Here is a 72,089-nt window from a genome sequence, read left to right on the forward strand (position 1 = left end):
TTGACGGGCTCACTTCGCATACAACGTTCGCAAGAAGATCATTCCTGTTTCTCTTCTTGTATTTAATTTTCAGTTCGTTGGTTCCAATTTGTAGACTTCCGTTTTCGGTTTTCAGTGACTCATTAAGATCATCTTCGGTTACACCCTTTATGAGGCCCTTGAAAATGACCAGAGGTTTTCTTTTCTTTCCCTCTACTACCAAAAGATGGTCGGTTTTATTTTTGATTTCATGAATCATTTTGTCGCGGTCTCTTGGCGTGGCACAATTTATAATCACTTGCTGGTTACTGATTTTACGCACTCCAGAAATTCCTATTCCGGTAGCGCAGACATTTATATTTCTTTTCACCATGCCTTCGATTTCTTCGCTTTTCTTTGTAGAATCACCAGATTTTACAATGAGGGCATAGCTCGGCTTTGAATGCACCGGCTCCAGGGAAGGTACTCGTCCAATTCCACCAAGAAACCTTTCAAAGTCTTGTAGGGTCGGAAGTGGAAATCATGGCTGTATGCTCCTTGACTGACCTCTCTAGGCTATCCAAATTGAGAGAAGGGGGACCGCAATCGGTAGAAGCGAGATGCCTTACTATGTTGTCAAGGCCCTTAAGGGATAGCAACACTTGTCCCTTTATTTCTCTCTTGAGATTTCCTGCGCTATTTAAAGCGTCAACAGCTGCGTCAACAAGAATGTGAGATTCCTCAAGAAACGATGATTTCTTTGATATAGATGCCGAAGATATAGGGCCCACAAAACCAGGATTCGGAGATGATTCGCGTGTATTAGGAGTTGAGCGTGACAGTCGGTCAGACGGGATTTTAATGCTCAAACTGGGTCAAGTTGGCTTAGAAGACATTTTGCGTTTTCACTTTTCACTTTACGTTTTCCGCAGACGGAGAGTTTTCATAGAAAATGTTAAAAAACGATAGGAGAACAGAACAGGAACAAACAGAACAAGACGTCTACACGAACAGTCACTTGAGCCTTTTTGTCATAGAGCACACTGTATTCTTTTCTACGCAAGAAAAACGTAAGAAAGAAAAACGGAATAGTCAAGATAACTCGGCATGTGTTAGAGATAAAAATATAGTGTCACGGACTTATTTGATTGTTTTTAAAAGCCGCGTCTTTTAATGTTGGTTTGAAAAATACATATTTATCCACAAGGTGAGCGTTCGTGGAGAAGGGCCGTTTTCAGTTATTCCATGAAAATTGTCACTTTACTTTAAAATTTTAAAAATCTGAAAACGTACTAGTGTTTGCCTCTTTTATTCACGTAGTTAAATATAAATGAACACTATATAACAAAAGAGATGGAGATTTTCAGGAACACGTGTATAACGGAAAAAACTGATTGTTTCGAAGACGGTAGGGGTTACACTATATGACCAACGGACTTTTTTGTAGAAATTCACAGAACACACAAGACGTAGAAAACAGAATGTAGAAAAACTCAACCCAAAGGGCAGCGTTTCGCTAAACGGCACTTTTATGTAAAAAAAAATATTTTTTTAAAAATATTTATAAAACTGATGAATTTGGAGAAAAATGAAAACAAGCATCAGAAGCGCACTAAAAATCCAAAGAAAATGATATGTAACAGTAACACAAAAACCACGAAAAAACTAGTTTTATCGCGATTTCAATATTTGAGCGTACGGAGCACACAGAGCGCGACTTCCCTAGACGACGGTTTGATTGCAACTGGGTTAGGTTAGATTAGGTTAGGTTAGGCTGTAGTCGGGTAAAACGAACGCAAAATTAGGAAATCATACGATTTTGCCATTTTAAAACAAATTTTTGTTAAAAATCACGCAATAAAAAAAATTAAAATTTTATATTATCTAATATCTAATTCTTATTTAAAAACAATACTGTTTATAGGTATTTCTTTCAAAAAATGTACTTCAAAGTTTCATATAACTAAAATATAATTACTTTTAGACCGGCAGATTACGCCATTTCAAATTTAGACTAAGCTTGTTAATCTGGGATCACAATAAAGACTAAGTATTGAACTTAAATTAATTATAATGATTTGAAGATAATAAATTTAAAAAGGAGATGGCCGCGGCAGAATCTTGTTTTTTTGTTTTTGAAAAGAAATATAAGCATTTTAAATCACATAAATTTTTCCTTTATTTTTACGTAAAATTATGCAATTAGTAATACCATAAAAAATTTAAAAATATTGATTTAAAAATATGAACTATTTAGTTTTGTTAAAACCTTTTTTTATAGAACTGTTTTTTTTTTCAATACGATAATCTAGTTGTAATATTCAATTTTAAACAATGTCTTATTTGGGTTTTTATTACATTCAGATCGGCCCTCAAAGCGGCCGCAGACGGACGTGTTTTTTGTGCTCAAAATTTTAATGCCTTTTTCAAAACAAAATTTAGTTCGAAACATATATTTTTTGTGTTCCTTCTTACACAATTTAAACCAGGATCAAAACCAAGTTATTTTTTGAATGAATAGTTTTTTCGAATTTGAAAAATAATTCAAAAATGTAATTTCACGTCATATACAAACAACCATTAACGACGTCATTTTACTCGTACACAAAAACGGTCAAATTGCACATTTATCTAGGACATACCAGCACTCGGTAGGTACTATGTACAAAAGTGTACTTTAAACAGCCATATAATTATTACAATGTCGCAAACGCAGCTAACTTCATTGTACTTGTTTGACGTTTTGCTTATACCGGCGACTCAGACTAATAATATTTTCTATTAATCAGAATTACTTTATTTTAGAAATCAAATACGAGTGATACTTTAATCCATAAATTTGGAATATTTAGTGACCGATTTTATCATTACAATGCCGAAAAACCCATATGCTTTAGTCCCAAAACGAAAACTAAATCAATCCCAATTTTCAAAGGAGAAATGCAATGTAAGTTGGATTTGATTAATTTATTAGTATTAAAATTTAGAATACAAAGGACAGACATTTGATTTACATAAATAATTGTATCACCATTACAAATAAATGTAACAGTTTATTATTTGCTTATTTTGGGATTCATAAAAGCTTAAATTAACTAAGGCCTGTGGAGAATACACTGTAAGTTATTGTCTTATTTACTTAGAAAAATAAAATTCCTACCACATTTTACAAAACAATACTAAATGTACAAATAAGTTTGAATTTGGTAATGTATCCCAAAATAAAACACGTTTATTGGATTTTTATTTTACTTTATTTGTTTAAAAAGACCAGAGCTTATATTGTGACGCATTCCGTCGTTTGAAAATGTCCTAACAAGACGAAACGCGTCACAGTATACGCTCTTATATATTAAAAAAAATAAAGTACAATAATTAATTAAAAGTACAAAGAATTCTACCAATTGTCTGCATTCACAATAAAAAAAGTACAAATAATCATCATTATAACCCTTATTTTCTAAATATTGACTCTATCAATGAATAGGGTTATATTTGCCTTTTGGGTAATATGCAAATAGAAATGTTTTAGGGTGTTCCAGCAAAATGTCTTTCAACTGATATTCTAGAAGATGACGGTTGTCAGGTTAGTATTCATATCAAAGTAGGAATATTTTAAGTATTTACATTAAAATAGCTAATAAGATCTAAATTGGATTATGATTATTAATTAATCTGTATTATTTCAGGCGCAGCAGCTAGTTCCAGAACTGCTAGCACAGCCATTACACCCCTTTAAGTTGGAAGGCAGGAGAGTTGTGGACATCCAGGAATTTTTCACTAAAATCCAGGAAATATTTTCTCATTCTTCCATGTTTGATTGCAAAGGAACGAATATGGTGATTGTGGATAAAAAGTTGCATGGCTTTAATTCTATATAAAATTTAAAATGTAATATGTGTGGATTATATTTTTCTGTAAATTGTTGCGAGGACAGATCGAATGAAATGAATTTAAGTGAATCGAGTATCGGTTCTGGATATAGTGGTTTGCAAGAGTTGACTGCTGCTGTTGGAATTCTTTGCATGAGTAAATGGAAGTATTTGAAGATCAATAAGAAAGTGTGTGAATGGTGGGATACTGCGAAACTAAAAGTTATGGAGGAGGCAGCGAAAGAAGAGGGACAACTGGCTACTGCGAATGGTGAAATTGATGAAAATGGTATACCAATGATAACTGTTGTGGCTGACGGGTGTTGGTCTAAGAGATCATACAAAACCAACTACTCGTCTATCTCGGGCGCAGCTTCTATAGTAGGGTTTCGTACGGGGAAAGTTCTATATATAGGTGTTAAAAATAAATACTGTGTGATTTGTGCCAGAGCAACTAATAAGAATATTGAGGCACCAAAACATGAATGTTTCAAAAATTACTCAGGATCTTCAAGTGGTATGGAATCGGCGATCATTTTCTCTAAAAACCCCTCTGGGTTTAAAAATTCCATATCGACGCATGGTTAAAATTAGAATCTTTTTATTTAAACTGTTTGCTTCCAGAGCTTGTTGACCCCCGAGTTACACGATCCATGCCTATCGGAGATCCACCAAATGTTCTCGAGGCTATCGAAAACAAAAAAGTTGCTCCCTATTGGGGGACTTTATTAAGTCATAAATTGTAAAAAAAAAAGCTGTTTAACGAAAACATCCCATCAACCAGTAAAAGTTAAATTATACTCACCAGTTTCAGAAAAATATTTACCTAAATCAGCTTAGAAATTCTGCCCTCTTTCAACTATGATGGTTTTTTTTTTTTTAATTTATGTAGATGTTGCTTTTATTATTTTTTTAATTTCTGTTTCCAGATACACAACTTTGATTGAACCTGTCCCTCCTAAATCAAGACCATTGTAACGTGAAATATATTCTTAGTTCTTTTTCACAATGTATTTTTCATAAAATAACAAGAAACTAAATTTACAATAAATGATTACAGTCATAATGACAAGCGATATCTATTGTTATCAAAAATATTGTGTTTCTTTACTGGTTCTTTCCAATAATATATGTTTTTGAACCATTTGCACTTTAGTATTTTTTCAATAATAAATGAAATTTTCCTCCACAATTTGTTTATTTTTACTTACAAGCGGTCCCACGATCAATTCCCGGCGGGGTTAAGTGAAATATTTTTTTAATGTGTTTTTACGCTGCAATATTTAATTCTCCTTGGACTGGCACGGGACTGCAGGATTGATCATCTTACCTTCATGTTATATATTATTAAATACGCTGTATTTTGTTTTCAAATGCAATGTCTTATGCACCAATAGGTGATAGGGATGATGATCTATCCAAAATTCTATTTACTTCGAAAAGGTTTATAACACTTGTTTATATTTTAAAAATATTTTACAACGTCACTCTCACATAGGTGTAAAAATAGAAATAAAACTATTATGTAAGTAATTTAGCATATTTATATTTTCTCAATGCATATTAAAATAATCGCTTACAGTATTTTGTCAATACAAGGTTTCCACAAAACTCTTAAAATGCTTGAATTACTGTTTTAGTTTTTTTCATCTAAGATTATGTAGACATCCTTTTGACAGTGCATAATTGCTAGTTATCAATGTTTTGTGCTTAATTTTGAGAATAGTATCACAGTATTTTCTGAGTGGAATACATGCTTTACAATATAAAACTTGATACACATTTCTTAGATAGGTGATTAAATGCGCTTTTATAGGTTTTTAGTGTAAAAGTTGGTAGGCACCCTTTTGACTTTATTCTTTTGCATTATTCTTTTGTCTGTTGCACCTGGAATGAAATGTATTTATCAATTTTACGTAGATTAAATGCAATGCTTACCTTAATTGATAGTTATCATGGTTTTAAACTTAAATAGTAACTAAGAAAATAAAATCAAGTAAAATAATATACACAATTATTCTTAACCTATAAAAATATTTTTAGGTATTTGGCCGAGTCTTTTATCATTATACTCGTATGTTGTTAAATTTTCAGAATTTATCTACCATATTTTTCCAATTTTATTACGAAATACATGATCAAGTGCAAATTCAAAAAAACTTATCAGTTTAAAGGAAAAATATTATAAAATGTCATATTGTCAAAAAATGTTTTTACTTACTAATTTGATGAGATCAAATAATTTTTCTCTTGAAAACAATATAATGAAGTGCATTATTTTTTTGGCATTCACTTTAGTGACATGGTGCATTTTCATTAAAACACAACAACAGTGTTATCTGTCAACTTCGAAAATACAAATATATATAATTACCCAAAAGCCAGAAGTCACAGATTATCCGATAGTTGTACAATTCTACATTATCTCTGCAGTACGCCAGTCAGGAGTGCTATTATAGATTTTACCTATTAAACAATCACGCAAAAACTCTATCTATCTCTGTCTTTTTCATTTTGTCAAACAAAGTATGAAGAGTACGTAAGAAATTGACGAACATACAATGTAACAGGATATTTTTTTTAAATTGCTTTGTCTTGAAGCGGTATATTTTACGCACTCGGCGGCAAACCGTACGATCCAACTTACCGACTACAGCCTTAATAAGCAACTGGGTTATTTATTTTTTTTGCATAGAAGTTACATCGTGTTGGGTGAATAAATATATTTAACCTTATTATAAATTCTAGGAGCTATAAAGCTAAAAGATCTTTGTCCGAAAGAAATTCTCGTCCGCGATACAATGTGTTTCTGTGACGTCACACTACGAGTTGATATATTGTGTGCTGTTAAGACGTGGTCAATTTTATTATTGTAATGATTAATTATTATTGTTTTAGCATACAATTGTCTAACGTCCAAAACATTCAATTCCTTGAAGAGTTGCTCTGAAGGATAGCGATACGGTTTTTTATTTATTACTCTAAGAACAGACTTTTGACACTTGATGAGAGGGTCGAGACAAGACAATGATGCACCTCCTTATCCTAAGATCCCGTACGACAGTACACTTTGTACAAGCGCAAAGTACACAAATTTTATCAATAAGATGGATACAAATTTCCAAGGTTAAACCAAGGTATTTAATAGTTTTAACGGTCTCCAAAATAGTACAGTCGCATGGTGATGAATCAGGAGTGACATCACCGTCAATGACACTGGTGGATCTTTATTGTCCCTCATTAGGCCATTGCTGCTGGTTTATATATTAAATTTATGATTTTGGTTTTTTCTCGTTAAGATTCAACAGGTTATAATCTAACCAGTTTTTTACCAGTCTTAATCCGTTTTCACATCTACTATTTACATTGTTCCACATTTTGTCAGAAAATACAATGGCCGTATCGTCTGCAAATGACACTGCCTCACCACCATCGATGTCTATATTGAGGTCATTCAGGTATATCAAAAAAAGAATCGGACCCAGTATGCTCCCTTGTGGAACTCCAAAATTGATGCATTTCTCCGAGCTTAGTATATCATTTAATTTGTTAATCTGAGTTCTACCTGTCAGATAATTTTGAAACCATTTTAGGGCAACTCCACGTATACTAACTGAATACATTTTTCGAATTAACAGTAAATGAGAGACAGTGTCAAACGCTTTAGCAAGATCCAGGAAAACAGCGGTACATTTGTCTCCTCTATCTAGAGATTCGGTAACTGTTTGTATTACAAATGCAATTGCATCTTGTGTGCTTCTCCCTTTTCTAAACCCGTACTGCCTCTGTGACAAGATTCTATTTTTTCTTTTTATGATACTAATCTATTTTTTACAACAGTTTTTTGACTTTCGAAAGCGTAGCGACTTTAGTAGGCTAATAGGGCGGTAGCAACTTACATCGTCCTCTTTTCCACCTTTGAATGTAGGACAAATCATAGCCTTTTTAAGACACGTTGGGAAAATACCCTCAGCTAAACTTAAATTTGTGATATGCATTATTGGTTTAACTAAGTGTTCGGAATAACTGCAATAAGTACCAGTAGTATTTGTGTCTTTTAGGGAATTTATCACTTTGGTTCTTTAAAATTTGTTAAATGTGTATCTATTTAACATATTTTTAATAAATTGATCAATGTAATCTAACTGCTACTTAACAACTTGTGTATATATTTTTTTGGATACTATTTACGTGTATATCATTGTTACTCTTATTTTCTATTATTTGAAAAAAGGAAAGGAGGGAAGGCTGGTCAGGGGCTATCCTCGTGTGAATCCGCTGATGAAAAAAAAATTTATGACGGGTTTAACAAAAAACTTTTTCTTTTCGTATGTTCTTTTTCGTCATTTTAATAATTTCAGAGTAGAATGATACGAACTGGCTTTTTTTCGGGTACGCTTTTTTTCTTTTTTTGCATTGTATTTAGTTACATAAAGAAAACTATTTATGGGTGTGTAATTTTAGTTTATTTGTATATATTATATTTTTTTGTATAATGGCTGATGTTTTCTTTTTCTTTTAATAAATAATTGAGCCGGAGAAATGGACGCGAAATCCCCGGAAGAGTTTCCTCTCCAAAGCGGCGCGGCGCCAGGTGATTCATTCATGCTACGGTCCCGCGGGCGGCGGGCGGAGGGGCGCGGCGGAGAGGCGATAGTACGCGCGGCGCGGCGCGGCGCGGCGGGAGGCAGTCGGCCAGTGTCAGCCGCGCCGCGGCGGAGAGTTCGCGTGTATCCGCGTGTCGAGTCCGCGTGTGCCGCGCCATGCTGCTGACCGTGTGCGGCGCGCTGCTGCTGGGGGCGCCGGCGCGCGCGCAGTACTGGGACCGCCAGGGCCTGGCGCTGCCGCCCCCGCGCGCGCCGCCAGCCAGGGGGCCGCTGGCGGCGCGCCTGCTGGAGGCGCTGCTGGCCGTGCCCTATGGTGACAGCGCCGGCGACGATGACGGCGGCCCCCGCGCCAGGAGAAGAGCCCCCGAGCCGGGAGTCCCCCCGGCCCGTGATAAGGTATCCGACATTGCGTACCTACCTCTGCACTTGTCACTCGATGTAAACAAACGACACTCCTTCTTGTCGGTTGTAAACTCCGTTGGAATGGAACCGGGTATTTGAAGGTTAGATGAAAAATGTTCCGGCTGTATTTAGTTATAATAATATTTTTTGGTACGCCTCCACTAGTTTACGAGTGATTTCGATTAATAACATTAAGTAGGTATGAGTTTTTTTTATAATAATTAGTAAGTATGCATCTACCATATTCAAATTACCCGCTTTTTATCTTCAATAGTTTTGTAATAATTTTTTCGTCACGATATATTAATTTGTATTTTATTAGAAAAATTAAACTGCTCAATTATCTTTATTAAATATTCTACTGCTTACTATCTAACCCATCACCTGGGCCCGTATTCTAACGGAATGTTCAATTTTAACTACAAAGTAAATGATGTTTTCCATATGATTTTCTAATCATGCTCAATTACAGATTACCAACGAAGATACTTTGAATTTTCATACAAATTCTCGTGTATAAATATCGATTTTATTTATGTCTTACGAGACGTACGTGTACTGATGAAGATAACGCTTATAATCGTGGCCGTGCACCTGTATATATATCCCATTGTTTTATCTACTTTACAGTCAAAACGCACTACGAAATCGGAGTAATATATCATTTAACTACCTCTTGTAGGATATATTTATGTGTTCAGTATATACTCGTGTATATATATATTTTTAAAAAATTTTCATTTATTTATATATACGCCCAATGGGCATTTTTATGGACATATGTATACATAGAAAATTATTATAAAAAAAGTAGAAAGACTCGATGGTTTATAGTAGACTTTGTGGGAGTGGAAGCGGGAGAGAGGTGTTTATAATTGAATTTGATTCAGTGATCGTTTGAAAGAAGACAACTTGTTATCAAAGAAATCAAGACTGGTGTGTTTGTTGGCAGATCTAAGATTTCTGGGCATAGGGGAATGAAAACCAAAGTTAGTTCTATGGCTATCGGTATGAAAGAGTAAGTTTTGTCTGAGGTTTCTAGTTGGGATATTTAATTTTATTGAGCTCAGTAGTTCAAGCGCATCAAAGAGTGAGTTAAGAATTTTAAATAGGACTAGAAGGTCGGATTTAATTCGACGGTCTTAAAGAGAAGATATATTTAAGGTAGTTTCTAACTTATTATACGTATATTGGTCTCTTCTCTGGATAAGCCCAACCTCCAGCCTATCTTTCTCAAAAATCGATGTTGAGCTGATTCAATATTTTTGATGTGAACATCATAATATGGAGACCAGATAACACAGGAATACTCTTGGTGCGGGTGAACTAGGGAACAAAAGAGAGTTTTAAGGGTATTGATATTTTTGAAGCCAGCTGTGCTTCTGTTAATAAATCCAAGAAGTTTTAAGGATTTATTGATAACATGTTCAATTTGTAGATTGTAGATTATTGGACGGGCACCAGGTGCTAAAAGACAATAAGTCAGATAAAATAAAATAGTATATAGATAAAATCTTTGTTTATTTATTTAAAGAAAACAACAGCCATTATAACAAAAAAATACAGTATTTACATAGAAACCGAAATAGAGGTTTTCTATATAAAACTAAGTACAATTCCATAAAATAAAAAAAGCGCATCTGTGTAAAGTCACTCAGCATCATCCATTTGTAAAAAAAATATTACAGCATTACATATTCAACAAAAAAACATAAATATATATATATATAGGGAAAAAAGCAATAAGGAGTTTCAGCCCTACAGAAAATTGGACACAAAAAGGTTTTCTTACGCGCGGTAAAAAATAGAGCATTGACTTTACGGCAAAGTTTCTTGAAAATGGACAAAAAAATAATGAAAACATTTTAATAAAAACTAACTATTTTGAACGACGTCACTAGTTCATACGAATTAACTTATGATAAGAAAGAGATTTCCGGTTTACGATAATTCAACCGACAATGCGGAAAAGAACTTAAGACTTAAGACGTCCCGCGTGCAGTCATTTCATAAATACAAAACTTTGAAAAATCATAGCGCTGATAACGCGGATACACAATTATTTTTTTTTAAATTTTGGCTTAGTTTAATAGTCTATCAAGAAAGATTTTTTTTTTAAACCGCTTAACTTCCTTATTCAGGTTGAACTTCCAAAAAATCAGGCTTTTGTGTTTGGCCAGTGAACAAAATGGTGTATTTTTTTTTTTTTAATATTTTTTTATTAAAGAAGGTAAAAACATGAACAGAAAATATAAAAGGAAAAATAATGAAACCCACTAAACCGCGAAACCAGCTTGTCAGCAGGTTTCTTATTTTTCCTTTACAAAGAGAAACGTTAGAGAAATTATATAAATTTAAAAAGTAATATAAACATTATTAAGAACTAAAAGCATACCTAATTTTCACACAAAATTTATTTATAAAAATTCAAATAGATGACATTAAATGATAATCAATATAAAGCTTTGTTACACATTAACCATTCAATTATTTTTTTCTTAAAAACTTCGTCAACATTTTCTTTTAAAATCATCTTGGGAATCTTATTACATTTTTTAGTAATTGTATAATGAAGTGTTCTTTAGCCATACTTGTTTACAAACCTCGGTCAGTACAATAAAACAAAATGAAACAATAAATGAGAAAATATAAATTTATTTTTTTAAAAAGAAAAACAAAATAATAAAACTAATGTATCCCAATGATAATGCACATCTGTATAGGTACAATGTAAAAAATGCTGCCCTAGAAATAGGTGAGAAAAAACTTTATTATTATTATGATATGAACTAATATTAATTACGTAAATTAATGTACACAATTTCGTAACATTTTCTTTATTTGTTCTTCGTGTTTAACAATTCACGAGTAACTAATTTGTGTATAAAAGGTTTGCATTAATTTTGTTAGTAAATGCCTTAAAATAAAAGGTGGCGCAATAGACCCAATCGGAAGATGTCATAATTTTTGCGAATGGCGGCAAATGTCAGTTCTGATTTGACATTTGTGAAGTAAACAGTTACAAAATACACGTCAACGAGACATGAATCGCTGTACTCCTCAAAAACGTGGAATTTTTTTTTCGATTTTTATGCGGAATAATTTGTCGGTGGTGTTGGCGCAGATTTTCCGGTCGTCCGGCACAAGCTACTACGGCGTTTAGCTGGTCGCCTAGAAGAGTGCGGGGCAACACGAGATGCAGCCATGTCTGGCCGGTCCCGGAACAGCCGTTATGCTGAGAATATCGCGGCTGCAGCTGAAGATGTCGCAGAGAACCCCGGAAAATCGACCAGACGACGTGCCACGAAATCGGGCCTCAATCTGGGGTCTTTACAGAAAAGTTTGATGAAATACTTGAAGATGTTTTCCTTACAAAGTGCAAAAAGTGCGTCAGCTCATGGCCGTTGACCGCCGAGCGCGTATAACCCACGCTCGAGCCATCCTGAATTTCGACCACGGGGAAGATAACTTTTTACCGGAAATCATCATAAGTGAGGAGGCCAATTTCCATCTCTGTGAATAAACAGAAGTATCGCTTCTGGGTACTAAAAACTCGCGTAGAGCCCACGAAAAATCATAACACCCGCTCGAAATTACTGCATGGTGTGGTGTTTACGCTGGAGGCGTCATCGTGTCTTATTTTTTTGAAAACTCCACGGGCCAAACGACTACTGTGGACGGCGAGCGGTACAGAGCCATGCTCAACGACTTTCTCCTTCCTCAATTAGATGAATTGGGATTGGAAAACATGCGGTTCCGACAGGATGGAGCAACGGCGCATAATGCACGAGCCTCAACCAATATTATGAGAGCTGCATTTACGGGTCCCCTAATCTCTCGTTTTGGTGATTTGCACTGGCCGGCAAGATCGTCCGATTTAACCGTTCCAGACATCTTTTTGTGGGGTTTCTTGAAATCACGAGTCTATGTCAACAAGCCCCAGACTCTTAAAGCCCTCAAAGAGAATATCTGTCAAGAATGCGAGAACCTATCGCCGAAAGTTCTGGAAAGTGATGAAAATGTGTTCTGAAAATGCCATAAATCTGGCCTGTATGGTCATCAATTCTGGCGGCGGTCATTTGGCTGGTATCATTTTCTCGACTTTCGTACCGTGAATCATTTTAGCCTTTCTTTCGCTGTCTATTTACTCCACATGTCCAAACTTATGCAGCACTCCTTTTTTGATTTTGTCGATAATGCTAGTCTCACATAATGCACGAATCTCGACATTTGTGCACATACATCAGTTTACCACACGTTCACCTGAGATATCGTATTTTGACAACATTCAGCCTACTTTTATCATTATTTTTCCAAGTTCATACTTTGCTCCCATCTATAAGGGTCGGCACCAGAACTCCATGGCGACCTGTTAGTTTTCCTCCTGCGACAAACATTTGTTTACCAGGGTAAATTAAGGTGCATTGTTCACGTTGTTACTGACACTCACCCTTATTTCAATATATTTCTCAGTCTTTCCATCCCTAGTAAACATACTTTTATTTATTTTAGTATATCTCCGTTCACACTGATCTCACATTTGATTATACTTTCATCCCTTTCAAAAACAATTCATTTCGATTTATCAATATTCATTAGCAAATCACTTTTCTTGCATATATTGTGGACTTTTTTTCCCAATAAATATTGCAGTTCTTGTATTTTGCTAGCAAGAAGCGCGGCAGTTATATCACCCATTTTTGCTTCCACTCTTCAATCTTTCAGTTCTTTCATACAGTTATCAATGTATACGCTAAACAATATTGGTGACATTACACATCCCATACATTGAAAAAGTCCTACGAAAAAAAGCATTTTTAACATACGATGTTTTACTTGTTGGTACATGAAACAGGTGGTACCGTCTACAAATCCTGGCTGGCACATGTATTGTTATTAAACCAAGCAGCTCTGTACAGTCAACCATTCCTGTCACAATTTTGTAAAGCAGTAGTTGGTCCGCACACACTCTGCGGTATTGTAGAGAAATGATTCCATGGAAGGTGGAGACAGTGAGAGTAGATACATAAGAAATACCGGTTTTGTATTTAAGGTACTTTATAAATTTGTTTTGAATATTTTCTATTCTACTTATATATATGGCATACTGGGGATTCCATATCTGAGAGGCGTATTCCAAATGGCTTCTGACAAATGTATAATATAATGAAATAAGGGCCTTTGGATTATTAAAGTGTTTACTCATTCGAATTATGAAACCTAACATGCTCAATGCTTTGGAGGTAATTTTATTGATATGCGATTCAAAAAGTAGTTTTGAGTCTAAAACAATCCCAAGATCTTTAATTTCGTGCTTTCTCATTAGTACATTATTGTTTAGTTTGTAATCAAAATTAAGAATTTTTCTTTTCCTTGTGAATGTAATACAGACACATTTATTTATATTCAAAAACAGTTTATTTTCAATACAATAGTCAGTTAGACGATTAAGATCGTCTTGAATCATTAGGCAATCTTCTTGAGATTTAACTTTAGCGTATATTTTCATATCATCGGCATAAAGAAGAAATTTTGAATAACGAAAGCAAACATCAATGTCATTTATATATATAAGAAATAATAGGGGACCGAGTAGACTTCCCTGGGGAACACCAGAGGAGATTTCTGCCCAGTCAGATTTATACCCACCAATTACTACCGATTGACATCGATTACTAATATATGATATCAGCCAGCGCAGAAGATCACCATGTATACCTATAGCCAAAAGTTTGCGTGTTAAGACTAAATGGTCAACTTTGTCAAAGGCTTTGCTGTAGTCAGTATATATAGCATCAGTTTGGAAACCACTTTCCATTGTGTTTAAAATATCATTTGTAAATAAAGTAAGGTTTGTAACGGTCGAGCGTCCGGAGAAAAAGCCATGTTGTTGAGGACAGATATAGGATTTTACTGCATGGAATAATTTTTCATAAATAATTTTTTCAAATAATTTAGCGAATGTCGATAGTATTGAAATTGGCCTATAGTTGTTTGCGTCATTTTTTGATCCAGATTTAAATATGGGTGTGATGTTTGCTTTCTTCCATTGAGATGGAAAAACACATTCCTGGAGAGACTTTTTAAATAATGTGTGTGATTATTAATTTTATGTGATTTTATTTACCTAGAATTTGTACCGCGTCGCAATTCACGATTTTCTGTAATTTATCCATTACTGGGTATTCGGATAAAATGGGGTGGCCATAAGATCTCGGGGATGCCGAAGAGTCACAAGTCACCAAACTCGATTAGGTAATAAAAGAATCGATCGATATTTATAAACATCCCAAAAGTTTAATAAACATAAATGATGTGATGCCATTCGCACTTTCTTTCCGCTTCGTAGAATGTGTTTTGCGCAGAGCGCGGAAGGGAGAAAATATTATCTATTTCTGTTGTTTCAATTATTCACAAAAATCATTTGCTTTTTTTGTCGGCGTCTAAAGGAAAATCCTAACACGCGACTTTCTCAAAGGATTCTCGATGCACAACTCTTTAAATAGTTTAATATCAGCTAAATACGTAATATAATAATGTTAAACTATTAAAGTGCACAACGTACTTTTATTGTCCATGAGGACGATTAGTAAATACTGCTACTGTGAAATCGCCATTAAGAAATGAATCATGGAGTGGATCGGGCCGAAAATGTAGAAATGTGTTTTTATTTGTGATTTTTATGTGTTTTTATTATGTTTAATATGTATTTGATATTACGATATAATTATGTCTAATGAGGCATGTTTCAAAATAATGTAAAATGTCTCCCTCGGCACGGGACGCCCCAGTGCAGTGAGAGAACATTATCTTTTATGTAAAAAAAGTCGTACATAAATTGTAAAAGACAAATAAAATAAAATAGTATTTGCATTTAAACGTATGGATAGCGTAATATTCACTCCCCTACCTACTTACCTTCAAGAATGTTTTTATATTTATAAAATCTACCTTTAATAATTCAACAAAGATACATACTAGAAACCATGCAATTTGAAATTATTCGTCGATACAATTTTACATGCATATGCATATGTACATGTGTATCTTCAATTATAAAAATACACAAAATAGATAGAACTACGTTTGTTATTTTTTTATATATACACATATAATTTTAACTTCTGTTACAGTATACAATGCAGTCAATTTGATTATTTCGGCAATGTAATTATGAAATAATGTATGAGTGGTAATTTATTTTAATATTTACCCTCCCAAATAATAAAACTTTTTGCGATACTATAAATTAATCATTCTATTCATTGCTCTTTTAATCCCTATTACGAATACAAATAAAAATCTTCCTACGTATAGATTTTATAATATATCTAGTTCGTACCTTTTTGGATCATCAAATATTTTTTGATTCATTTGTATATTTTATAGTCAAATATATATTGTTTAAAGGCAATTCTGCTGCTACCTGCTACCTGTTACACAACCCGCGTAATATCGGGAACCGAGGGAGAGTGATGGCGCACGAGGCTACGTGATATTGATTATTTCGTGAAATAGCTCCCCTCCCCCTCCCCTTCGGGCACCGCCCGCCCCGCGCCAGCAGCACACAAGACACACGACACACGACACAACACGATCACGAACACGGACACGGACACGGTCGCCGAGAGACCCGCCCCGGCATCGGCACTGCACCCGCACTACGCCAGACGGCTAGACTCGATATGCAGAGGAATTATCGGAGATTATGCAAGTGTAGGAATTTAAAGGGACTCCTGACCTGTCTTTAGCCGGCTTAATGTTTTTTGGCACACACCGCATGAAATTCACCTAATTTACATAATGTTTGAACATTCCACATCCCTTCAAGAGTAAACGTCGATTGTTGTATCCAGTAAATAATACGTTGTCATATAATACATATAATATCATCTCACATTATTGACAACATGTGCGGGGGGGGGGGTTTATATATAGGAGTTGCTTCATTATTTACCTTGCTTATAATATACAAGGTTTACATTTCAAAAAGTAGATTTTTCTGCAATTAAATATCTTAAAAATTATCTTAACTATTTGGATCAGGAAGGATATATTAATGTGGGCTAGTCATTGAAAGCATCCACCACATACCCGAATCCGTTTTAAAGACTAAATGTCTTTCTTCGGATTCGCTTATACAAGCGAGCATTTTTTTTTTCACTACGAATTGATTATATTTCACCCTTTACTAACCAAATTCAGTAAGGAAAAGCGCGAACAAATATTTACATTTACAACTTTTAATGTCCTTTTTACTGTCGCTCTAAAACCACCCCTCATCGTCTACAAGGTAGAGACAAATGGAAGTATAAATAAAATAAATAAATAAATCCTTCACCCATTTCAAACCCCGTTATGTGAACAGTGATAGGAAACGTTATTTACTACTCTCTAGAGCACCAGAACGCCCCCAGGTCCGTCCAGCTGCACGCTAAGGTATCTTACCTCCCTAAAGAACCGAACCCCCTGGCCACCTATCCTGGTGTTTGGATTCCTTGCTCTGTCAAGATTACCCTTTTCCATTAGCCCCATCGTCGTTTATTTCTATACCCCCATTCCAACACCATTGACAGTGCCGCTGTGCCTTAGATCTCAAGTCCCCTTCTACTGTCAGCTGATAGAAGGAGAAGAAAAGCGTCATCCGCATATGCGATGCAGTCACATCCATCAGGGAAGGGCAGTCACATCAAGTCATCAAAGACCACGTCCCAGAGAGACGGCTAATCAAGAACTTCTCAGCATTTGCTTACGTGGGGAGGAAAGCACTTAAAACTCTTCAAGAGAAGCCGACCTGTTGGCAGTAGTCAACAGACATTCCGTTCCACTAGAGGAGTGTTCGGCATTTTGTTTCCTAACCCACCGTGACCCATAAGCATCTGGGTGAGCTCGTAGCCAGCATTCTGCATTTTTCTGAAATCATAGGCATGGAAAATTGTAGGGAAAAACATTTTAGTTATACTTCGGTTGTTTCACTCAAATAACGATCATTCCAGAGTTGAAGGGTCCTGCTTCTTATTTTCCTTTTGGCAAAACTGAGCGGCAAATCGGCGAAATCGGGGGCTGTTTTCTTAAGCGTAGCCTCCTGAGCCTTTTTTTGTATATATTTTTATTAAAGAAGGTAAAACATGAACAGCCTTTTCGTTGCCAAGGATTCCGCAGTGTCCTCTTATCCAGCCGATGTACACGTCCTGGTGTCCAAAATCTATATGGACATATATATACATACATATCCATGTATTTTTTTTAATATGTGAAAACTATTGTGAAATACGAGTGCACATGTACCTATTTAGTAAAAAAAATGACCCCCCCATTTTTAACCCCCTCAACCGCCACGGCGTTATAATAATAATTATTATTATTATGGATAACTTATATAGCGCAATTTTCGTAATATAATACCTCAAGGGCGCATGATAATAACTAACCTGAATAATAATAACACTTCGTTTGAAATCCTTTTTCTACACACTTATTAATTTATTTTTGTCCTAAAAACAGATTATATAAGGGAGCCGGTAATCTTTTATAACTTTCTGACCACAGAATGCAAGTTACAAGAATCATTCGAGAGTAATAATTGCAAAACTTTCCCAAAAAGCTTAACTAATCAATGTATCTCACGCTTGTAAAATGATTTGCAATCGAACGATTTACAAAAACAACTCTTTACTATTATAATTGACCGCTTAAACCCACCTTTGAACTTTGATATACCGCTACTGAGCTACCGGCCTACCGACCTACCGACCTACCGACCTACCGACCTACCGAATACTAATATTTACTAACATTAAGCAAAATATTTGACCACAAAGTTCACGCGAGTGTTCCAATTTCTAGACTATCTCCTGATCTCCCGCAAGTCGTTAAGAACGCACCTAAAGATATCGAGTTCCCTGTTTCCACAGGAGCGGGGCGGCGGCGGCGGCGGGGGGCGCATGGCCGTGGTGGGCAAGTGCTGCCCCGTGGGACAAAACCTGTCGGAGGAGACGCACGGGTGCGCGCCGTCAACCCTCGCGCTGCAGCCGATCTTCTTCGACAGCAATGGGAGCGGCTACTGGGACTACGACGTGAACGAGTGGGAGACCATCGTGGGCGACCCGTGTCCGTACGGCAAGTGAGTATCGGGCACCGACCGCCGACCACCGACCGCCGACCGCCGACTAACGCAGCGCTCGCCCGCAGGTACGTGCTGCAGCCGGGCAGGGACAGCAAGGACGAGTTCTACCTGCTGAGGAACGGCTCCCTGTTCGCGCCCTACCACGTGCCGCCCGTGTTGCCCCCGCGGGGCTTCTGCGTGGAGGCCTTTTGGGTGGGCGGCGAGCCGCTCACGCTGCCCCTCGTGTGCTTCCAGTCTGAGGACTCCGGTCCCTCCGCTCGCGACCGAACCTGGCTCGCCTGCATATCGATTCGTACGTAACTTTCTCTAGTACCTACCGTGCGAATGTGATCTTATTTCTTTTTTTTTACTGGGATTGTACCAGATGTACAGGTTACGATAAATCGAAAAAATATATACTTTTAAGGCCTGCCATCAAATTAGATGTATTCATCGAATGAAACCATCATATGACCGAATGATACCATTGGAAATAAGAGAGCAAAAAAATATTATTTCATTTAAATGTCAGTTAAAAAAACATGTGTTTAGCAGATAAGTTAGTTTTTAAAAAGTAATCTTATTCGTTTTAGCTTTATAGAAGTTTTCTTTTTAAGTGTACGTATATTGTTTAGAAATGTTAATAATTAGTGTATGTTTTTTTATAATAATTAGATATAAGTTAACATTAGGACATTCATTTATTATTTTTGTACTATTTTAAGACTAAATAAAAAATAAATAAAAAAACCGTAATAAAAGAATGATTTAAACGATGTAAAAATAAAATAATAAGCAATTAAAAAAATATTCTCGATAATTAATGAAAGGAAAAAAACTACGAAACAAGGAGGTGGTGGAAAGGGAGAAAAAAATTGTGACTAGGAATTGTCGAGGATAAATGAAGGACAATGGGAATGTAAATGTAAATGTTTAAAACCAAAATACTGATTTAAAACCCCATGCTTTTAGTTGGCAACCTTTACGTGCACTGATTATAAAAATGTTTGATGTTGCGGGAGAAGTAGTTGAAAAGGGAGGGGCGTGAGTTTAATAGGTATATGTTAGGTGAATATTACAATGGAACATACTTGGTTTTATATTTTGAAGGTGTATAGTGTGTTTTGAAAATAATAAATATGTGTCATATGATAGCCGCAATCGATCATTTTTAGAATAATAAGATTTAGGAGTCGACAGCAATTAAACATTGATGGTAGTATTAAATGTTCATCTGTTTTCTTGTGTTCGTAAATAGATAAAAGTGGCGGCAATGCAGAACCGAACTCGAGTCGTGTATTTTCCATTTTCGTAAAAAGGGAGAGGGTTTATCTACTAATACAATAACGAGTAGGACTGGAATGCGTCGGCGTCGCTCATTCACTGCTAGGTGTGTTGTTAAAGACGTTCTTCCGTATGTAGGGTTGGGTTTCCATACCATGTGGTCAATAGGTTGGTTGATATGACTGACAAAGTGCACTGATTAAATTCATGCGCTTTGTCTTTTTGGGCCTGATAGGTTTGAATCTTTTTTTGTCGGTAGATGTCTGAACTAGGGTGTCTTTGAAACAGGCAAAAAATATTAAACATTTGAAAAAGTTGCTCTGTTATAACTGTTTAAAATGGCCGGTAGCGGGGTGGTGATGGCTCTGGTTCTCCCGGTTGGACTTGTTTCTCCCGGTTCACTAAACAAGCCAATGAACTAACAGACCCTGTCACCGTCAGAATCGAAAAAAAAAAAATTAAGACAGAGATCGACTGACAAATTGACTACATTCATATACTAAAATGCGCTGAAGGTGATAGGGGCATTATAAGCAATCATTATTTAAACATAACAAAAAGTTATTAACCGTTCATTAAACATTATTTTCGCAATGAGCGGTACCTCCCGAACGAGAGGTTATTTCTTATTTCATAAACTCACTTTATTTTATTTATTGTGAGAAAGCACCCCCAAAAGCAGCAGGGCAACAATCCTAATGATTGTAATCATTTAATAAGTCGAGTGGGACTTTCGGATTCAGCAGATTGGTTTAGTTTTCCCAATTTGATTTTGTGCTCAAGATAGAATTACTTGTCAACAGTACTAGTATTTTTATTTGCTACTATGTTCATTTCAGATCGATCTTTCTAGAGACTTCGTATAGTTATTTTACCATAGTTTCAAGTTAATTGACTTGTTCACTTATTATTACCATATTGTCTGCAAATACGAGCTGATTTAAATACATATTATCTATTTTTGTGCCTTTATTAATCCAATTCAGCGTCTCGAAAACGTTTATTAAGGCCAATGTAAAAACTGTTCACTTATAAACACAATATATTATTTTATTTTGTTTCCGAAAATGTTGTATTTTCATGTGATTATTATATGGTTGGCAGGTTATTTTCATTACAAAGTTTATTAAACATGAAGTGGGTTAAGTGCGCACTCGCTCGCTTCACTCTAGCATATAATAAATTAACATCCACAATATTATTCCGAAGAGAAGAAGGGAGGAGTGTTAACGGAAGAAATGGGAAACGTTTTTTCAGGCGTGATTGATGAATTACAATTTATCATACTAATTAAATTTTAAAAAGTCCAATCTTGTAGTTTCTGTAAATAAAGATGTAATAATGTCACTTGCAAACTTAATGATAACAAAGCCGGGTGTCGGGTGTCGGGTGTCGGGTGTCAAGTACTCGGACCCACCGCCAGCGCCACCGCTCAGTTGAGTAGCTAGAAGTGAATTTTTAGCGTCCAATAAAGTTTCCGACCGCGCGGTATCTTCGGTTTTTAAATTAACCCTCGTTAGATTATTTAACCTCCGTCTTCAGAATTAGAACAGATTCCCGATTACCATAATACCTATGGGCAGTTATCGGCAGGCATAAACAACTAGGTACGTGTGCAGTACTGTGCAGGTAATTACAGTAACGTATCCAGACCTAAAATTTGAAATATGATTAGCCATAAAAAAAACGCATTTCCATATTATATATATTAAATTTAACTCTATGAGCCTTTCTTAAAATAGTTTTTAAACTAAGCCGTTATTCGTGTAGTTCGAATCCCTTAGTTTGTTTTCAATTCGAAAATTATTACTATTATTTTTTTTTAATTTCCTTATAAACCCTAATGGATTATTACGTTCATTGATAACAATATACATATTTATGCTTTATTAAGTTAGTTTATAACATCTTAAGAACTAATATAAACTTTTAATAACATTACAATTTTTTTATCAAAATTTCTCAATAACATATTTTTTCAAATTAATTTTAAATATTTCGATCTTTTATATCTCCTTTATTTCTTCAGGTAGCTCATTGTACAGCTTCAATCCCTTGTACAATGAGTTATGAGATTCTGTTTTTCTCCTCATTGATAATCTTTTTTTTACCCCTTTACATCCATATGTATTGTTAATGATATTGTTAATGATTTATTTTTTCCACTCTCACTTTCCTTCAATCATCCTTTACTACTCCTTATCAATTTCCTTTTTTTCCTTTCCACTATCTCCTTGTTTTGTCCATATTTATCTTATTTTAATATATAGTATATTTATTATTTATATAGTTTAAACTTCAAGCCGTCGTCGCTTTATTACAGTATTATTTAGTGAATACATATAATTGGATGGCAGGCCCTACTATGTATACATTTTATGTAATTATTTTTTTTTAAATATTCATTTAACCTGTACATCTGTTTGTATTCGAAATAAATAAAGTAAAATAATATTTTTGACATATTTTGCAAGAGTTGTCCGAGACTTTTGTTTTGTTTTATCTGGCAGTTTATTATATAACTCCAGTCCCTGATTCTCTCATTTTGTTTTTGAAGACAGTATGTTATATTGTTCCGATATTCTCGTATTGTGTCCGGAGTTTTAGTTATTTGTCTACAATTACATCAATATCAAATTTATGAATAAATTTTAATGGTTTTAGTTTAAAGAGTACTAACTTTAACATTATTATTGTTATCGTTGTCGTCTGTTTATGTTATTTTGGTTTCCTGTTCCCCATATTTTGTTGGTTGGTGCATATAATAAATTTTAGATTTTACGAAGGCTTCAGACAACATATTTTTTCGGGTTTTGGAAGAAAATTTTTTATTAAAAAAAAGACTAGATAGTATTTATATTTTCCTAATTACATTATTGATATGAATTGTCCATGTGAATTGTCTGTCTATTGTTGGTCCAAAGTGGTTTAGATGTTCAATTAAAATTATTTATTCATTGTTATATAAGTATCTATTTTGTGGTATTTTATTCTAAATTAAAAATGCATACTTAATATTTCATTAAGTGAAAGTAAAAAATCATAATCTTTTAATGATCTGACTAGTTTTAAAAGGCGTAATACTACAAATCACAATTCATAACATTCAACATATTATTTAAAAAACGATTTTAGTAAAACCCTACAAAGGAATAATTTTGCCCCCCTGTGTGTATAAAATGATCATTATGGATCAATTTACCACTACTGAGAAAATAAAAGTCTAAAAAATAAAAAAAGTGTATAAAATACAATCTCGTACATATTTATTTAAATAATTTCCAAAATACAGTAGCAAGTTTAAAACAAAAATAACGCATAAAGGTGTGATTATAAGTTTATGTATTACTTTCAGCAAGAAAAGATGACCAAACAATAGGCGAGGGTGAAGCTGTTGATGTACAGGATCCCACTGAATAAATGACATTGAGCAAGATAATTTTTAGATTCTTAATGTTGTTCCATTGTCTCAGCCTACATCTGTGAAAGCATCGGAATTCAAGGGAACTATTCCATATTTTTTCATTTGACTTAGGGCATTTAATGATAAAATTTACTCAATAAAATTTTGGGTTTAAGACGTATTTAAATTCATGTTTTTTCTTCAGCAAAATAATCTCGTGTAATATAGTAGGAATAGTTTTGGCCGATAGAGGCGCAACTGGCTCGCTGTATGGAATAAAGGAATATGGTGTAAATTTACCAACCCAAGAAATGCAATGTATTTTTTGTGATGTGTTTTTCCCTAACAATAATGTAACATAAATCATTACTTTCGATGTCAAAAAAATGTGGTAAGCTGCAAATAATCGATTATAAGGAGAATTCGCCCCTGTGCGATACCCCACCATTCGCATGCAACTTGCATCTATGTATCTCGGTACGAGTTTACCTACATACGAGCAAATAGATGGAATAAACAAAAATATTCAAAAATAGTAAAGTTTACTGTACCATAAGGATGCATGAATAAACATTTTCTATAAACAATTTATATTTTTTTTATGCCAAAAAAAGATTATTATTTATTATTCCCATAAATATAAAATTGGTATTTTTACATTAAGAATACATGTTTTATTACTGAATATTAATGACTATGTTTTCTCAATGAAATCAAATCTAATCAGACGGCAAATCTCATTGTGTATTCTGTAGAACTGTGCAAGTGTACAACTGTCCGTCTGTTTGTAGCACAATAATAATGTACGGCGGATTGTAGTGATGCTGGTGTCCGTGCCGTTCCTGGTGGTGACGTGCTGCGCTCACTGGCTGCGCGAGGTGCGCGCGCTGGTGGGCGAGGGGCACGCGCGCGTGCTCGCCGCCTACTCGGGCTGCCTGGCCGCGGCCTACCTCGCGCTGGCCTCCACCCAGCTGGCCTCCCCCGGCCTCCCGCCCGCGCTGTGCGTCCCGGCAGGTACCTACCGTCCGCCCTGTGCCGTACGAGCTACCCCCCCCCCACACTTCACACCATGCCTAATCTCCCTCTGTCTGCGCAGCGCACGCCATCCAGTTCACCTTCCTGGCGAGCTTCTTCTGGCTGAACCTCCTGTGCTGGGAGACCTACTGCAACATCGAGTGAGTATACCCGCTCCGGATACTGGTTATACGTTGCTACGGCTGCTACGGCTGCTCTCCTCTAATCCCCGATTCACGAGACCGGAAAATGTTCACGCACGATGTGAAAATATTATGATTTGATCCTTTTTAATGAAGTTTACCCTCGGCAGGGTGGGGCGGCTTCCCCGACCGACGCGGCGCTCCCTCCCTTTCATTATGTTTTAATTTCCCCGAGCCCTATCTACTAATTGAATAATGAAAATTAAAATCCACATTTTTTCCTTTCAGATGGTATAAACCGCTTAACGTAATAACTACTGTACTTACGATACGTTTCGAAACATTAACACTGAATCAATTGAATTTTATTATCTAACCGTTATTTAAAACATATACATGCCTTTACGTTTGTTGTTATCCGTGTAAATCCGTTATCGATAAGATTTTTTAAAGACAGTAGTAAACGACAAATTTAGTTTTTGTTGAATATTTCAATTGAATTATTTTTATTTTTTGCGAGTGCCGTAAACAAGAATACTTTTTGACATTTTGCATGTTTAAGATTATGTTAAAAATTATATTTGGCCTTATAAGTTTTTTATTTATTTGTAAATATTGTTTTTTTGTAATGGGTCGTGTTTTCTTAAATACATGAGTTTTAAGTTTTTTTTGTCTTAAAATAGTACAAACATTAAAATATATAAATGTCCTTACTTAATATAAATATATTAACTTAGTATAAATATGATAATATTAATATAATAACTTAAATTTGATTACAATTAAACCATGTATTAATTATCAATATTTCTAAACGTTGTATGTACTCGTAAACTTGAAACATACATTTCATAACCAGCTGATCTTTTGCACATGTGTTCTAGATGTAATACTTAATTATTACTCAAAACTCTCCACCCCTCCGCCTCCCCCGCCTCCCCCGCCTCCCCCGCTTGCGTCTTGCGATATTTCATTATGCAGTGTCCACCGGTTTATTATATATTTCAAACCGTTATAACTTTTAAACGCAAGCAGCTAGAATATTGACTTCTGTGAAGTAAAAGAGCTGAAACCTTTATCGTTTTGTTGGAATTTATCCGGCTGAACCGATTCACCTACTAGGCAACGCCTGAAAACAATTTTCCAATTTTTTATACTTCTTCTTTTCCCAGGTGGTAGAGTTGAGGAAATATGAATGTTCAAACATAGGCAGAATGGTGAATGTTACACAGTGTGTAAAGTGGTCACTTAAACCAGCCAATGACAATTCGTAAGCCCTGTAAATGCCTAGACTCCCATATTCCCTACTCAAAAATGTTTTCCCTCTCTGTTGCAACAAATTCAGAAGTAAAAGTTACTTACGCCACAAGACAGCCCCTTTCTGAAAATTTCTCTTAGCGAATGAACCGTTTCGTTCACATGCTGTCACCGAAGGAAAAGCTTAGATTAGCCGATTAGTAGACGAGTATTTGGCATAGAAACAAAATCCAAAGATTGGTCGCCTTATTATATTGTCTGTGGCGGTCATAATCTGATCGTCGCAACATATCTAGAATACTAAAATTCTTGTTAAATATTTTATATATACGAGGATGGTAGAATGTTCTCGATGATTAGTTTTCATGTGAGGAATGTAGAAAAGTTCAGACAGTCTAGTCGGTCTGGGGAGTCAACCTTATTGTTAACAATTTTAAAAAGCTGGCTCTGGTCGTAGATACCTCTTTTGTTTATCAACGGACCAAGGCTATAATTTTTTATAGAACCTGTGTTCGTTATTCCTTGGAACTGTAAACAAGTAAATTTAAGAGAAAAATAAATAAAATTATAAGACTGGTCTTACAGCACATGAATTTAATCACAGAAAACATTTTAAATTTTTACATAAATTAAATTTACTCTCTGATTCAAGAATCCATTTAAAATACTACTTTTCTAGATAAAAATATTAATTTAATTATTAGTGTCAAACCTTACATAAATGAAAAATAGAGATGCTTTAAACTCGAAAAGTTTTGGAATACATCATATTGGCCGGTTGCTTCAATAATCTGGAATATTCCATCTAAAGTCATGGGTCATCTGGTTCGACATATCATCAGATCAAGTTGATCGATGGTTACATTAAAAGCATAACTTCATAGTACGTACGGAAAGGTCTTCGAAAGAACACAGCATTATGTGGAGACAATGATAGTTTCTTCATTACTTCTTTTCCGAATTACACAAAATCCATTTTTGTTTTTAAATATAGATGAATGATAAATTTATGGACTGCATCTTTTTTTTTTCGTGCTACATTTGAATCAGAATTGTCGCCTAAAAATAAATTTATAATGAGTAAATGGTAAATAGGGGATTCTGTGGATTCCAATCAAGGATTAATGTGATGTCTAGAGACATTGGATTTCCATGAATTAAAATAATCTAAATAACTTGCATAAATTTGTGGCCTCTTTTCTTTCCAATTCATTTTGTTGAAGTTAATTTTGGCGGCAAGTTCGCCCAGAACGAAACGCTTAGAAATTGGACGTTATTCTACTAGAAATATCTAACGTCATAGAAAAAGCTAATAGAATGGTGGCGTATATTTTTACTAAACTGAGCAGCGTTATGTCTAGTAAACGTCACTCGTTACAATGTATAGATAATTTATTTATTTAATAAAAAACAACAGCCATTATAACAACAACAAAAATACAATATTAACGTATAGACCAAATTTACCAAAATTATAGGCCAATTATAGTGTAGCCAATCAGATTATTATATACATTAGTAAGTACGTATATGGGTAGTTTTACTTTTAATTAATATAATCTAAAGGTGATTTCAGGCGTTTTCTAATGAGTGAAGTGATTCGGTTAATTCTCACCCCAATTGTAAAGGATTCGATACTTTTAATTCATAAATATCAACGGATAGAAAAGTTAAATTAACTTGAAATATTCATAGGTATAATCGAGAAAACCAATGAGTAACAGCCAATGAGTGTTAGAGCAACGTAGGACAAAAGCGGGAAACGCTCTCTGTCATTTCCTTAACTAATCTCATCTTGCGGGCGTCCGTTCCCAGGAAGCGCCTGAGCCCCACGTCAGGTGTGCACAGCGACGAGCGGGGCTGTGCCCGCGCGGGGCTGCCCCCCGTCTGGCTCCTGTGGGGCTGGGGCGCCCCCGCCATCATCACCCTGCTCACGCTGCTGCTGGACAGCGCCCCCGGCCTGCCCCTGACGCTGCTGCGGCCCAACTTCGGCGCCGCCGGCTGCTGGTTCCAGAGTGAGTAGAGTTCCCGCCCCGAACGGCCGCAGCGCCCGTCCCGACCCTCGCCGCTCACCCTCCCGCTCGCGTGTTGCAGACGACGTGTCCACGCTGGCGTACTTCTACGGGCCGGTGAGCGTGCTGCTGGGGGCCAACATCGTGCTGTTCGCGCTGTCGGCGTACTCGCTGGCGCGGCAGCGCGCCGCTCTGCCGCTGGCCGAGCTGGGGGACGCGCTGGCGGCGCTGGGAGCGGGCCCCGAGGCGGCGCAGCCCCTGGGCCCTACGCGGCCACGCGCGCCGCCGACGCGGAGCCTCTCTAGTATCGAGACTTCGGCGAGAATGTGAGTACCGCCCCGCACCGTATATAGTTTTTATATATATTTTTATTTTTTAATAAAACTCTTTATTAGCATAAAAAAACAATACATACAGTAAAAAAATGGAACACTTGTGGTTGAATTTGCCAAAAAAGAGTCCAGCTCTTGTGTTTACAAAATATTATAAAAAGGAAACAAAAAATGCAAAACAAAATAATACAACAAATAAAAAATTAAACAATTGTTAATTTATCTCCAGATTTATGTATTGGAATTACATTTATGATCTTCCACAAGTTAGTAAATATACATTAATTGAGAAATTTCTTGAAAATAATATGCATTGGGATACATAATTCATTACTAGAATTCCCTTAAATACACTTGGTACTTGAAGAAACTTGGTTGCTTGGAAGAAATTGCCATTTGGCAATAAGCCCGCCAACGTACAGTATGAATTATTGACAAAATGTTTAAAAAATATTTTTTTTTAATTTTATCTGGTTGTGGCACAATGAGGCTAACAGCTTCTTTTCATCCTTAAATTCAATAACTTTGAAACCAATAAGAATATTGTCAAAAAATTTGAAGAAAATATAACTTAATAAATATAAATTCTAAATACGAGTACATTTAAACATTTCCATAATTTTATTCGTAATACACTTTTTAGAATATTAAAAAAAAAAATAATGTAAGATAAACATATGGATTAATGTTTTTAAAATACGTTATATTGTAAAAAGAATAATCAGTATTTAAATGTCACTTTCATGAGTGTTTTTTTTTTTAAATATCTATCTATTTTTAAAACTTCTACACAGATCTTGATTTTTAAAATTCTGTATTTAAAAGTGCTTTTGCCTCGTCTTCTAATTACAATACTTTGCGTGATGTAGACATACTTTTGCTAGAAATATAATATGGATCTTAAATTTACAAGAGAGTGTAAAAAACATCTTCATTTGTTGATGACCGTAAACGTTTTCTTGCGTAGTGCAGGCAATAATACTTTTTAAAAAATATAAACTAAAACTAATATTAAAATGATCCAGGGTCTACAGTATTCTATAGTTAAGCGAATTGTACCTGCAGAAATTTACGAACAAAGAAGTAATAATGATCTCCTGTACAAAACAATCAAAACTCTGCCCGTTCGAGGACTACTGTGGCTTTGCATCATTTTGGAACAATTTAATAGTAATACATTCAAGTTTCCTCTCAAACATAACCATAATACGCTTCACGTCTAATGATGGCTTGGTAGTACCAAAACTATGTAATAAGTATGGAAATAGAACTCTCAAATATTTAGTACCTAGAATTTTTTATTTATCACCAAAAGAACTTAAATTTAACTCACATTGTAACAAGAGCAAAATAAAAAAGTGGCTACTCGATCAAGAGTTTATATTTGAATAGTAGCTTAGGATGTAAATATTTTAATTTTTCGTATATTTCCTTGTATTTAAAGAATAAATTTACATATTATTATTTGTATAAACATGTTTATTCTGATCTTTCCGGCTGTTAATTTTTATCTGTTATTCATTGTTTTTATAAATGTAAATAATATTATTAAGTTAGTATAAATATAATCTTCACCAACAAGCTACAAAAAGTGGCTTGGTGGGATTTTAGTAAAAATATAACAAGTGAATTTTTTTTTTTTTTAATTGTAAAAATGTATAATATTATTATACTATTAAATAAAAATAAAAAATCCTTGTTTCTTGCTCTTTGAGCATCTTCTGAAAGCTTTCCCAATGGTAGTAAAGAGTCGTCTAGAAATGTTTAAATCAATAGTTGCACACATCATATGATTTTAAAATTTTAACAAGAGCAGGTTGAATCGATTTACAGGCTTTGTTTTAATTTTATCCTTGAAATTCGTAAGAAATACAGTAGCGGATACGCTTTTTGGTAGTATATGAAATAATGCAAGCTCGTATGTGCATATTCATTAGAGGTGGTATAAAAATGTAACTGCTGTTTTAAAACAAGTATCCTTCGGGAACTTCTAAAACAGTTTCACAAATATAAATTAAATCGTTTTAAGAAAACAAACACTAAATCACCCAGCGCAGAAGTAAATAAAAAATAATATTTCGCTTCGCGCTAAAAATTCAACGCCCCGCCGCACTCTCTACCGCACTTCGCCCTAACTTCAAATATTTATCCATAATCCCTACCTACTTGTATTATAATCTCCCAACGAAGAAGTATATGCACATATACGCTGTCGCGTGCACAGAGTTTTCAACTAGGGTAGGCAGTAGAAAAAAAGTACGTTTTATTTAGTATAAGTACCTAATCAATCTTCTAGTCACATTAGTTTGAATCACTATGCTGTATTCATTTATTTATTTATTGTGGATAACTTATATAGCGCCATTTTCGTAAGAAAATACCTCAAGGGCGCTTTACATGGTGATTCTATTGTTAAGTTAATTTAATTGAAGCTTTTAAATTTGTAATTTAATTAAAATAATTTATTTTGTTGTCACGTGCTACGGATTTATTCAAATGATTTAGAGAACAAGTGGGTTTTAAGTTTTTTCCGAAACATAACTTCACTTTCACAGCCTCGCACCTCTGCTGGGAGAGCATTCCATGCCATAGGGCCTGCGACCGCAAATGCGCGCTCACCAAATTTAGTGCGCTGTTTGCGTAGAGGTATAATAACTTTTCCTCTCGCCGTAGACGTAGCTGATCTAAGCGTGAGACGCCTGTCAGCTAGTTCATCTGGAATGCATAGTTCCCTTAGATATTCCGGAGCCGAGTTGTGCAGTGACTTATACATAAGCCAACAGAGTTTGTATTCGACCCTCTGTGGAAAACGTAGCCAGTGTAGTTCCCGAAGTAGTGGAGTGATATGACTGAACTTAGAGATTCCGAAAATAAGTCTCGCTGCGGCATTCAATACAGATTGTAGGCGAGTCATTTTGTTCATTGGTAGACCTGCATAGATACCATTACAATAATCGACTCTAGACACTACAAACGCATTTATTAATTGACGGGCGGCATCAACCGGCAAATTTTTGCGTATGCATTTAATTTGTCTCAGCTGGTAGAAGCATGAACTTATCGTTCTACTAATTTGAGCGTCAAGAGATAGGTCAGAATTGAGTAAAACTCCCAGTAGTTTAACGGTGGGTAAAACGGCACTCCCTACATTGGGTAGAGCCGTATCCTGGATCAAATTCTGTCGTCTGGCTGAAGCCACCCACAGTTGTTCAGTTTTTGATGGGTTTAATGTTAGTCTGTTTTCAGCCATTCAGTTTCCTATTTTCTTGATGCATCCATCAATTAAATTGACAAGCACACTTCTCTCGCCTGGTTTGCAATAAAAATAAATCTGCGTATCATCTGCATAGCAGTGCGACCACAATCCACATTCTTTGATAATGTTCTCTATATCTTTAGTGTAAAGGAGATAGAGAAGTGGTCCGAGTACTGACCCTTGAGGCACTCCTGTAGACACCCGAAAGTTGGTTGAGCTTTTACCCTGGAACACGACTGCATATTCTCTTTTATTAAGATATGAACTGAACCACATATGTGCCTGATCACGGATACCATAAGTTTTCTCCAGACGTTCAAGCAAAATATTATGGTCTACAGTATCAAATGCAGCACTCATGTCCAGAAGAGCCATCATCACCAGATTACCAGAGTCCACCGACGTTATAATGTCAGACAGTACTCTTATCACTCCCGTCTCCGTGGAATGAAAACGTCGGTATGCCGATTGCCTTACCGAAAATAAAGAATTCCGCTCGATATAGTTAACGAGCCTGTGAGAAACTATTTTTTCTAGTATTTTTGATACGATGGGAAGATTTGAAATAGGGCGAAAACTGGAAAGATCTTCCACATCTAGTTGTGATTTTTTTAAAAGTGGAGTTACATTTGCTTTTTTTATGGCTCTCGGAACAATGCTGTGCTCCATGGATGTATTAAATAAATCTGTTAAAAATGGAGCTAATATGTTAATGCATTTTTATTGAAATTACCTAAGCTACATCAAATATCCAAATAAATGCTAAAATTATATGGTATATTTTTTATTTCAAATAATATTATTTCGAATAATTGATACCATACTTTAAAAAGGGTTTTATATTATTACACATTGACGAAGTAATTTATAAGGAATACCAAGTTTACTAAGTGGCTCCATTTTAGTGTAAGCTCCCACAAATAATGTAAGTAAAGAAGCCTACTTAGGTAGGTGTTAAACTAACACGTGCATCCACTTCATGCGGTAATATTAGCGCTGACAATTTCTCGTATAAACAATCTTGATAATTTGGCGTAGGTAATTTATTATAAATGTTAAATTAATATTAATTTACGTATGCATATAATCGAAAGAAGTCATAATAACAACTTAATAATCGGGTTGTGGTCCCATAGGACTCACGGATCAGAGGTCCGAAGTTCGAACCCCACTCTACCCCAACTTGATTTCCATTTTCTATTAGTGAATTATGTACGAATCAAAATTGAAATATTAAGGTAAATTATAAGATCGCCAATATTTATATTCTTTAAAAAATTTAAATTATAGGCATAAATGAAATGACATTTTGTGAATTTAAAGGTCTCTATTTGATTATCTAATCTATGCGGACGACTTAGGAATTTTATATGAAAACAAAAATGACATTGAAACGACTAAAACCATCAACAATGACGTGCAAAAACTATTAGAATGGACAAACAAAAACTTCTTAACACTAAATGCCAAGAAATGCAATATAATACATTTCGAAACACAAAAGAAGAACCATAACATGAACATAAAAATAAACAACGAAACTCTTAAAGAACTAGAACATGTGACTTACCTAGGACTCACAATGGACAGACAATTAAAATGGACAAAACACATAGACGGACTCACTAAAGTAATGGCATCACTACATAGTCTCTTCTACAAAATTAAAGATTTTATACCGAGAAAGGAAAAAATTATGATGTACGAAGCCTATGTCAAAAGTAAATTGAGTTACATGATCGCTTTCTGGGGAACTGGTAACAAGACAGACATAACATGAATACAAAGACAACAAAATAAAATTCTTAAACTAACATAAAACCTACCCTACCTGACCTCTACGACTGAACTGTACAAAAAAACACACCAGTTTAACATAAACTACTTGACTAAAATAGAGACCTTAAAAATTGTGCACAAAATAACACTGGGAAACATACAAGACGATGACATAATATTAGTCAAAAATGCTGACATACACAAGTATAACACCAGACAACAACAACACTATCATATTGAAAAAGCAAAGACAAACACAGGACAGTCAAAAATACTACATAATGGACTTAAACACTACAACGACCTACCTTACTACTTGAAAACTTTTACTGGAGACAAATTTAAAATCCATCTGAAAAAGCACATGATGACTGAACTAACTAGACTAGACGAGACATAAAATGACTAGACAATATTAAATTTCTAATGTAACCCTAACGGGTTTTTTAAAATTGTAAATAAATAAAAAAAAAAATTAAAAAAATGCAAAAAAGTTTTAAGCCAAAAAATATTAATGTAATTCCACAAAAGAAGGTTCCTGTAAAATACATTAAAAAATATTTTATTTATTTATTTATTATTTATTTATTTACACGCCCTACGGGCTTTTACATATATTAGAAATTACATTCAAGTGCAGCAGTGAAACATAAGTATGTAAATTAAATTAAAATTAAAGATAACATAAGAAAAGCTAAAAGTTACAATTATAAGTAAAAATCAGGAAATCAGGAAGGGTACATAGAAAAATATTTAATAAATTTACATATGAAAACATACACACATACATATACAAACATATAAGTTTATACATTATTATAGAGATACATGAGAAAACAAAATAGTAAATAAAGAACAATATTAAGAAATTTTATACAAATTAATTTATAACCTTTTGAATACTTAACCTATATTTATATAAAGACATACGAAATATATCAACTTCAGCATACTCGTTATTTTGCCGGTGTAGTCTAGGTATTGGTGAATTGTAATAATAATTGTGACTGCCAGGAGATTCAAAAAATAACGTTAGCTGCCGAGTATTTCGAACAGGTAATTTTAAGCTGATAACACTAGTTAATTCCGGGACGTTCAATACGCCATTTGCTATTTTATATAAATTTAATAAATCATTTACAATTCTTTTTTTACAAAGAGTTGACATATTAAGTGTACATAATAAATTATCGTAATCAATATTTTTAAGTTTGTAATTGATGAATCTAAGGAATTTACGTTGTACTCTTTCTAACTTTAAAATATGAACATTGTAATAAGGTGACTAAATTGTTGAATTCTAGTAATTTAGAATTCAATTCAACAATTTAAAATAATATTCAAAATTACCGTCCCATATCAAATCTTTCGGTTTTTTCGAAATTATTTGAGCTCATGGTTAATGATAACATCTATCCAAAAATTATTAAAAATATATAGAATTTTCAGCATGGTTTTCTGAAGAGGCGCTCTGTATATACCTACCAATATGGTAAATTTCACCGAATACGTCACATCCAATAAGGATGACAGAACGCAAGTTAACGTCATATACACAGATTAGAAGGGTTTAATAGGGTGGATCACCGAATCCTTACGCGTAAATAAGAATATCTGGGAATACGCTGTGACTTATGCAGATGGTTTATCTTTCACTTAGATATGAAAGCATCCATTCCTTCCCGAAACTGTTCATTAAGACTTGTGTCTTTCTTCAGTTTCGCATATTACTATCAATTTAAAAAAAAACTAATTATGCGAAAATTTAATATTTATTTTCAATTAAACTTAGATAAAAGACTTCAATCAATTATGGTTGAAGGATAAAAAGCTGAGTTCATCTCCATTCCGTCTGGTGTACCACATTATTACACCTCGGGCCACTTTTATTTAATGCCTATATTTATGATATTCAATTAGGTTTCAAAAATGCCAATCACCTTTGTTATGCTGACGAAATTTATGCGAGTTGCATTGCGTAATAACGGTTAGGTATGTTATTTGCTCGGTTTTTGTATGCGCGTGTGTATTTATGTTATTAAGGGGGTAGTATCCTTATAAAAATAGCTCTCCACGTTAGCCAATACGTTCACCAATACGCTGGTACGCGTATTAATAAATAATTAGTAAAATTAAAAAACTTGTTTTCGAATTAAGGCTGTTATTTGAAGAAAGCAACTGCCATCACAACAAATACGATGTTTGCAAAGAAACCAAAATTTAGACAATTTATTCAATCAGTGGGCAAATACGACTTGTATAAATAGAATTAAGAATAGTTCAGAAGGAGCGTAGAACCATTTTTGAATACATCGAACTGTGTCCGAAAATCCCCCAACTTTACCCCACTTTTGCCGCGCGCATTCGTGAAGTCGCCGCGTAATGTTGCCAGATGGGATAAAATATAATCATAACGCGGTAAGGTAAAAAATAACAATTTGTTAATTTCTCTAAAATTTTATTGTGCACGCGGAAACATTGATTGACACAACAGAGTATATAAGTAAAGGGTTATTTAATAAAAGTAATTGAATTAATGAACTTTGAACTTAAAATATAAAACAAATTTTATTTTACACGAAATGGCTATTTTCATAACATGTTAAATAATATTTGATGTTTTAAAGATAATGTCAGTCAAACGTCCACCACGGCGTTGTTTAATCCTACATCCAATTTTTATTAGTTCTCTCATTAGATGAGAAAAGTAGGGTAAAAAAAATACTACCTTGATACCTACCTACACTAACGAAATGTCCATTTTGTTTTCTTTGACAATTTGACAGATGGAAAAATAATACTATTTTTAAGTAATGCATTTGCTACTTACACATGCATTTGCTAATTACACATGAAAGGTGATCTCATCCTGTTTCTTAGAGATCCCAGCAGTATTTTTACACTTTAAAATGGCATAGTTGAATTCAAATCGGGGGTTGCGTACTGAACGACGTCTACAAAGAAACTAATGGGTCAAAACGTAAAACTACTCTTTTTGGAGTAGTTTAGTCACCTTCTGTTTGATGCGCGTATGCGGTTTTTGGACTATTCTTAATTCTACGCCTGTATACATAAATTAAATTGTAAAAATACAATTTAATCGCGCGGAATGTGGGATCGAGAAAAAAAAGAGAATGAAACACATAAAATTGTTTCAGTAGATTGTTTACTAAATAATATATTAAATAAAGAATTTTTACTTATCTTGACAAATTAAAAAGTTTTTTTAAAAAAACCGCCATCATGTCAAAATCAAACGATTTTTTTGGAAAAATTCCAGTAAATCGCGTGCACTCGCTCCGATAGTAAGTTCATAGCGCTCTAAACATTGGGCGAACGTGAAGGCGCTTCGACAATTCATTCAACCGGTGCTCTTTAATCTGTATGAAAAAACCGACAATATTCCGGAGCGCACCGCTGGTGCTGACCAGCCAGCGACTACCGACTACCGACTACCGACTGCCGACTGCCGACCCGTGTAACAGTTCTATCCCTCTCTATGCGTTTGCCGATACGTATTTGCCGGCTTACTGGGAACGTGTTGGGCTGTCGTAAGACAAAATAAGAGATACTCGAATCAATTTCGAAATTCTTATTTGTATAGATTTTATATTTTTTTATACGCGTGTACTTAGTAAAATGTCCATAAATAATATGTTAATATTCCCGTATATGACCACTCTCTTGTAGTCGCAATACGTAATTTATTAGTAATATAACTTAGTTATGTATTTATTTAAATGTAGGTATTAGATATATATATATATATATATATATATATCTGTTGTAGTATAAACGGGTAGTTTAGCACAGCTTTGCTGCAGCAGCTTTGGAAAACCTCGGTAAATGTAAACAATAAGTATTTACTCGCGTAGGTCGGCATCTACTTGGCATCTAGTTCCGGGTACCCGGTATGGCGGTATGGCGGTATGTATACGAGATACGAGTATATACGAGAGTACTCAATATATGTAGATGAGTAAGTTCCTCCTGTTTCTCAGAGTTCGGTACAACTTCGCACTTTGCCGAGAGTTGATCGAGGTACCGCACCGGCACGCGTGTGTGTGCGGCGACTTATTGCGGAGCACCGCGGCCAGCGCAGCGCGGGGGCGGGGGCGGGGGGAGGAGATCCACGATTGGGGATGGCGAAGTTTTAATGGAAAACAGTCATAACGGGGATAACTCTTCCTCGCCTCCGAGCCGAGTATCATTCCTCTATTAGCGGGTCGGTACTCGGTACTAGGTACCTATAATAATATACATTATGCGAGTACTTTGCTCGGTAAAACATCTCCACGGCAATACCTAGCTAGGCGGGTACTCAATTTCTATATTTTCCCGACCACTGTACGTATACATAGTACTTTTCTTCTCAAGTAAGTACTTACCCGGAATTCGGACGAATTCGAACAAATAATTGTTTTAAATCAAGTTGAATATTCAACTATAACGTGCTATTGGCGGCTGCGACGATAAGTCAGGCAGTGTTTAATAGGTACATTATTTTAACTATAAATTAAATGTAGGTAGATTCGTACTGTTGAAATCAATGTGTCGTGTTCGACAACAAGGCAGAATAGTATTATTTTTTGACCATGTGTTCCTGAGGTTTTATCTTACGGAAATTAAATTACTGGGATAGCAATTCGCCCCGTATAAGCGGATGAAGTTTGTACTGGAAGAAATCATACCTTTTTAATTATTCGTGTCCGACAGATGGGTCCCGTTAGGTCTCTGATTGAAATACGATACGGGTAATATCATTCTCTCGTTAGTAAATAAGACATTAGCTTTCAATGCGTAACCTCATTTTTCATGGTCAGTTATTTGACAAAGATGAGTACACGTCTATAATGATTGTAATGTGAATAAATAACTCTAGGATATCGGTGTTACGATCTATGAGCAGACCGAGAAAAACATTTCTATCAATAAGGTTTAAAAGTGAGAAAAAGTATATTGTTACAGCGAGAAGAAAAACTGACCGTACTAGTAATATGATTCGAGATCTAAGAATTTACTCTAATGGCCCCGCCACACTATGCTCCTTGCGCTGCTCATGCCCATGCCCCTCGCGCTGCCGCCCTCTCGCCCGATGTTGCCCTCTCGCCCGATGTTGCCCTCTCCGCCCACACGCTGCTCTACTCGCGCAATTAATCGCGACGTTCCGCACTTGTCATTTGTCTTTCTATACAATGAACGATAAAACTGACAGCGTGCGCGCTATGCATTTTTAGTGCAGCTAATTATATCAATGTATGTATATTAATATGGAATAATGGAATATTTTTATGTTTTTTATATATTTTTTATTTCCTTTTTTAATTACTATAAAATAAAACAAGTACCTTATAGTCTTTAACAGAATATTTTCTTTTCTCTTTCTTATATAACACAAAAATATTATATCTGTCTATTTATTATAGGAGCAAAAATTCATAAACATTTCTTGTATACCCACGAACAGGCCATGCCTTTGTAGGATTTTTGTTTGCTATTTTTACAGTTAATATGTATTTCATTAATATGTATTTCACTTAATAGGTACGTTGTTCCACCTCTTTTGTATATTAAAAAAAAAAATACAAAAAATAGTAAAAATAAATGTCATACAAAGAAATATACATCATTTAAAAATTACGTGCACGTCTTGTGTGAGCGCTCGGTTCGTACTGCGACCGCGCGATTATGTGGCCCCACTCGCGCTCATATTGCCGGCTCTTTGACTCGCGCTCAAAAAACCGACAAAATAGGGAGCGATGGGCACGACGAGGAGCATGACGAGCGGCATGACGAGTAATGTTGTCACACTACGTCTCTGCCTCCTTTCTTCGCTACTTCCCATGCCACTCGTCGAGTGTGTGGCAGGCCCATGACTCGCGCTCAAAAAACCGAAAAAATAGGGAGCGATGGGCACGACGAGGAGCATGACGAGCGGCATGACGAGTAATGTTGCCACACTACGTCTCTGCCTCCTTTCCTCGCTACTTCCCATGCCACTCGTCGAATGTGTGGCAGGTCCATAAGATTCACACTTTGCATTTTTCACTAATTTTATTAATGTCAATATGAATATGTAAACTTTTTAAAAATGTATTGTATCCATCTTACCCCGGGATCAGAGGTCCGAGCTTCGCCCCCCGCTCTGCCACAACTTGGTTCACATTTTCTAATAAATAAATAGTTTGGGTAAATCATAAGATCACAAATATATAAAAATAAAATAAAATAAAATAAAATAAAAACGCTACCAAAAGTGCACAGTTATAATATATTCCATATCCCGGCGGCCTCTTAGGTGTAGTGGTTAAGACGCTTAACTCACGCATGGAAGGGTCCAGGTTCGATTTCTGGTGAGTAAAAAAATTTAATGTGATTTTTCTAAAAAAAAACGAATAATCAGTAGGATATCAACCCAATCCTCCCAAGATCTACCGATTTAGGGTGAAATCTACCGAATCCCATCAAAATTCACCCGATTTAAACATTTCAATTTATTCCAAAGAATTATTTTACTATTTAGTCGTCCCCAAAATATTAAATTTAATTGACAACGAGTATGTACATTTATTTCGGATGTTTTTTAAATGGAATAGAAGAAAAAATCAGTATTTAAATCAGTCTTATATAATTATACGAGTATAAGTCAGAACAGCCTTTTGCAGTTAAGTCTCATTTATTAGTGAAAATATTAGGGTTGTGGTTATTTTAGGAAGATAATTCAAGTACCATTAGATGCGTATTTTTTCCTGATTCCGAATATGTATTTAACTCATTTTCGAAAAAAAAATGTTAGATGCGTCCTTCTTTCTTATGACGGCAGTAATCTCCACTTGATTTCTTTTGGCAAAATGTTCACCCGCGAGTAGAAACTAAATATATAAAACCAAAAAGAATATTAATATATTAATATGAGTCCACCCACCCTAATTTTACCGGGCCGAGTGGATTAGCGCGATACGTGTGAAACGGGCCCGTACATGACAGACACAATCAATCATTTTTAGAATATTAATATATAAGACGCTAAGTACTTGTTTTAGTGTATCAGTGTAATCATAGCATGTTAGTGAGGGTGAGGGAGTATATATACAGGGTGTGTGTATGTGGGGGTGAGTACAAGTATGTATTGTAACGTCCTTTTGTGATGAGTGTGAAAATGGCTAAATTTTCTTTTAAAATAAAAGAAGGTCAACACTCAATATATCAACATATTTCAAAGATTTACAAAAATTGAAAACTTAATTATTTTATTTTTATTTTATTTTATTAGGTAATTCAACAAAGATACATACTAGAAAACATACAATTTAAAAGCATTCGTCGAAATAATTTAACATGCATATATATCTTCAATTATAGAATTATACAAAATAGATTAATACGTTAAGTTGTAATACATATTTTTAATATTTTTGTTTATACAGGATACAATGCAATAAAAAGCAAGTTGTACGTGTGTACTTATTGAATAAGATTTATTCCTAAGAGATTATTCGCAAAAGCTGAGAGAGTATCATGAAAAATGTCAATTTTATTGTTTCGGCAGTATATATTATATTCCCTACACATGCGGGCCATAGGTGTGTGGTATGTAGCATTATTTGAAAACAAAGGCAGTTTAAATATTGCCCGATGTCTGAGTGTTCTGAATCCTGCATTTATTTGTATTTTATTTAGAAGGTTAGTATCTACTTTGTAGTTTAATATTTTATACAGAAATTTTATATCGAAAACAACGCGGCGTTTTATCAGATAATTAAAATGGAAACGAGTTAGAAGTTGCTCGTAATTTGAATTAGAACGTGGATTAGAAATTTGGAACTTATACAAAAGGTAATTTAAGAACTTTTTTTGAACAGATTCTATTGAATTTATATGGTTTTGATATTGCGGACTCCATACGCATGAGGCATACTCAAGATTACTCCGAATCAAACTCATATATAGACATATGACAGTTTCCGTTTTTTTAAAGGGTTTGGTTACTCTCTTTAGGAACCCCAGTAGCTTAAGTGACTTACGAGTTATGTAATCTATATGATGTTTAAATTTTAATTTTGTGTCAAAATAAACCCCGAGATCCTTAATAATGTTAACTCTACTTAATATTTTATCACCAAGAGAGTTGTCAAAAAATCTATGGAAAAATTCAATTGTGCCTTTATTGGTTGACAGCCACGCTCTGTGCATTGTTGTGAGACAATGCAAAAAGTAAGCCGAAGAAATAAATGCAGATCAAACTCCTCACAAAATATACGCTATTCACCAGTGTCGCTCAACTAGTAAAGATGATAATCTCTCCAAAATGAGGACAATAATTATGTCTGACCTTCCCACAAGATGTGTAAAGAGTCAAAATAAAAATAGGATTCAAAATTTATATAGTCTCGGAGCCTCAACAATCACTGTGTATTGCTAATTAAAACATGTAGACCAGGTAATTGCAAAATAACAAAGGCGTTTCTCGAAATTACAATTTTATTTCTACAAGCAAATAATATACAGTTTTGTGCGTTTACCTAGCTAAATATAAAATCATAAAGACCAAATTGCAAATGATTTAGAAAATTTAATCAAAATGAAAATAAATATTTAATTCTTGACACCAATCATCCACGTTAAATTCTTTAAAATCTTCTTTGTAGCCGTTCAAAGTTCTTTTCTGTTTCAAATCGCCGGAGTATTACGTGAAAGGTTCCAATTTTTAAAGGTATATCCGGCGAACATCTTGGCATAAGCCATCGCTGGACGCGTCATTCCTCTAAATAATACTTCGACCAATTTTATTATTGTCGATTCGCAATCGGGTTTAATAATTTAGATTTTGTATATAGAAATTGACGTAAATTGTCAGGATTTAGACAGATGTAATGATAATCTAGATAATAAGATAGTAATATACCATATATTTTAAATATATAAAAAATAAAATGGGGTGTTTAGGAAACCTATAATTATGGGCAAAAATACATCATTAGATTCCATGTTCTGGCAAATTGAAACGACAATACGATTACAAATTCAATTACATAGTACTTACATGCCGTAAGGCCATGTTTCCTCGATATAAAAGAACTACATCTTTGATTTTGTCACGTTACACGTTTCTCCGCTTGTCACGGGCGATCTTTTTCTAGAAATGCACAGTCTGACGTGGTATTGCCATGCCTGAATCTTAACGTAGCAAAATTATCATTTAGACTCGTGCTTAATCACACGCTACTTAAATGGGGCAAGATGAAATATAGTCGTTATAGTATGTGACAATGTGTAGTGAATTTAAGCGGACTTATTGAATTTAAGGTGCCTTATCAGGTTCCCCCGACGTTGGCGATCACTACAGCGAAAGCATCTCGGTCCTGCGCTACTCCAAGGCCAGGACAACTCACAACTGCTTGTTGGATGTTCTCGCCATAGTATTGCATTGTTCATATGGGTATTTAGGGAGCCTATTAATTATAATATGCAATATTAAGTCAAGCGTACGAGTTTCTTTGAGGCTAGGTCTGAATCGGAATATCACACTAATATAAACAATGTTCGTGAAACATAAGCTTTGTAGATGCCTAGACTTTCATATTGTTTTCTCAGAATGTTTTCTCTCTCTGTTGCGATAAATATCAATCTCGATAACTCCCGGGTGGAATTTCACTTTTGTCAACAAGCGTTTGAATGAACTCAAAATATTGTTGATCAAACTACCTAATTTGTATAATAGTAAGAAGAGGTATAAATAATAAAAAGCGTTTTAATGCGTTGCCCATCAGGTGAAATAATTCAACCAGATGAATCTCACCTATATAGATAAAGGTTTGAACTCTTTTTGAGGAGATGTCGATATTAAAACTTAGGCACAATGGAGGCTCTGCTATCCACCGCCATACGCACTCAGTAATTTATTACTCGATTATCATATTCTGACACGTCTGGCGTCTGGCCTGGTAACCTATCGGGATAGTGTAACAATAACTCTCGGCTCGGGTACAATTTCCCAACACACCGATTTTAATGGGAAGTAAAAAGTAAAATCGAATTTTCTGAACGTAATTGTGTTTATTTGTATGAAAAATTTTATGTTTCTTCACCGGTAACCTGTAATTTAACATTCATACAAAAATTCGATTTTACTTTACAAACAATAATTGGTGATATACATACAGGTCCAGGTACGGAGGTGAATTTCATTTTATGTTTACTTTACAATTTTCCTCGACATCGGTGTTCGGTACTCTGTCGTAATAAGTAGGCACTATTTAAACAGCTGCTGTTGCTAAGTGTTATTAACAGCATATGCACACACACACACACACACACAAATTACCACTAATCAGCGGATGATAAACTTGTACGAGGAGGTAAATTTCGGATTGCCAATACATTGTACATGTACGAGATTGTTCGTAGTACGGTTGTTAATTACCAAAACAATGAACTCCGATACGGAACGAATCGGGACAGTAATTATACTCTGGGACTCTAATAAAATTCATATTTCTAACCATTGCCTCGCCCGCAATAGGGTATTTTTCCATGTTTTTATTTAGTGTGGACTTAGTACTAATCCTTGCGGTAGGCCCTTGGAGAAACAAATTCATAACCGTTTGGAATTTCTGTTTATTTCTCTATTGCACATTATTTTTTTTAATTTTTTTTTTTCTCAATTGATCTGGGTGTTGTGGTGTATTTTTCGTTACTTCCTTCCATATCCCCTCTATCCCACCTGCCTCAAAATAAAGGCTTAGCGAGTTTAAAAGAAAACAACAGCCATTGTAAAAAAAAAACTATTTTTACAAATAAACCAAAATTATAGGCCAATTATAGATTTCCATAATGTGAATCAGGATAAGTGTGGCAAATAAATTAAGGAGATGAATTTAATATGTATTAAAAAATTATTTAGCTAAATTTTTGACCACAATCATAATCTATCGACTCCAAATCTAATAACGTTTGTTCTCATTTATATTTTTTTTATAATTTTGTAACTTTATTATTTCAGTTGGTACCTATTTAATCTACTTATTATCTAAAATACATACTCATATGGATTTTTTTATTAAAATAACTGGCATAATAGAAAATGATAGGTTTTATTTAAAAATAAATGATAAATAATAAAAGAAAAGATGGTCAAAGAAATTTTTAACTTTTATTTATTTTTTATGTATAATAGGTGCACAAATGTCGAGATCCGTGAAGTGTGTAAGGCTGAGACATGCATTATTTACAGAATCAAGAAAGGGGTGCTGCGTTGGTTTGGACATGTAGAGCGAATGGACAGCGAAAGAACGGCTAAAAGGATCTACGATGCAAATGTTGATGGATGCAGAAAACGAGGAAGACCGAGAAAGACATGGCACGATCAAGTCCATCAAATACTTGAAGATGGACATGTCAAAAGTAGGAATAATCGGCGTGCGTGCATGAGAAGATGTATAGTAGAGGAAGCGTGGTCTGTATGCCAAGATAGAGTGTTATGGCGTTCTATCCTCTCTCCCTACCTCTACGGGGAAACGGCGTGATGGTTTGTTGTTGTTGTTGTTGTTATTTTTTTTTTCCTTCACGATGACAATTATTTTATAATATTTTAAGATTGTGACTTTGTATTAGGTTCATAAAGGTAGACTTTTTTTGAAAAAAGTACCTCTGTTTAATTTTAAAAATAGCAACCACAAAAAAATATTTTTTAGGTTGTTAATAATGAGTTTTCACATTTTGACAATTAATAAAAAAATATAATAATAATAAAATGTTCCTCACTAAACTTATTATTATAATTATTATTATCATTTTTAATTGCATAATAAAGATCGAGAATATTTACAAGAAAATATTTTAAGACTTTTATAATAAATAATTATGATTTAACCTAAGCATTGCATTAGACACAATTTATACACATGTTTTTATGCATATTTTTTTCATGGCTAATCTCGAAACGTACTTGGCGTAACTTTCACTTAAGGTATTTTGTAATACATTTCATTCATAATATATTACTTTATAGTTTCGCAGAAAACTTGAAAAATAAGTTTTCAAAAATTATACGTACTCGATAAGTCAGGGTAGTCAATAAAAATCGTTGCGCGTATATGAAATGATCTGTATAGATGTAGGTAAAGCTAGAAAAGTGTGTAAGGACTCTGCCTACCCCTCTGGCATTGCCCTATCTCGGATCATTATGACATTTTGAATTTTCGCTTATAGGTAATAATAATCCTATAACAATCCTACGCCAAAAAAATATTTATTTATTTGATCGACAGTAGTAGTAGATCATCAGTAGCCATTTCAGGGCCTCGATTATGATGGGAAGATAAAGACGTCATACCTTCACCTTGACGGTCTAGTTGAAGATAAATTCCCTCTAGCGATTATAAAGATATACTACCGACCCCCCCCCCCCCCCTTCTTCAAGTTTTGGGTAGGTACATCGAAATGAATCAAGGGGAATCGTACGTCACGGTACACATATCTACGCTCTAAAATGACAAAGCTTCAGTTTGACGTCATAGTTGAAGATAAAAGTCTCCCGACCGACTAGAAAGTTATAGTACCGATACCCGTACCACCACCAAAAAAAAAAAATAATAATAATAATAATATAAAAAAAAAATTAAAAAATTAATAAAATTAAAAATAAACCATCAAGTTTTGATGTAAGTACATATTTTTTTACCGACGGGTCTAGAACCCTTCGATACGTTTATCTACGCATTAAAAGTGTCAAAAATTTTGTTCCACTGAGCAATTTTTCCTTTAATTATGATTTATCCAAACTTTTAGTAGTTTTGAGGTTGGCACTTTTTTGCCAACCTCAAAGCCAAACTGTCGTATAGAAAACAAAAATTTCTTGTTTTCTATACGACATCGACAGTTTATCTTTTATCTAGTTTAAAATTGTGTATTTTTTATGTCCTATGTTTATTTATTGCTCTAAGTTGATCCGGTGTTGAGTTACATACTAGGTGTCGACATTTGACCAAAATGTTGACAGTAGCTTGACTTTATTTTCTCTCTGTGGTGGGTATGAGTATTGTTTTGAATTTATTGTAGTCTTTAATTCACTTAATTTTAAAAAAACATTTGAACAATTCGTCAAACAAACCAAGCTTAGAGGATTTAAACCGATATCTTCATAGTTACGTAATATAATTATGTAAATTTTTATCTCATTTCACTGATCCTAAACATGATATATTATCTAGTTAGCACAGTTAACCTCACAACAGTGCACACTAACCACAGTGAAGGTAACGAATGTATCTCTTGCAAGATTTCGCCTGTGCCTGGTGCTGTTCCTGGTGATGGGACTCTCCTGGCTCCTAGAAGTCGTGTCTTGGCTTGCTGGAGGACCAGGTCCGCTGTGGTATTGCAGCGACCTCATCAACGCCATCCAAGGCATCATCATCTGCATCATCTTCGTGCGCCCAGCCATGTTCCGACTCCTGTGGAGGAAGATCGCAGCGTGGGTAAATATACGAATATCTTGCCTACTTCATTGTTAACACGTTTTTTTTAGGAAATCTACATATTGATTTTTTCAAATCCACATCCAGAAATATCCTTTTTTGATTTTAAATTTTGATATTGAACCGTGCATACGCATATACGAGTATTATAAATCATGGGGGAATGAATCCTGCGCATGCGCTATCAGTACGAACTGTTGAAAATATAATAGTGAGATGTGTGATGGGTACAGCAGTCAGGTACATTTGAAGCCAATTGAGAAAAGGGCTGGAATATCAAGACTCGAGACGTCCACTGAGTACATTATGAAGGATCCCCGATATATCTAACAACTAATAACAGCCGACGATCGTCCAGACTGCTAATTTTTATATGTATCAATGTTCAACACAAGAAATAAAGATATGCTAGTAGTGCCCACTACTAGAGTGCAAAAAAAATATCTTTTGCCTCAAACTGCCTACGATTCTACAACAAGGTACCTCTTGAAATTCAGGCTTTGCCAATAAAAAAAATAAATTGTCATGCACGGGCTTTTCGGAAAGAGCTACTATAGAGTCGAAGAATATTTGAAGGACAAGACTGCTTGGCATTAGATTCATGTTTATTGATTTTAGTTAGTTGATTTAAATTGTGTTGTTGATTAAAATGTATTCGTTTATTAGGTTTCATTTACTAATTGTTGAATTCTGTTATAAAGTAATAATTTTTGGACGCTGATAAGAGATTCAATGAATCTTATGTGATTAATAATATAATAATAATATTAGTTTAGGTTTTGAATTTTAATTTGCAGCTCCGATGAAGATGAATATTTCCAAACATTTTCTCGCGAGTCGCATACTGGGGAGACCAAATATAGAAGGCATATTCGAGCGGACTGTCTACGAAGCAAAGTAAACTAAATCAATTTGATACTACCAATATCAATAAATATTTTATTTATCTTTTAAATAATTTGTTATTTTAAGTAATAGAATTATAATATTATTTATTATATTTCATAATGGCTTAATCTGATAGTGCATTGAATTACATGATAAATGCCAAAAATACGACGAGAAAAAACAACACACTAAAAACGTTGTCCTTTATAATATTCCTGAATGTGTGGAAACTGTTTCATCTGACTTAAGAATTATGGAGGACAACAACAAGATTGCAGAAATTCTGAAACCTCTATAAGTTTCAATCAACCAAAATGTATTTAAGGACTACAGGTTGGGTCTTTGCAAAAAAGACGGCAATAGACCAATAAAAATACAATTTGATGATCCAATGACTGCCGAAAATATTCCAACAAATTTAAATTGAAAAACGACATTAAAGCTAATAACGACTTAACTATTATGCAAAGAAATGAACTGAATATTCTACGTAACGAACTTGAACCACGTCAAAAAGAATTGGAAACAAACATAACTATAAAATACGTAAACTCTACACCTAAAATTGTTACAAAGACCACAAAAAACTGAACAAACTAAATATATATTACCAAAACATAAGAGGAATCAAATCAAAGTTAACGGATTTCATAATAAATGTTAAGACAACTTCATACGATGCTATAATACTAACAGAAACATGGCTAGATTCAAATATGTTAACAAGCGAATTGGGACTCTCCACCTATCAAGTCTACAGAATGGACCGAAACTACAATTCAAGTTTTAAAACCGATTCGATTGATTTGATTAATTTAAATCAAGAGGAGGAGGCGTTCTCAGCCAGGAAAAATATTACATCAAGACTTCTACTCACTAAAAATTGTTATGTGGAACAACTATTTATAATTCCCAGTGACAAAACTTACAAAACTATCATTGGATCCGTATATATTCTCCCCGCATAATAAAATCTTATTTCGAAATTCGTAAGAATGGGTGACTATAATTTACCTGATTGGAATTATGCCGACGATATTGATCAGTTCACCACTCAGATCACCACTCTCACCATGTCAAAGAGAAATCTCAGATATGGCTTTGTACCTTAGTTTTCCGCATATCAATCATGTCCTTAACCATAAAAATCGATTACATGATCTCGTTTTTACCAACATTGATTCTGCCAAATCACTAAAGCATTAAATTTTCGTTTACTTATAGACATGCATCACCCGCCTCTAAACTTATCTTAAATTTTCTAAGCCCAGTTTTAACTTTGCTAAAGCCGACTACGATTTAATTAACGAACATCTTAATAAAATTGATTGGTCTATTCTTAATCACGATGATATAAATAATAATGTGTTTTTTTTTCATTCAGAAATTGATAAAGTTATTGGTAATTTAATTCCTAAAACAATTTATCAAATGTTGAGAAACCAAAGTTGGTTATGCAGTTATGTAAGAAATATTTAATAAGTATTTGTTATAATTGTAAATATATTAGTTAATATACAATGTAATATTAACTAACTGAAGTAAATAAATAAATAAAAAAATGTTTCTCCATATCCGATTTTTATTATCGATGTGATTCTCATAAGTTTCTTATCTTGTATTACCTATAGGTATACCTAGATTACAAACAGTTTCAACACGTTGGCATGTCGTATAAAATATAATTAGTAGTTGTTTACTGCAAAATAAAACAATAACGCTTATTTTATAGTCCGTGCAGACCTCGTACACTTGTTTGTGTCTACGAAGAAGTACAAATTACCTACATTCGTTCAAAATTCGTAAATTACGATATACCAGAAGCGGTCGATTTGCCTTTTAGAAACCATAAATAGCCTCACTCCGCTGTCCCTACACCCTACGCTCAGGCTGCTGTCACATATGATTATTGTATTAAAAACATGCCAATATAGGGGTGTTCTTGCGAACAAAGTGTACACGCAAGTCTATATACTTACCGTTCTAAGTGTACGGGAGCGGGTGCGGGTGTGGGAAAGTAGGTATTTCTAAAAAAGTTTGGACGCTATCCGACGCGTTGTTCGTACGTTCTTTCCGCGGGAGAAGTTCCGGCAGCCGAGCGTCCATCCAGCATCCGGCGCCAGATATTACTCTCTCTACTCCGCCCTTTCCGTGTCCTCCTGCCCCCGCCCCCGGGAGCCGGTGGCCGCTGGCCGCTGACTCCTCGTGTTCGGGGAAACCGGAGACAATGCCCCGCGAATCGAGACCCGCTCCGACTCTCTGGAAAACATTATACGTAGCGATAGACGAACAATGAACATAAAATAGTATGCCGAAAACAGCCATCACTGCCGGTAGAAAAATAAACATTAATTAATCTAGATAGGATATTTCGGCATTGTATTCCCGTTTCTTTTATAACGCTGTGAATATCGATGAACATTTATATTATATAAAACATATTTCATATTACAAGTAGGCGGGCAATTAAAATGGCAATGAATACACTCCGAGAGAATACGCTATATATTAGAAGCGAAAGAATAATAATAAACCTTTACAACGCTTTACCCGGGGAAATAAGAAAAAGTCAGCTTTTACCCTCGGAACAAAACAACATTTAATAACTAAAAGAAATAAGTGTTAGGTACATAAATACACGCAGTTAACAAATCGTACAATGTTATAATATTCCCCGAGAAAACGAGTACATCCCACCCCACACCCGTACCCTGTGCCCTGTGTCGCCCTTAGTCCTCTTCAAATCCTCAGTTAAAAACAGAATTCTTAAAATAACCACCAAAGTTGCAGTTGCCGTTATAAATTAAATTAACTACGTCAAAAATTTTAACTCTTTCGATAACAGAGTAGTAAATTGAACTGTAACAGTTTTTTTCGTAGTAATCACTTACGATCTAAGGCCCATTTCACATTTATCTTGCCAATCCACCCGGTCGGGAAAATTACGGTTATTATTTTCTTTTTTCGTACTAATTCTATAGTTTCTACTCGCCGCGCCGCTCTATGGAAAATGGTAGAACAACGGCATATCATAAGTGATTTTACCAAAGTTGCTACTGACACATTTCAATATATTTTTTAAATAGTTATGTAGTCAAACTATAAAAAAATGTCTTAATTTTAAATTAAGTAAATATCATATATATATTTTCAATGCCACAAACTGTGTTTTTTTACGGATACCATTTTAAATCTGTTCACTTCATCACTTTAAAAGTTAATTTCTTATTGAACTTTGGATGAATAGATATAAAGTTTTATGCATATCTGAAAAGTTCATTCCTTAAACAATATAAGACAACTAAAAGATTTTATTTTTTTTCTTTATATAAGCATTGAAATAATTATACAAAAAGATAATATCAAAAAAATAAGTTTATCGAAACTTTTGACAGCCACTCACGTCTCCTCACACTTTACATTTCATGTTGTTTTGTAGTGTAGGTACATAAAACTTAGCTGCTAAAATTAGCTTATTACGAAGTTATTGTGTAAAATGTGATAAAGGTCAGAAAACCAAAAACCGCTATCTATGGCGGCTTCAAATATATGCCTCAAATGTACGACTATTTATTTTAAATATTTTCGAATTAGTATGTTATTCATTATTGAAAAAATCATTTATTGATAATTTTGGTAGGCATTTATCATTTTTGCACTCATGTTGCGTGTGAAAAATGTAAAAACAAGATGACAATACTGTTATTATTTATCTTATAGTATATAAAGAGCTACTTTTTGCATACATTTGTGAAAAAAAATGATTGGTTGAATTCAGAATATTTAGTTAATTTATCTTATTCAGAAGACGCTACAATCGACTCTTCACCTTCTTCTGGAAAACTCGGAAGACCGTGCGTATCTTTTGCAGACTCGTCACAATCCAGGAAAATAGAAAAAATACCATACTACTTATTGAATATGGATTTGAGCACATCTACAATGCATATCTTTAGGGATTACGTTCGATCGAAGAAGGAACAGAAGCAAAACTTGTGGAAACGTTAAGATTTGCTGACATTAAAATAAGACTTTATATTCGCTTCTCATAATAGATGATGCAAAGCAGATAAATACTATTTGATCAAGAAGCATTAAGCGTTTTGATTGATTTAGATTTGACGAAAGCACAATATTCGTATGTGAGGAATTTAACGAACGAACGAAATTGTTTTATATTTCCACCATGTTACCAAGTACAAGAAATAATAAAGACCTGCTATCCACCATCTTCAGCAATGGAAATTACAAGCACACATGCAAAAATAATAAATCTTCAAGATTTATTGGATCATACTGCAGATATAATTTTGAGCATAGATTCCGTGTACAAGAACGGATTGAAACATTTAATTTTATACAGTAAATGGGGCTGTGATGGTTCTTCTGGTCAAAACCAGTACAAACAAAAACTACCGGAAGAATCTGTACTTATTTCTGATGCAAATTTGTTTATCGCTTCTTTGGTGCCTATAAAATTAATTGACAAGCTAACAGGCGCTGTTGTCTGGCAAAATCCGGTTCCTTCATCTGTTCGTTTTTGCCGGCCTATATTAAAAGAATTCTGTAAAGAAACTCCCGAAAAAACCAAAGCTATTGTGGATGAAATTAAATCTCAAATTCAGTTTTTGGGACCATCATTAATCAATAAAGAAGGTGACGTAATGCAAAAAAAGCATGAACTATTTCTAACAATGATGGATGGCAAAGTAACTCAGGTGTTAACAGATACACCTTCTGGTTCCACATGTACGATATGTGGAGCTACTCAGTAGAGTTGCAGTAGCAAATGAATGATTTAACTAAAGTGACTGTTAGGCTTGAAGATAAAAAAAAAACGGACTGTTTACGTTACATGCCTGGATTCGTTGTATGAAAATGATACTACATATTTCCTTCAACATTTCTTTTAAATCATGGTCAGCCACAAGCGGAGAAAAGAAACGACTAAAGCAAGAAAAAAAATCTCTTGTGAAAATCTTTTGAAAATGAATAAACTTATTCCAGATCGTAAAGTTCAAGTAAAATAAATAGCATAAAATTATGATAAACACAAATATTTTATAATTTTTAAACAAAAAACGACTTCTAATACTACTTTCCGTTATCCGCACCCAATGGTGCATAGGGCACTGCATTTGTACGAAATACACACAAAACACAAGTATATTGATGTTAACTAATTTTTTTAAATATTTCTTACGACTACTTGTTTAAGAATAGAGAAATGTAGGAAAACACTATAACATGTTTTTCTTTGATATTGATTTACGTTATGAGCTATGTAGGTTAATATCAAGGTAAATAATATGTATGTTTAACTGATCATCTTGCCTTTAGGTAATAAAATTATCAAAATAAATTTTGTGTGCCAATGCAGTGTCCTATGCACCATTGGTTGCGGATAAGGGAAAGTAGTAGTAGTAGTAGTAGTATGTCTATATTTTTCTAATATTAAGTTTTGTGCTAGTTAATTAATCAAATCTTTCATTATTTTTTTTTCTATTATTATTACAATATAATGTTTAAACTCTAAATAATATGAACATATTTCTTTGTAGACTTTCAAGTGCCGTTTATCAAATTTTATAGATTTACGATAAATGTTCAATAACCCATCAATATTATAATAATTAGTTGGTAGGTATACATATTATATATACATCTTTTATGTTTTCAATATTATTTTTATATTTTACTCTGTAAAAATAAAAATATCAAATATCAAAAAATATCATATTCAAATTTATTTCATTTCAAGCATTTAAGACTATTTTATATTGGTGTATTTTTTCGAAAATATACCTCTAAATATAAAAGAGTTATTGACTTTTGATCCGAAACCGACCTTTATTTTCCCTAGTGCGCCGGTGAAATATTTTAAAATGGAAATCAAGCGTAGATCAGTCGGCCACATGGCGTACTGGTCAGTGCGTTTACCTGCCAATAACTAAAGCGAGTATATAAAATAATTTTTATAATGTATTATTGTACAATAAAAGTCAATCCACATTAAGTTATTTTATCTAGATCTTTGATGTGGTGTAAAAAAGACCTAATACGTTTAAAAATAACCGGAAAATAATCGTAGCATTGTTGTTCCTGATATACGAAATTTTCTAAATTTTCGCCTTTGAAAAATTGTAATCGACCCGTGACAAAATACAAATAATAACAAAATATCGCTAATAGTAATTAAACCTAGATCCGAATGGCCAAATTATATTATTTATTATTATTAGAATCATTGACATGACATGTATTTCAACCATAGCTACATTCACATTGCTTTATTTCTGAAAAAGATGCATGAGAGTTCAACTGTTATGTTTTTCTATGGTTATGCCTACTGCCATCTGTCATGTGTCGAAGTGCCCAGGTTTATAAGTAACGCCTCAGTTCTAATAATATTTATGTTGTCTGTCCCTTAATAAAGTAGTTGGGTATGTGATTCATAATAATAAATATTATAAAACTTCAAAATTTACCAGTCCCGAAGATGCCTTCTGAAGTGAGAAAGCGCTCGTTGGTCAAAATGAAATAAAAGTGAAACTAAACCGAGAAGTTTTATTGAAGATTTTTATTATAATTTAATCTAAATCATTAGAATAGCATTTGTTGTCTACTATGTCTACCATGTCTACTGTGTCTACTGGGTATGTGACGAGTGAACGTGTGCCCGCAGGTTCTCTGGATACGCGGACAAGGGCGCGGAACTTCCTCCGAGGCCATGGGGGTGACGTCAGTGGGCCGCAACGGGAGCGCCACCAGCGTGTGAGCGCGCGTGGCACGCGGCACGCGTCCAGCGCGCCGCGCCGGCAGTGCACCGTCCGCGTCTGCGTCCCGCGTCCTCGCGGAATATGCGTTACGCGCATGCATATTATTCAGGAATGGTTTCTTTTCATGCCATGTTTTGTGATTCTGATACAAGTTTAACAGTCACCTGTTATTTTTCGTCAGTGTAAATATAGGTACCATAACCTAAAACAAGTCGAGTGGGTGTCTTCTTGTTCGGACAACAGTACGAACGGTTCTCGAAAGAATGGTGTTCTCACAACCTGATGAAGGAAGATTAGAAGTATTTACCCTGTAAATAATGTTTGTATCCTGCCATGGACTCCTTATTTGTGCCTACCTACTTCCGTTGTAACGGACGCGTCGGGCGGCACCGGCAGCAGCAGGGCCATCCGAGGATACGGTACATTACCTACTAATCTCTATTTCTACGGTATAGCAGTTGTTGTAATATTACTAGGTATCTAAAGTATTTAGTCTTAGATTCCATCATCTATACGAATTTATCTCTATTTTTTTACCAATGTAATACTTAAAAGGCCCTACTTGCCTTCATTCTCAAATGCTAATCTTTCTAACATGCATACTTGTAATATGTATCGAGATTCGTCACATGTTTAGCTTTATAATCGATATTAGGAATGGAGGTTGATAGGAGAATAAGGTTTATTTTTATTTACGCGGCATCATCTCCTTAAAACAATTACGATGACAAAAATGGCTCATGCACAGTTTGATAAAAAAATACACGAAATCTTTGTATATTGAAAAAAAACTTTATTTATTTTTGAATATTGTCCCCTTTAAAGTACTTATTTACTTATCGAATCCGGACTTCAGACCTTGCCACTCAAATGAGCAGCGATAGATATTGCCTTGTCAGCGGCCATCCTCAAATCATTATCTTCACAAGTCAGTCCAATGTTTTGGGCACCGCGACAGGTGAGGATCATCCTGCACTTCTCTACAATCGCAACTCGTGTCACCTCTCCCCAGAAAACACCACCTCTGTTGATTACATGTGTTCTTATTTGTCTGTTGAGAACTTTCCACGTGGGGAAGTCCAAAGTGTGGGCGGTGTTTGTGCTTTCGGATAGCATTATCCAGAGCCTATCGCCGAGTTCCTCTCTTCGCGAATCCTCTCTGCGTTTTTCTGCAGAGGTCTCCGAGTAAATTCGGACTTTGAGGAAACTCCCTCTCGATCCCAGACTCGAAGGAGCCATTCGATGGTCATAAAGGGGGTGTCTAGAGTAATGGAACTGTTTGTGTCTATCGGTATCCGCTGCTACATTTTTCCTGATGTTGGGTGGAGCGATTCCTATTATAGGATAAAGTTTGTGCACCGGTGTGGGCTTAAGGCAGGCGGACACCAGTCGCGCCATGTCATTTACGGCAATATCCACTTATGTGTTTGGCGTGTGCTGACATCTGCCAAACTGCACACGCGTATTCCGCTGCGGAGACACACAGACCCAAGGCGGAGGCGGACCTCCGGAGAGTACACGTGGAGATGCTCCCCAAGATGAACAGGTGAGCTTTCGTAATATGTTATTTCTGGCGGAGACTTTCTGTTTAGAATTGGTGCAATGCTGTTTAACTCTTGTGTGGCTGTGATGTCACACTAGTCGACATGGAACACAAGACTTTATATATCTCTCTTATTTTTTTTAATGATGAACTCGTATTTTTTGTAATCTTCAAATGGACATTTTCACACCAGATTTGAAAAGTAAAATTTTTAGGTTGCATGTTAATACAATTTTTTTTTCATCCTTGCTTCGCGAAGAATGAATGTCCGCTAATTCAGCAACACATCCTCATAAGAGAGCACGAAGACAGAACTCGTAACGATGAAAATAGAGACGCTAATCTGTGGCGGGTGTTGTGCAAAACAGATTCAGTATTCGGTCAGTTGATGGCAGTGATGGGAGTTGCACGCGCGTAATATGAGCGGCGTATTTTTCATTTTTTATTTATTTTGCTATAACAGGACTAAATTTTATGTTTATTTGCATAAGTTATGAAAAAGGAATGATTGAACAGTATGTCTCCATGTTTTGTTTTTCAAATGTCTGAATTTTAGGATATTCCATCTTTTACTAATGGTAACACGATGTTACATCACCGCGCGTAAAGGGATTATTTACCACAGTCTTTTAAGAGTTAAAGGAAAGCGTTCTATTTAGTGTTTCACCGAGATATTTGGGTGTTTGGCAATATTCTATTCTCTCTCCCTTCCACGTGACCTCTAGTTCTCTTCTCGCCTCCTTATTTTTTATGTAGAAGGCAGAGAGTTTTATTTTCTTTGAATTTAGCTTTAACATATTTTTTTCATAGCATTCCCCGAGTATGTTAAGAAATCAGGCAAGTCTCTCCTCCACCGCCACCGGCTGGAAAGAGTCTTCTTGAGCAGCCACCGCTGTTTCATCAACTTAGATGGATTGCCAAGTCTCCTCTGGCATGGATCGATCGTTAGTATACTCGTACATGTTGCGTAGGATTGGCGCCAGAACGCTTCCATGTGACAGTCCATTCTTATGGGATCTCTATCAACTGTCTTTGCTCTGAAGAGTTACAAAAACTCGTCTATTGAAAGTAATCACCTACATGGATATACTCATAGAGTAATAATACGCCACCGGCTAATAGAGTCGGTCATATGGACAAAAACCATTACAATATCTGTACCTCAGAGGCAGACGGATGCACATCCAGAATTTGGTGAAATGACATTTCGATTTTCGTATCCAGTTTATGATCATGTCCATTGATTTTGAAGAAATGTAAGTCTTACAATGAAAAAACTAATGTAAAGATACTGAAAATACAAATAAATGCTATAAATTATTAGAAATCACTTAGAGAAAGTAGATTATTTAGGCTTTTGTTGAACATTGGACGTTTGGATTTGCATCATTATCGACTACGAAGTTAGCTACAGATATCAGCAATGCGACGGGCCGTAGGTACTCGGGTCGAAGTTGCAAGCGCGAACCGAAGCCGTCCGTTACATGTTTGTTGTTAAACTAAAATCCAAACCGAAAATTTGTAACGCTTTTGTTGTACGCAATACGGCCAACAGACTTACCTTCAAGTGGGAGTGAATTGTTACTCTCGGGATATATTACACTTATGCTCGAAACATTTATGGAATGTACTCCTCTATGATCACGAAACGTCATCTTCGTGATCATAATCCTCTTCATCTTTGGGAACAGGAAAAAATCACCAAGTCCGGCGAATGCGGTGGCCGGTCCATCGATGAAGTGTGTTTTTTTGTCAAAAAGTTGCGAACAAGCCGCGAGGTTTGGGCGGGCTTCCATCATTTTAGTTCTAGAAGAATATTAAAAACTCGTCGATCACACCAAAACGCATCTTACTTACTAGTTTGTCTGTCAAAACCAACTACGCTTCCAAAATGACCGAAAATTGACGGATTAAATATAAACATGAGCACCGATCTAGGAATAAACAGGCTCTTACAATTATGATTTAAATTCGAAATTCAAATATTCCGTGTATTTTTTATCAAACCTCGTATATTGGGGACGTCCCTAGTAAATACCACGTGCTGTAAGAAATGTCTTCTATTCACGTTTAAGTCTAACTTTCTCCTTCCGACGTTAAATGTTTTCTACGTATGCATTAAAATTGTGTATAGTTATATACAGGGTGGCCGGAGAAGTGACGTCGAAAGGTAAAATGTGGGTACCTCATATTGAGGGTATCCGAATCACCCCCATGTATGTTCCGCGATTTCGCGTAGTTTCCGAGCGATGATTTTTCATGGGGATTTTGAAAATTTTCGAACGGATTGGTTTTCCCTAAGATTCCTAAGGATAATTATGATAGAAAGTGTGTTAACTAACAAAAATAACTGTTAGAGATAAAATGGCGACACGAGTAGCAGTTAGCAGTAAACACGAGGCGAGAACGACTGAGGAATTTTCCATCTCAGTATCTTTGAAGGCTGATTTCAGCAAATAATAGCCCATTATGTACTATTTTTTTGTATTATTACAAAAGCTTAGAGTCTAGTCCAGTTTTTAAAGTTACTCAGAAGCTAAGGAATTGCCTTTTTAGATTAAAAGTTTAACTCTGACTCGCTCGAACTTAAATTCTCCATTTTAGGTCAAAACTTTTGTAGCTTTCATTGATGTAACAAAGCTGATTACTTTATGCGTGAAAGTACAATTTGTGATTGAATGAGTTACAAAAAAAATCGGAAAATGCTTACACAATTTTTTTTTAAATTATTAAAAACCGATGCTGTCGAAAATTTTCAAAACCCCATTAAAAAAGTCATAACTCGAAAAGTACATAAAATGGGGGTGATTCGGATACCTTTAATATATTAAGGCACATTTTTTTCATTCATTTTTTTCTTTGAACGCCTGTATAATAAACTTAATAAATAAATCGTAAATAGAAGTAGACGTAGTTTTTCTGGTATTTTTATACAGAACATAAAACTACAAGAATACACTCGTAATATTTTTTCTACGGTAAAAGAACAAGTTCGTATAGTTGTTGATCCTCGTGTGATTTTAGTCAACTATAATAATTGTTATATGCGGCGTGGCGGCGCGGCACTCGGTTATATGTAGCTACGATAGTCAGAGTTAGTCATATATAGGTAAGTAGGTAGAGCTACTCAGACTGAAGACTCCCCAAACCAGTTGGCTGAGCCGCAGGTCGCCACGACAAATACCCGGTTGCCACGGCGGCCGAGTGCCCGGGAGCCCGGGTGCCCGGGCGGCCGAGTGCCCGGGAGCCCGGGAGCCCGGGAGCCCGGGAGCCCGGGAGCCGGTTCCCTAGCGACCCCCCACATTCCTACTCTCTCCTCGTGATATCCTACAGCCTACTCCGTAATCTGTTGTTTTTTGTACTATTAAAATTTGTTGTGTTTTAATTGTGATTGTTAATGAAATAATATTATGTTGTCGTTTTGAAAATAAATACAATTTATTGTAATCAAAAAGTTGGAGTTTTATTAATATTTATCTAAATCATAATTTTTTTTTTTTTTTTCATAGAATGATAAAGTTCAGTGCTACGGGAAAATCGGATATAAAAAATTGTTTTCTCATACGCAGTAAAAAGTGGAGCATTAATAATTGTACTACGAAGTTTCTCGAATGTGTGAAATTTTTTTTAAAAAATAAACTACTTTAAACTGCGTCACTAATTCTTTCGAATAAATCAATGATTGAGTGTTGCAATAGATTTTTGGTTTGCGGGAAGTCAACTATCAATCAGCGGAACTCTCCGACGAGAACTTGTAACGTCATGTGTGAAGTAATTTCAAAATTACAAAACTTACTTAAAAATTAAAATTACGAAATACGATACAAAAAAATAAAAATACTTTTTTGACTTTGAGATTGATAGTCTATTAACTAATCTATTATAACTAGTCTATTATAAAAAAAAATTGAAAATCCTCATTGTTGGCCTACTCGAGGATTCTGGGTTGTATGGTTTTGTGAAAAAAACATATTCTGTCTGTTATTCTGATTTCTAGAAGTAATTGTAAATATAATGGAGCTTAGTAGTTCAGGAGCACCGAAGAATTGATTTAGAACATTTTATAATTACCCGTTAAATACTCTTTTGAGAATCGTCCAATCATAGCGCCGATAAAACGGCACATAAAAATATTTCAAATAAAAAAATTGCTTAACTCGATAGTCTATAAACAGATAAAAAAATAAGTTAAAATAAACACTGGACCTTCCTCATTGCTCATTTTCATGGTTTAATTTTAATAAGTCTAAATACGAATAGTACCTTTAATGCGAGTAGGAAAACCGGTGACTTAGTGAAGAATAATTCAACTGAACTTTTGTAATTGTGAAAACATTGGGATAAAAAGGCTTCTTTGTCTTCGGCCGAGTCAGGTCCGCATCCCTCATTTCAGAAGTGATCTGCCCCCGGAGCGCCGTGTCAGCCGTGGACGTCCGGGACAAAGTAGGTAAGCGTGGCGTACTCGGGAGGTATCCTCGATACTTAATACTCCTACATGGCTCAGCCGGCGTATCGCCTCAGCTTGACGTCAGTTGTCACCGGGACCGAACTAACATTGAGGAGATTGCGAAAACCCACTGAACGACTGACTCTTTGTCAGCTGCGCATTGAGGAAAGTTTTTTTTTCTTTCAAACTCATTACAGATCGATGAAGAGGCGGAAGCTGTATAAACAAAGGCCGACGAGTCGTACCCGCCCTATAATGTACCCAAAATTTACAAACAGTTGAAAATAAAACACAAGTAATACACATAATAATGATCATATAAGCGTAAAACAGTTATCGTCTTCTTTTGCTGCTGAACTGCGCCGCAGAAGACAAGATAGTACCTACCTATAATACGGCGGGCTTTCTCCACCCGCTGATAGTTCTACCACCCGCACCCGTCCAATATTACTCCCAGTTCATTAAGTCGCTACTCGCGCAAATGAATATCGTAAGAAAAATAAATCTTCCCGTTACATTCCAAATGTGCGGAAGGGTGGGGAGGTTTCGGCACACCCTGCACGGAGCGCGCGATATAGTTCTCGGAGCGACGTCGCTACGGACGAGTGCCATCCGCGGTGGACCGTATTTCCTCTCCTGCTGCGCCGATAGGCTCGAGCGATAAATGATTTAGTATGGCTCTCTGAAAACCTTCATTCTTTACCCTTTGTTTGTTTTATTCATATCGTGAATTATTCACGTGAGCAGTTCCCTCGGGCTCTTCTCTTTCCTCACTCCTCGATGTTCGTGTTGCCCCGCGCCCTGTGCCTGCGTCCCGGTCCCGGTCCCGGTCCCGGGACTGCTACCTGAAGAGTAAAATGAGACGTATTACCTCCCCTTCGTGGAGAATAATGTGTTGTAATACGCTTTAATAGATGTGCCGATTCGGTGCCGATTCGGTGCCTTTTCCATGTTACGGTGTGTATTGAGCTAAATTTTACAGTTAAAAATACGAATGACTTTTTGTTTTTCGTGTTTGAAAAAATAATCACCAAAATAAAAACAGTACAACCCTAACTAGTAATTTACATATTATGAATAAATCAGATTTTAAAACAAAAAAAGGGGTGAATATGAATTAGTACAATAACTTGTGCGAATACAAACTTGTGTTTGTATCAATTTATTTAAATTAGGTAGTTATGTTAATTCATTTATAATATTATATCTGTACCTCGAATGATAAACCTTTACCGTGTCACCGTCACCAGTCACCACTGAATAGATAATACACGGTGTCACCAGTCCCCACTGAATATATAATACACGGTGTCACACTGAACTGACTGATAAACCACGGGTGTCACCAGTCCTCACTGAATACATAATAATAGCTGTCACACTGAACTAACTGATAAACCACGGGTGTCGCCAGACCCCACTGAATAGATAATACACGGCGTCACACTGAACTTACTGATAAAATACGGGTGTCGCCAGACCCCACTGAATAGATAATACACGGCGTCACACTGAACTTCCTGATAAACCACGGGTGTCACCAGACCCCACTGAATAGATAATACACGGCGTCACACTGAACTGACTGAACGAAATATTCGGGAAAGAAGATTTTGTGATTGTACAATTTTCAAAACATCATAACTTTTGAACCAAATGAGATAACTTCAATATTTAAAGAACTTTCAATGTAAAATATATATATTTTAGTTTATAATTAAAGTATATATGAAAATAGCGTATATTTAGCAAAGTGGACTTTAGATTTTTACTTCAACTTAAGAAAGCACATTTATGACGAAGAAGTTTTACTTTACGAACTTTTATTCACGTATAAAATAGGTTATTGCAATGATTTCCGCATTTTTAACTTCAAAACGGCAAAAAGTGGTCCACCGCGTTTTATCCTCTAAGTTACAGATATATAATATAGTTTATTTTCGTCAATAACAAAATGGTAAAACTATGACCAATCAGTCTAGTTTTAATGACTAATTTAATCATTTCTCAAATAAATACTCGTATTTATCCCAAATACCTACACACAAATTGAATGTCAGTCGCCCTTTTTGCTGTCCATCTTGATGGAGGGTAGTTGTGACTCTTGAGTCAAAACTACCGTTTCGGAGACTAAGACTAAACTAACCAACCGGCCTAGTTAAAATTTCACGAAAGAAGAATAATATCTCAATCGGCGGTATTGTCGCGCCGTGCTGGCACGCGCGCCGCCGCCGCCGTACAGCGTCGTAATTATTTATTTAATTTAAAGGGGAAATTCGACGAGGAATATTCCGCAGGATAATCGTTCCTTCGGACAATAGAATCGTAATCGGGACGGGGATCATCTCTTCCCTCCGGATACCTTTCTTCTCCCTCTTCCGAATTCCGCGAAGGGAATACCCTTCGTTTTTAGATCAATATTTCATCGAAACCGCTATAATTTCTAAACTTCGAGAAAAGAATAACTTTCTCCGAATGAGGTCGAGGACTGGAAGTGTTCCTCGAGCGGGAGAGGATAAAGGAGGGGGGCTTAGTTCGGAAGATAATATCCGCTCCCGAAGGTCGACAGAACTTGTTATCGGAATCGCTCTGAATTATTGACGAGGGTGCTGCGGGGGATCCCATTAGCGAGAGGAGACACTTCCCTCTCCCTCTCCCGACTGCTTCTATCGCTAGCCTAGCTGCCTAGCTGCTTAGCTGCTTAGCTGCCTAACACTAGGCTACCGGACTACCTGTGCTGACTCTTATCCCTTCTCCCTTCTCCCTTCTCCCGTGTACAAACAATTGATCTCTTGATAAATTATCTCACTGATAAGTAATATTATGTACCTACTATACACGAATTTAATACCGCGCGATACAAAACTATTTGCGTTTTCAATAAACGTACTGCATGTAAATATCTTCCGTTATTTAGTTCCGCCGGGGAAGGCGAGTTTTCGGTCATGTGATCTGTCCGATTATTTTCCAACTGCCCTCCCTCGTAGGGTCAGCGGCTCGGGGCGAGGACGGGGCGCGGGCGGCCACCCCGGCCGGGGGGGTGGCGCCGTCGCGGCGCGGCGAGACTGTCGGCCCCCGTTCCCGCGCTTAAACATTTGGAATTAAAGAACGGCTTGGCTATCTTCCACTCTGCATTCTGCATAGTATTACGAAGCATACATACAACGGTGTAATATTGTATCATGGTCGTAATACGAGGCGCTAAATGCAGTTGCCTAAACAAACGTATTACAGCAAAATGTCATATCTCTTGGCAAATTTACGTATCTGCCACCTAGTAAATATTAAACTAAAATATATTTGTTTACTACCGACTGCCAACATAATTATTATTCTAAATCGGAGGACCATCTGGTGTTGCTGTTTTACACAAATAGTGGAAAAAGTCTAATTTTTATGATTTCTTCCAGAATTGGCTTTCATTTTAAATTCAAATTAATTCAATTCAAATTACATACATTAATATTATTATTATAAATCAAATTTCTCTTTTGAAATTTTGTATTACTACTAAAATCGCTTTAATGAAATTTTATCGACTTCTCTTGGTTTAAAATCTTTTCCTTATATTGCTTTTTCAAATATTAAAGATTACTTGCTATACTTTTTATTCCTTCTTTATTTTTTATTTTTTCTCTGCTACCATTGGCATGTTTTTATACTTTTAAACTACTTTTAATTATTTATATTATATATGTTAATAAAATCAATATATTGCTGCTCTTACTATAATGTGTCATTAATTTTGAAGATGTTTTTTAAATTGACCTAAATTTATCGTCTTATATTTCACTTAAAGATTCTTCTCATCGTTTCTTTGAATCCCTTAAAATAAATATGTGTTTATGTTTTTCCTTTTTTAAAAAAAATGTTATTACTATTTTATTTTATTTTTACATCTGAGCATGTTTTTCATTCTTTATTTCCATTCTTTATTTTTGATTACTCTTACAAATTTTCTTCATTTTTAATATTATTTCCATTTGTAAATACTCACTACAAACTACAAACCTTAACTTTCACTTAAATTTTAATTTTTAAACAACTTTCATTTGTGTTTTCTTTTTCCTTATCTTTTTTACACTTTCATAATTAACCTTACATATAATTGCTTTTTAATATGGAAACTTCACTGGTCCATTAGAATTAAGTCTAATTGTGTAAAATATTAAACTTTGTAACTGTACTGTATGTTTCCTGAATAAAAGAAAATAAAATTAAAAAAAAAAAAAAAAAATGGTGATTCAAAGCGTATTACTTTCTTTCTAATTTGATACCATAGCGCTGAAAAAATGGTAATGCAAAACAAAAAGTCCGAAAAGTTGAAAGCCGTCAAGGTATCTACCCACACAGATGTTTACTATTCAACTCAAATAATAATATTAGTATTTTGTCTGGAGAGATAATTATTATCTAAGCTAGTTCGTATGTACCTACGTGATATAAAATCAGCCGATGGGTTCGGTCCCTAAACTATAAATACGACTCACTGTGCATGTTGTCAGTTGTCAGTTGACAGTTGTCACCCGTTCGAATCGCGGGAATCGCGGGAATCCACGAAGTAATGAGTAGCAGATCAGGGGTTGAAACCCCTTCACTGAGATCTGAGAACGGGGGAAGGGAAAAAGAACAAAGTTTTCGGGAACAAGGAAATTATATGAATTATCTCCCGAAGCTTTACAGGCTATTAATTGTTTTATCGGCGAATTAACTGCCTCCACCGCCCCCGCGTACAACGTATATATCCTCGTACAACGTATATACCCCATTACAACGTTTCCGCGGCGCGGCGAGACCGAGATGCTGCACGCACCGACCGCCGCGCTAGTCACTCAGTTAGTTAGTCACATAGTCACATAGTCACATAGTCACCTGGTCAGTGGAAGCGATCATTTTTAACTATAACTCCCCATCGCACCCCCTTCCGTACCCTTCTTTGCCCGCTGCGTCGGTTTCACTTGTCAACTGTAGTCACGCGCGTTATGTCCATAGATACTGTGGATGCGGCGCATCCCTTGAAAAACATGTAGAATAATGTAAACCTGTTTTCAATTATTATTTTTTTTTATTTAAATTTTTCATTGCTAAACCCTTACGAGTTACTTACATTTAACAAAATATGTTTACTTTTAAAATTCACATTCTACTGTTAATAATAATATTTTTAACATCATTTGTAAAGGTTGTCTGAGTCTTTTGTTTAGTTTTGTCTGGTAGTTTATTGTATAATTTCAGTCCACGGTTTATAAATCTAAAATAAAATACTAATAAGTCTCGATAGTCTTTTCCTCGTTTTAGAAGGTTATATATGATATTTTTCTGATATTCTCGTCGTATTGTGTTTTTGTTTACTACAGTTTTTTTTAGGTTTTAATTCTTCGTCTACAATTACATCAGTGGCTAATTTATGAATCAATTTTAAAGATTCTAGTTTTAAGAGTTCAGTTACATTTAATTGTTTAGTTTGTTCTTTAAGTTCTTTAGTTGCTATTTGATGGGGTAGGTCATATACTAACTTTGATATTTTATTTTGCTGTCTTTGTAGTCTGTTTATGTCATTTTGATTTCCTGTTCCCCATAGTAGTTGCATATAACATATTTTAGTTTTTTACATAGGCTTCGTACATTAGATTTTTTTCCGTTTTTGGAACAAAGTTTTTGATTTTAAAAAAAAGACTCGAAAATGTCGCCACTTGGCTAATTAAATTGCTGGTATTAATTGTTCATTTCAAATGTCTTAAGTATTTAACATGTTTAATTTCAGTTAGTCGTTCATTATTTGTGTAAGCATCTACTTTATGTCATTTTTTTCTAGATTCAAAATGAATAATATTGCATTTTTTTTCATTAAGTGTAAGTAAGTTTGTGTTTGTTCATTTAGTCAACATAGTAAGGTCTTTGTTTATGTCATTGTTTGTTAATAAGTCTGCTTTATTTTTATAGAATAGTCCAATGTCGTCGGCACACATTATAATTTTTCCTTTAAAATTGTTCAGTGATAAGTCATTAATATATAAAATATACAATAGTAAACCCTAAATAGATCCTTGTGGGCTCCAAAATTAACTGTTTGTATTTGACATTTTTTTCATTTACAAAGGTATACTGCTTTCGATATGTTAAGAATGATTTTAATAGTTTGCATTCTTGAAATTTTACTCCTAAAGGAGTAATAAATCATTTAATTTATTTATCATGGTCTCAATATGTACCTTATCAAAAGCTTTTTTAAAATCTAATATTACTCCTGTGGTTGGAATTTTAGCATCCATATGGATGGAACAAATATTTGTTTGAATATAATTAATTAAATTTACTATTCCGGTTCCTTTTTTTTCTTGCAAACCATTTTGGTTTCAGCATATTATGTTGAGATTTTTTATATGACCCATTAATCGTTTATGAATATATTTTTCAAAGATTTTATTACATACAGTAAAATTTGCTAAAGATCTATAGTTACTAGGTTCCGTTCGATCTCCACCTTTAAATTTTATTTATTTATTTTAATTTTTTTAATTTTGTTTATTAAGAAAAACAACAGCAATACAAAAAAATATACACAACATTATAAAAAAAACATAAAATAAAGCCAAATCAGTTTTCCACATAAATACAATTATAAAAATCCAGTTCAGTTAAATATAATTTATAGAAGTGCATGTGTGCGAGTTTTTTTTTGTGTGTGAGGATGCGTGTGTAAAAAAGTGGAGTGTGGTTTTGGTAGGTATGTGAATATGTGGGTGATTGTATATGGGTGTGAGGGTAGGTTTAAGGACAGGGTAAGTGTGTATTTGATATGAATATAGGAGTTATTCTTGCAGTTTTGAATTATTCCGGGTAGATTCTTAACTTTGTATGCATGTTAATTAATTTTGATATGACCGGGCTTAATATATCTTTGTGATTTTTTATAAGTGTAGGTTTGATTTTATCATATCCTAGTGATGCATTTTTTTAAGATTGTCAATTTTTTTACATACTTATTTTGTCGTTGGTGGTCTTACAAAATTCTTCGTTTTTCTGATATGTTTAGACATGGTCCATCTAATTTACGTACAAGGCCTACATTGGAGTAATATTCATTGAGAATATTTCAAATTTCTTCTACATCACTTGTTAAAATCCCATAATTTAAATTTATTTCTTTTATATTGGCTGACTGTAATTTTTTCCAGACTTGATATTTTTTATTATTTTCCAAAGTTTATTGCTGCTCGCACAATGGGGAATCTTAAAAACATAATTAAGAAAAGCAGAAGCAAACAGCATTTGAGACTTCTTCACATCTTTAGTAGAAACAGGTAGGTATGTAATTTATTGAATAATATAAAATATTGCAAAGGTTTACAGGCCTTCTTTTTCTAACGGACTTTCATCGTAAAAAGATGCGATACTATGCAAAAATATTCACGTTGTGTACATGTATTTACAAAATCATCGAAAGAGTTGAAAGTTTCAAATATCTAAAATTATGTGTTATGGAAAATGGGAGTTTTCAAAAAAGCTGGGATTGAGACTTGGAATAGCAAGTGCTGCATTTAATAGAATGAAAGCTTTCTAGAGATCTGATATTCACTCTGTAAAAATCAAATGCCGCCTATTTATATAGCGGCGTTATCGCCTGAATAACACCCATTATTCAGCTCTATGGATATTATTCGTAGGGTCTCACTAGTATCAAAAACAGCAAAATACTTCATTTCTAGAATATATGTATTATAATTATTTTGCCGCGGTTTGACTTTGTAGTGGGTGAAGAAATAAGAGAACGGACACAGCAAACTCCGTTAACAACTGTTATCAAACGGAGTCGATAGTCATTAACTACGGGATGCGAACCTGACTTGGGAGGACGCACAGGATAAGCCTTCTGTTACTTTTGCATGAATGATAGTTATACAGGTTTATCAAATATATGTTTTCTTTTATTTCATTGTATAAAAAAATCCCCTGTAAACGATATATTTTTTTTAACATTATTTTGATTAAATAATTTTAAATAAAGCGATGTTTTCTTATTTTTGTTTCGTTCACGCAAAAGTGAAAATTGAATACATAAATACATCTATCTCTATTGTTGTGTGTTTTCTTGGAATTGGTGACCGTAATTATCTATATATACCTGTGTAAGTATATCGTAAAATGAATCATGTAAATTAATTACGCATTAAAATGAAAAATGCTTTGTTGCTTAAAAATGTCTATGTGCTTAAATATAAATAGGATGTAATAATAGGAAAATTGAAAACGAGTCAATTTTTAACTGAATCTTTGTATGATTTTTTTTTTAAAAATATATACGTTTTTTGTAATTAAATGTGAAAACTCGATAAGAGAACGAGTATATAATTTCAGTTTCGAAGGTATAAGTATTTAAATGATTAGGGTAATCCAATTATATTCTGAGTTAGAAATAATTAATTTGCCAAGTAAGAATCCATGTGACCCTTGGTGCAACGTGAAACAGTGTGTGTTCAAAAATTGCAATTGTATGCGTTAGTAGTCTGGAACCATTTTGACGAATTTTTTTTCCCACGCGCGGGTGATGTGCCCTTAAGTTAAATATCTTTTTCATTTGATCTACGAAACTCGCCAGGAATGATAGCATCCAATGAAAATTCGACTCTGTAATGATTTGGCATATAGTGTGAAATTGCTTATTATTTAAATTTCGTAAGTTATCTTGGACATGGTATTGTTTTGTTATACTATTATGTACCTAGTTATTTACAGTTCCGCAGTACCTCGCGGCCGTTGTCTTGTCCTTGTCACTTATCAGTAATTTAGTCAAAGATGAGTCTATGGCAGTTGTGTTTTTAATAATTTATTTTTATACTATTGTGGTAATATACTATGTGTCAGTGCTTTCTCATTATTTTGTTAAGTGGTTATATAGTGAGCTAAAACAGTGGTTAGTTTTGTTATCTTATTCTAATAATTCCCGCAACAAGTGCATCCACTGAGCGTTCATTTTCAACAATGAAAAGAGTGAAAACATAGAATCGTAGTACATTTGGTGAGGACGGGCTTTCATCTCTCGCTATTATTTCTGTTGAGAAGAAATGTATGTTACCTTGAAGGAAAAATCATTTATTTATGATCGAGTCATCGACGATTTTTCGAAGAAAGAACGTCAGATCGATTTGAAGTTTAAATTTCAAGGAGGAGGATTTTGAATGATTTACTTACGGGTAATTAAAAAAAACTATCATTTATTTTCATGATTTCTTAATTTCACGAAGACAATTATTTAGATAAGAAACACGTAAATTAATAATGGTCTTAATATTAAAAAAATATTTACTGTCAGCAACCCTCCCAGCATCCCCACAGCAATAGTCACCGCACGCCCTGGTACACTCGCAGATACATATTAAAAAAATAGATGATTTCAACATTAAAACAATTCCTACCGGTCATATCACGCGTAATAGATTCGGGAGATTGTGGAGAATAATCGTTCATACCATTATCAAAATCTCCATTAAGATAAGAGTGAGCTGAGCCATGTCAGACACAGATTGCGCTAACCAGAAGAGACAACATATTTCTAGCTCTTGTGATTGATATATTTCCCGCTATACCTACATTCGATAAATAAATTCAGTAAAAACTCATCGAATCCCTAATTTCTTTCGAACGCCTCCCGCTATTGTTAAATATTCCTAATTGTGTCCCGTTGACGCGGGTCAGTATTGTCCAGCGGCTGTAGTGACAGTCGTCACCCCCGCCCCCGCTCCCGCTACGGAGTGCTCTACATCTCCACTCGCCGGGGCCTACCGGCGGCGGCCGCGCAGATTGCGGACATCGCGGTGCGGACTCCGTCAGCAGCACCGTCGAGTGCTGACACCGCTGACCACTCGACACTGGACAGCAGACACTGGACATTCATGTTCCCGGGCAAACACAATCTCCTCCTACGTAGCTATAACATCCGTCCTGAGTCTTGATACCCGATAGCAGCGCAGCGATGGGGGCGATGCAGTGTAACTTATCTACCGCGGAAGATTTCCTCCGAGCGTCAGTTTAGTTTCTTTACGTTTTTTTAGTTTTGAGAACTTTTTATAATTTAAAAAAAACGTAATTTACTCGTTATAATTTAACCTAGCGTTATATAATTAGAAGTAGCTAAGATTAATTGTATTATAATTTGAAGTACATTGATATTTATTTCTCCGTTATTAATGAATTGATTGAGAAATGCTATTAATGTTTTTATGAAAATCATTATCTAAGACAAATGTTTATTAGATAGACATGCGAGTGTGTACCGAGTACTGTGTACATACATAAGTTTTAAGTTCTCCAAGTTTGGAACATAATATTATGGCGCCTAGAAACACAATAATGTGTAAGTTCTTTGAAAGGTAGCTAAGCAATAATTTTATTGGTTTATTTCATTATCATTATATTTATTAAAACAAAAAATTCCACATGGGCATGTCTCGCGCGTGGGTATACTAAATAAAGAATGTTGGTGTATTATTAATATATATATATATATATATTAGTGTCCACATACACGAGGTAATCTTTTCATTCACATTAGATATTAAAAAGTAGAATTTTCAATGATCGTTAATGTTTACGTTTTCTGTGGAGGTAATTACTAAGAATAAATAAAAATTCCTAATTTTATTTCATTTTATTTTATTGATTTTGGTTTGCAAACAATAAACAACACGTATGACATCGGTATAATAATCACTAATTGTTTTTTTAGATATTGTTTATCAATTATATATGAACCAGCACGCACAAATCAAGAAAAAAAGTTTATAATAGATATTTTGTTTTATTGGCTAGCTTATTAAATTCTATCGGGTTATAAAAGTTATTACAATAAATTATTACTAATAGGTTATAACAAATGATTTTACCTTACTTACATAAGTGTCATTTATGTATTTGATTTTTTAAATTGCGTTACAGTTTTTCCATAATTATTAAATGTATCGTTAAAGATATCAATATCAGCATTATTTTCTACATTATTATACAATCTTAACATACGTGATAATGCATTAAAGAGCGCCATATTATTATTGAAGGTTCGAAGATAAAAAATTGTATACGATCTCAATCGCCGACTGGGGACATTCAGGGGTACATTCCTCAAACAAAATGTAAAATCAACATTACAATTCATTATTTTATTAAGATATAGCGAGCGTAAAATATGTCTCCCAAATTCCAATTTATCTAGACCAAAATGTTCTGGCACTGATCATAAGACTGGAGGGCACTGCGGTACTGCCCAGGGGGCTATGTATAGCGTGTGAGCTCGCCAATATATGACAGTAAAAATTTTATTGTCTTTGAATTTCCTAGAGTTTTAATCATCGAAAAAAAAAGAAGATTGCAAATCAAATCAACAGACAATGGAAATTTGATGTGTATTATTTTAACAGATTGTTTATAACAGAAAAATACATAGAAAAATATGCATTTTTATTTTTTGTAATAAAAACAGTCTAGTAAATTCGAATAAATAAAAATACGCTTTATATTAACAATATTAATTAAAATG

At 34.8% G+C, this 72,089-nt stretch overlaps 2 protein-coding genes and 1 long non-coding RNA gene across 3 annotated transcripts; 2 read left to right on the plus strand and 1 right to left on the minus strand.

Annotated features, from left to right (window-relative positions):
• The first annotated feature begins 2,766 nt into the window (after nucleotides 1–2,766).
• Nucleotides 2,767–4,870, plus strand: LOC148272795 (uncharacterized). The gene is made up of 3 exons (XM_088239549.1): nucleotides 2,767–2,905; nucleotides 3,491–3,544; nucleotides 3,648–4,870. The coding sequence occupies exons 1-3, from the start codon at nucleotides 2,831–2,833 to the stop codon at nucleotides 3,837–3,839; spliced, it is 321 nt and encodes a 106-aa protein (XP_088095675.1). The 5' UTR covers nucleotides 2,767–2,830; the 3' UTR covers nucleotides 3,840–4,870.
• A 488-nt stretch (nucleotides 4,871–5,358) lies between these two features.
• LOC148272796 (uncharacterized) lies at nucleotides 5,359–6,480 on the minus strand. Its single transcript, XR_015824764.1, has 2 exons — nucleotides 6,205–6,480; nucleotides 5,359–5,717 (listed from the first exon to the last, which is right to left on the minus strand). It is a non-coding gene; the product is annotated as an uncharacterized LOC148272796 (long non-coding RNA).
• Nucleotides 6,481–8,508: 2,028 nt separating this feature from the next.
• On the plus strand, nucleotides 8,509–59,563 carry LOC148272797 (G protein-coupled receptor Mth2-like). The gene is made up of 9 exons (XM_088239544.1): nucleotides 8,509–8,833; nucleotides 18,754–18,962; nucleotides 19,031–19,257; nucleotides 24,451–24,645; nucleotides 24,728–24,806; nucleotides 27,861–28,060; nucleotides 28,140–28,383; nucleotides 46,704–46,899; nucleotides 54,473–59,563. Exons 1-9 carry the CDS (start codon nucleotides 8,594–8,596, stop codon nucleotides 54,563–54,565), a joined length of 1,683 nt encoding a protein of 560 aa, XP_088095670.1. The 5' UTR covers nucleotides 8,509–8,593; the 3' UTR covers nucleotides 54,566–59,563.
• Nucleotides 59,564–72,089: the final 12,526 nt, after the last annotated feature.

Source organism: Micrasema longulum, unplaced genomic scaffold (assembly GCF_059751315.1).
Source record: "Micrasema longulum isolate JH-2025_06_02 unplaced genomic scaffold, ASM5975131v1 h1tg002185l, whole genome shotgun sequence".
Classification (NCBI taxonomy): Eukaryota; Metazoa; Arthropoda; class Insecta; order Trichoptera; family Brachycentridae; genus Micrasema; species Micrasema longulum.

Bases quoted from the DNA above. Each gene is read 5' to 3' on its own strand.
- LOC148272795 (XM_088239549.1), top strand. From the start codon at position 2,831: ATGCCGAAAAACCCATATGCTTTAGTCCCAAAACGAAAACTAAATCAA. The intron at 2,906-3,490 runs GTAAGTTGGATT...GAAATGTTTTAG, and splicing joins TTTCAAAGGAGAAATGCAAT to GGTGTTCCAGCAAAATGTCT. The intron at 3,545-3,647 runs GTTAGTATTCAT...GTATTATTTCAG, and splicing joins TAGAAGATGACGGTTGTCAG to GCGCAGCAGCTAGTTCCAGA.
- LOC148272797 (XM_088239544.1), top strand. From the start codon at position 8,594: ATGCTGCTGACCGTGTGCGGCGCGCTGCTGCTGGGGGCGCCGGCGCGC. The intron at 8,834-18,753 runs GTATCCGACATT...CTGTTTCCACAG, and splicing joins TCCCCCCGGCCCGTGATAAG to GAGCGGGGCGGCGGCGGCGG. The intron at 19,258-24,450 runs GTACGTAACTTT...GGCGGATTGTAG, and splicing joins GCTCGCCTGCATATCGATTC to TGATGCTGGTGTCCGTGCCG.